This window comes from Pteropus medius, unplaced genomic scaffold (assembly GCF_902729225.1).
Source record: "Pteropus medius unplaced genomic scaffold, Ma_sr-lr_union100, whole genome shotgun sequence".
Lineage (NCBI taxonomy): Eukaryota > Metazoa > Chordata > Mammalia > Chiroptera > Pteropodidae > Pteropus > Pteropus medius.
In genome coordinates, this window is record NW_024342471.1 from 4,830,866 (window position 1) to 4,902,046 (window position 71,181).

At 44.4% G+C, this 71,181-nt stretch overlaps 3 protein-coding genes across 9 annotated transcripts in view; all 3 read left to right on the forward strand.

Moving 5' to 3' along the window:
* The first annotated feature begins 5,890 nt into the window (after positions 1–5,890).
* On the forward strand, positions 5,891–11,701 carry SIRPB2 (signal regulatory protein beta 2). Its single transcript, XM_039863921.1, is given in 6 exon segments — positions 5,891–6,193; positions 7,945–8,310; positions 9,371–9,712; positions 10,264–10,338; positions 11,542–11,634; positions 11,637–11,701. Coding segments are annotated over 6 exon segments (999 nt in total). The 5' UTR covers positions 5,891–6,120; the 3' UTR covers positions 11,687–11,701.
* A 7,074-nt stretch (positions 11,702–18,775) lies between these two features.
* NSFL1C (NSFL1 cofactor) lies at positions 18,776–41,889 on the forward strand. 6 transcript variants are annotated; one of them, XM_039863922.1, is made up of 10 exons: positions 18,785–18,946; positions 21,291–21,388; positions 26,731–26,805; positions 28,882–28,914; positions 29,486–29,699; positions 30,265–30,357; positions 31,400–31,509; positions 31,881–32,018; positions 38,442–38,606; positions 40,191–41,889. In XM_039863922.1, exons 1-10 carry the CDS (start codon positions 18,842–18,844, stop codon positions 40,351–40,353), a joined length of 1,194 nt encoding a protein of 397 aa, XP_039719856.1. In that variant the 5' UTR covers positions 18,785–18,841; the 3' UTR covers positions 40,354–41,889. The 6 variants fall into 6 exon arrangements, with proteins under 6 accessions (XP_039719862.1, XP_039719856.1, XP_039719858.1 ...); XM_039863925.1 differs by having other exon boundaries at positions 18,789–18,946; positions 29,486–29,651; XM_039863923.1 differs by having other exon boundaries at positions 18,789–18,946; positions 28,909–28,914.
* Positions 41,890–52,231: 10,342 nt separating this feature from the next.
* The window catches only part of FKBP1A (FKBP prolyl isomerase 1A), a 30,451-nt gene continuing 11,501 nt past the window's right edge, over positions 52,232–71,181 (forward strand). Inside the window, exons 1-3 of one of the 2 annotated variants that reach the window (XM_039863930.1) lie at positions 52,232–52,393; positions 52,470–52,517; positions 69,616–69,728. In XM_039863930.1, the coding sequence (XP_039719864.1) occupies positions 52,357–52,393; positions 52,470–52,517; positions 69,616–69,728 (198 nt within the window). In that variant the 5' untranslated portion in view covers positions 52,232–52,356. The remainder of the gene's footprint in view (positions 52,394–52,469; positions 52,518–69,615; positions 69,729–71,181) is intronic. The other variant, XM_039863929.1, reaches the window with a different exon arrangement.

A 71,181-nucleotide genomic window follows, 5' to 3' on the forward strand; every position in this document is an offset into this window, starting at 1 on the left:
CTGCCGAATTTGGTCACAATAAAACACACAACACCGAAGGGAAGGCATCCATAAAAACTGGATTGCAGAGCTCTGCAGTGACACCAACAGGTATATTTTGTAACTATATGTATGTCAGAAGTCTTAAAATCCGATGCACTTCAACTCCATGAATATACTCAAAAACATTGAATTGTACACTGTATGGGTGAATTATCTCAAAAAGTTATTAAAGGAAAAAAGAAATTACAATGTTGGGATACTGTACGAAGTTGTTTAGTTTGGGTTTTTTGTTTTTTGTGTTTTTTTTTTTACTTTTTTATTAACTTTAATGGGTTGACTTTGGTTAGTAAAATTATATAGATTTCAGTGGGGAGGTAGATAAGAGTAAAGGGAGTAGTTTGTTGGTTTTTTTAATTAAAAAAATTTGACTTTGGGGGAAAAAAATTAATACATACGAGTACACAAAACAAATGTGCCTTATTCCTACATATTTCCAACATTTGTGGGAATGTGAGAAGAGAGAAAAAATGAGTTACATGAAGGTCGTTTGGAATCCTCATTTTTCCAGATTTTCTGATGAAATCGATATATCAGAATTAGTGGAAAAAAGCAAAAAAGTTATGTCAAGGGCAAGTTCATGTAGTGGGATGGATATACTACGTGCTTCTCAGAACCAAAAGCTCTGAATCTTCTGCCAACATTTTCTATGATGCTTTAATAGTAAATATTAGACTCGACCATATAAAAGGATTTTTACTGAGTCTATGCGGCACAAAGGCAGTCAGCTAGAAAATTAATTCCCCGGCCCACCCCAGAAGCCTCCAGCTGGCTTCCCCTCATATTTGATTGGTCATAATCTTAACACATGTCCCCGCCTTAATTATTCATCCAATCACATGCCAGGAGGTGGGGCTGTCATAACTGTCGTGGACCAATGAAGAGCCATCTTCTGGTTCTGGCGAAGAGCCTAGGTACCACTGAAACCCATTTCAGACAAAATTGGGAGGTTCTGTTTAGCAAGGTGGGAGGGGGCTACCCCAATTGGCAAAACTTGTAAGGGGTCCGAAGATGAGATGGTAGTAATGTGTCTGTGTTAATTTCCTAATTTGGATGGTATGTGGCCATGTAGGAGAATGTCCTTATTTGTAGAAAATACACACAAATATTTGGAGATAATAAGGCAACATGTCAGCAATTTATTCACAAATGTTTCTGAAAAAAAATTGTTTGCCCTACACTTGCAGATTTTCTTGAAGATTTAAATTATTTCCAATTTTAAAATAATTAGATATTCTTGTCACTAATTATTCCATCGTCATGGAAAAAATTCATATCTATTGTAAAAAGCATACAGCTACCATGAGAGCTTACTGTGTACCAGACTCTGTTCTGAATAATTTTATGTGTATGAACTCATAAATAGCTGGCAGGAAGCAGAAAGGGAGGAGAAAAGGGAGGCATTTTAAGGTCTAAGATTGCAGAGAAGTTTTCCTGCTCCTGCCAGCTCTAACAGCTTATCCCATGATCTGTGGCTAGACATTTCTAGGAGCCATAATACTTAGAAAAAGCATTCTTTGGGGAAGAAAACAATGAGTATTGGACAGTAAAAAGAGATTGTGAGACAGTTCTGGGCTTGGATCTAATGTTTGTCATTTTCCTGGCTACCGAAAGATACATTCTCTGATGTGGGACATTGTCACATGCTCTCGCCAGGTTCCAGGGAGGGAAGGCAAGAAAGAAGCAGCTCTTTACCTCACCCCCTCTGAGAGGTAGGGCTGAAATTCTTTCTTGTCTCCTTTCTGGCCCCAGGCACTCTATCGTCCCTGCCCCTTTCTTCTTAAAGGAGACCTTCTGGTTATCAGAGCATGGAGCCCAGGCACCGTGGGCAGGTACGTCTAGCCCGCCCACACTAATGCCCTAGCCACCTCTACTAGCGAACCTTCTCATGAGACCCCCTGTGTGTAGGAATGAGGACAGAACAGGAGTACTGGGGGACTGAAGCCAGAGGCTAAGACAAGACTGAGGAAAGGAGGGTCTGCACAAAGGACTACGACCTTTCCAACTTCTATCCAGGTGAAGTTCACCCAGCCCTCTTAAACAGACACCCTTTGTGTTCCTGTTCCTGTAACCAGTCTGTTGGATATACTGCACTCGATAGAGTTCAAGGAGAAAGCTGCTTCATTCTTCTTCACACAGCCTTTCAGATAAGCTCCACCAAGCTATTCCCTCCTTTATTCGGGTAATAAAAATTGCAATCTCTCATTCAGCAGTTTCCTCTCCCACAGCTGGGGCCAGCCTTAGGTTGGGAAATCTGTGTGGGGCTGAGTAATGGGTGGGCTTCTTGGCCATTGCCCACCTTGCTCTTCCATTCATTCTCCCTCTCACTGCTCCTCTGGCTTTCCCCAAGATTAGGAAAGAGGGAAGGAGGGGAGAGTTTCCTACCCATTTTCCTTTCCCGCCTCTCCCTTTAGTGACACAGTGGCGATGGGTGAGTGGAGAAGTTCAAATGTAATTCTTTCAAGCCATATTTTTGTGAATTCCTCAGTAATGTCTCTCCAGGGAACTCTGGGCTGCAGCTGGCCAGCCCCCCTCACCTTACACTCTTCTGGGTGTGAGACAGTGAAAATTCCAGGGGACTCATATTAAGTTCATTGATGGTGTTCTTAAAACCTTCAGTCAGCTTGAAGTGAGGTTAAACTCCTCTTCCCTTTCCTAAGCATTTCCACAATCCATGCTCTGAAGGAATCCCCACTCTAATACCTCGCATGATTTGTCATCCCGCCTCCCCTACATACTTTCAGGGTAGCTGTCGGGCTATTACTGCAGATGTGGTCTTTGGCCATCCCATTTGCACATCCTGTGTAGATAGATTGTCCAGCTCCTCAACTTGCACAGATGATTGACATCTCTTGTTCTTAATTTTGGAGACTCAGTGATCGAAGTCACATCATAAAACCTGTTATAAAACCTTGTATGTAGTCTTGATGATGTTCTAGACACATTTTTATTTCATTTAATTCTCATTAGCAGACAGTGGATCAATATTATTATCCTATTTTAGAGAGAGAGAAATAAGGCTCAGAGAGTCATAATTTGCCCACATTCATGCCACCTGATAAGACCAAGGCCAGAAGAAGTGTTATTTCTGTCCCCACCTCAACTGCCTCTTCATAAAACTCTTCATAACATCTCTGCCTTTATCTCTACCTCTCTCCACCTCTCACTCACACATGCACACATAGACACACACACACACACACACACACACACTCACGACATTATGATGCTCTATCTCCCAAGTTCACTAGCAGTTCTTGGAGAATTGGGAATCTGAAAGACTCACGGTACCCACCACTCCTGGTCACAGCTGCCTATTAATTTAGGTCATTTACAGAAAAGAATGTGGGGGCAGCTTCAAAACCTCACCTTTGCCATCTGCTGATGTCCACACATCTGCCCTGCTCCATTTGTAGAAGCACAACTATGCCTCTCCTTCCCTTTCACCTTCCAAAGCTAAACAAGCACCTCTCCTCAGTAGAATCAAATCTAGAACAATGCTGAGAGTTCTAGATAATGTGGTTCCAAGCTTTCAGCCCTCCAATAAAGAGAAGAGCAGACAAATGGTGATATAGGCTATTGCAAAAACACCATGTTGCTATTGTTTAAACTGGTATTTATTTGATTGCTGATGAGGTTGAATGTTTTCCCTAAACTTGCTTACTGTGTTTTCCATTTTGTGGTAAACAATGAACAAGTTATTGTTTAAACAAAGTTCCATTCTTGTAAGAGGGAAAAAGCCAATATAAATATATATAAACTTGTGATTTACATATACCTCAGGTGTCCCTGTTGAAAACAACTTAGGCTAACTCTTCGAGGTAGTAACAGGCACCACTGTTTTGTGAAAACTGTGCACATTGACCAGGACGAGAATCACTGCTTCTAGTTACTGAGCCATTACTGGGAGCCAGTGCCCCACATGCTATCACATGGCATCCATTTTACAGGTAAACAGGACAGGTTAATATTTTTTAAGTACAGTTTAATATTTTTTTAAATTCCTTGTGCATTTTCCCCTCACAGTAGTCCAGTTCCTCAGGGAAGCTCTGCCCCATATCAAAGCTGGAACCTGAAGTTTGCTGCCTCGAGGATGGTGCTGAGGGCGAGAATAAAGGAGACCATCTAGGAGAATTCTGAGGTTAGGAAAGTCCCTACAGAAGGAAAATAGGAGAATACTTCCCCTTATGACTTAGTGAAGAGCAGAAATGCATGACTCAGGCAGGAGCTGAGATGGTACCCCCACTACCCTAGGGTCAAAATTCTGGGCTGGGGGCGGGGGGTAGTGTATACAAATCCCAAGTATATTTAGAGATTACTGAATCAGAGGAGACCATGGCCTGGCTTCCTAGGGTGTCCAGCAGCCATGTCCAACCTGGCTTCTGAGCAACGAATTAGAAATAGTGAAGGAATTCAACATCTTCAGAAACTGGTGATTATAGTTAACCCTAAGGAAGGTAATATCTGGGAACCTTATAAAGGTTCTTCAGTCCTACGAATTCTGAATCCTATGGATGCCCATGGTAGACAAGTTGCAAAAATGTTCACAATTACTCCCTCCCTGTATTTATGCACTTTTCAACATGATTCTGTAGCTCCTTCTATCAAGAGGTGAAGTCTGTTTTCCATCCTTTGAATCTGGTCTGGTCTGATGAGCTGCTTTGGCCAAAAGAATGTGGCAGATATGACATCGTGCCTTACAACTTCTGCTCTCTCTCAAAACTGTCCCTCTCATGTGAACAAGCCCAGACTAGCCTCCTGGAGCATGAATAATCACATGGAGGAAAGCTGAGATGGCCCAGGTGACAGCCAACCCCAGTAGCAGAGCTGCCTAGCCAACTGCTGCTGATCTCAAGTGCTTGAGCAATCAATGGAGATGAGAGAAACCATGGAGTTGAGCCCAGACAAAATTATCAACTCATAGAATCACGAATTAAATAAATGGTTATTGTTTTAAGCCTCTACATTTTGAGGTTGTTTGTTACACAACAATAGCTGACCAATACAATGCCTGATGTAATAAAATAAATTAATTTTTAGTAAAACATGGGAAGAAAAGAAACAACTGAGAAAAAAAATCTGCACAGAAGAGCAGATAATTCAGAAGGTCTCCTGGGAGGATGACATGGAGGTGCTGAGAGTCTGGTGGAATTTCCTAGACTGTGGTCAGTTCAAAGAAGCTCTAATATATGGGTCTCCTCAACAAAAGAACAGTAAAGGGGGCAATGGGATTTAGCAGTAATGCCAATGTTAGGCCCGAAGGGACAGACAGAACAGGTCACACCTCAGCAGACCAAATGCAAGGTGCACAGGGACCAGGCCAGACCAATCTCCTCATGGCAGAATCAGAGCCCAAGCAGTACTCAGACCCAAGGATGCCATCCTGTCCCAGAAAGAAACTTCAGCTACCTTGGCACCCAGGACCAACTGGAGTAAGAAGGAGGGAGGGAAGCACTGAAAGCTTGAGCTTTTTTTTTCTTTCTGGAAAAGACTGAATTAACCTAAAAAAGAATGATGGCAATATATACAGTACTTACTCCACCCCACACATGCAACCATATTTTTATTTGTTTTACAGATTAGGAAACTGAGGCACTAAGTGCTCAAATGATTGTAGTGATTGGGTAAAGCTGAGATTTGAACCCAGATAAAGAGGCTGTCAGAACCTAGAAGAGCCTGGGTTTGCTTTAATTGGCTCAGAAACAAAGGCTCAGAGATGGCCAAGTGAGTTTGAAAGGTCGCACAGCCAGGAATAAGCAGACTCAATACTTGATCCAAAGTCCAGCTGACGTGGACACACACTATTTTAGCAATGCTCATCTCTCTTGTAGGCTGTTGAGGACAGAGTCTGTGACAACTGGTCATTAGGATCTACTGCTCAGACATAAAAGCCGGAAACCCCTCCGCTTTGCTCCTTCCTCTTACATCAGCAGCCTCATCTTGCTGTAGTGAAAACACTTCCCCAAATAGCCTTGGCTACAAGAAGCAGAAACAGCCTTGCCCACGGGACTCCAACACCCATCAGAGAGCAGAAAGGCCACCAGTCTCAGAAACAATAGGAAGTACCCTGTGCCACTCGTCATGCCCACCTCTCCCCGCCTGGCCCACTCGCCGCCCTACTTCCAGCTACTGGCACTGCTCCTTGTCTTCTCAGGTGAGTAGGATCTGGGACAGAAAATAATCCACCCCTGGCTGATCCCAGAGAGGGGTGCCAGGTGCTCTGGCATGCCTGGATGGGCTCGACCCCACCAAGATGGAGAAAGAGGAGGGAGCTGAGAACTTTCCTGACCCCAGCAGAGCACAGACTCAGTGTTCTAAGAAGCAGAACTTCTTGGACATCGCAGTGAAATTAAGCTCCTAGGTTCTGGGCTCATGCCATCTGGGTTCTGGCTAGGACACTTGTGTGCCCATGTCAGATGCCATAGCTCTTCTACAAAGCGGCACAGCTAATGGGATCATTCTTTAGAAATGCGGTGAGGCTCAGCCCAGGGCTAGTGATGAAATTTGCAGGGCCTAGTGCGAAATGAAAACTCAGGTCCTTTGTTCAAAAAGTATTGAGAATTTTAAGACAGCAACAGCAAAGCATTAGCACAAGCACAGGGCCCTGTGTAACTATATACATCAAACGCCCATGAGCCAGCAACTGCTTTAAGTAACTTCTCTATGAACCTCAGTTTCTCCTCTCTTTAAACAGGGCTAATCATAAGACCTACCTCTAGACTTTGTTAGGAGGACGCGACAAAATAATATCTATAAGCATAGTTGACCCTTGAACAATGCAGGGGTTAGGGATACCAACCCCCATGCAATCAAAATCCACATGTACCCTTTGACTCTCTAAAAACTTAAACTGATAATAGTCTACTGTTGACCAGAGCCTTACTAATAAGCAGTCAATTAACACATTTTATATGTTATATGTATTATATATTGTATTCTTATAATAAAGTAAACTAAAGAAAAGAAAATGTTATTAAGAAAATCATAAGGAAGAGAAAATAAATGTATAGTATAAGTGGACCCATGCAGTTCAAATCCATGTTGTTCAAGGGTTAACTGTACCTGGCACAATGTAAAGATTTAATAATTGTTGGCTATTATCATATCCATGTCTTCTCTAAGTCAGGATCAGGCTGCTTTAGCTCCGGAGTCTTGGGGCTTCTAAGTATTGCTTGGTCTCTAAACCCAGAACCCTCTGATCCACTAGTAAGAAGCTTGGCTCTCAGTAGGCCCATTTCATCTCCTGCCCATATGGCTCCCTGCCCCAGGCCTTACTGAGATCTAGATACCATTCATCACACCTTGGGTCCTCCAGGAGGGTCACCCCCAGGAGGGGCCCTAGTGAAACCCAGGTGTGGGGCTAGATCTGGATGCTCCCTCACTCAGTGGAAATGACTTGGGACATCACTCATGTTGGACTAAGACCCACCCATGTGATCTCATTTTAACGTAATATCTATTTACAGACCTTATCTCCAAATGCACTCACATTCTGAGGTACAAGAGTTAGGACTTCAACATATGAATTGCAGGGGCGGGGTGCACCATTCAACTTACAAATGGTAATCCTAACCTTTCTGTGCACTCAGTGTCTTCTGTTCTAAAGTGGGGATAATGCTGCCCACCTCATGAGAGCATTGGGAGGAATACATGTGATAATATATGCATTGCTGGGCATATGGTGAGCACTCAAGCACCATCTATTATTTTTAAGTTCTTCGATCATAAATTTGTTCTCTCCAGCCAGTTGCCTCATCTCCTCTTTCACTTCCGTCTCCAACAACACCCTTAGAGTGTCCCAAACCATTTGTTCTTGGCCAGCTAATGACTAGTTTATGTTAAGCTTGCCTCTTAGGGCTCCAAGTCCCTCCTTTCCAGTGCAAGGCCTTTCTTCCTCTATTGTAGGAGACTCTGCATCAAGCAACGGGAGTGAGTCGCAGGTGCTGCAACCTGAGGGTCCCATACTGGTGGCAGAAGGTGAGACGCTCCTACTGAGGTGTACAGTGATCAACTCCTGCATTGATGCCATGGTAAAATGGGTCAAGGTGAGCAATCAGAACCAGCAGGAAATTTATAACTTCAATCACAACTTCTTCCCTGGAGTGACACCTCTGATCCAACGGACATTGGAGCCACTTAGTTGTGATTATTCCATCTATATCCACAATGTTACCAGAGGGCAGGCAGGAATCTACCACTGTGTGAGGTTTGATGGCTTGAGCGAGCACTCAGAAATACAGCTGGATAAGGGCACCTCAGTGCATGTAAAGGGTGAGTATTGGGCTCTGCTGTTTATAACATTCTGCTCTGACCTATCACTCTACATCAACTTTATCTGTGATCAGTTGTACACACAAAATCTCAGTGGCACACAACAATTAGTATATCTCACTCACACATTTACAGGCAGCTGGGGTAATTCTATTCTACATGTCTTATTATTCCAGGGCCCAGACTGATCAGAGAACATTTTTCTCATGAAGATGACAAAAGCACAAGAGGGCAAGTCCCAATATCCCCAGCACATTTCAAGCTTCTACTTCCATAATGTCTGCTAACAGCCCATCAGCTAAAGCAAGTCACATGACTCAGCTCAAAGTCAAGAGAGAAGGAAATACACCCACCACCATGAGGTCATGGAAGGAATATGGATGTACCAGAGGAGAGTCAAGAACTGGGGCTGATCATTTAATCTACCACACTGCCCAAAGTCATGCTATTTATAAGTTCACCAGTAATGACCTTGATACCCAAATCCTGGGTCTGTCACTTAATAGAAGTGTATTCTTAAATCAATCACTTTGGCTCTATATACATCAAGTGTTTAACTTGTAAAATAGGCAACTTAACTCTTACGTCAAGGGTCATTCAGGTGATAAAATGGAAGCACAGATGTTTGTGAAACCGCCATATAAACTACAGACATAGAAAGGATCTACATGTGAAGGGGGTTCATTTTAACCTGAAGCAAGCATTTCAGGAAAACTTCTCTGACTCCTTCTAAGCTGTGGCAGGTTCTGGTCTGGGTCCTGCGGTCCTCTAGGCTTCCAACCTCAGAGGGATTTTCTAGACCATCTCCACCACCAGACTGAGACCTTCTTCAGGGCAGGACATTTGTGTGTCTTTCTGAGATTCATTTTCCTCAGTCCTGGCATCACCACTGAAAACTTCTTTACTGAGTGAATCAACTAGTGAGTAAATGAGAGTTGTGGGAGGGAGTGGCTGAGTGAATAAATCAAGGAAGGGGGAAGGCAAGGAAGATATGAGGGAGGAAATGAGTGGACAGTGGAAAAAAAGAGGAAATACAACAATGACCTCTCTTTGGCTTCAGAAGCTGGGGATCTAGAGCCAAACCTCTGGATCTTACAGCCCCAGGAGCTGGTGTTGGCAACCACTGGAGATACTGTCTTCCTGAACTGCACAGTGCTTGGAGATGGCCCGCCTGGACCCATCAGATGGTTTCGGGGGACCGGTATGAGCCGGGAGGCCATTTACAACTTTGAAGGCATCTCCCTGCCCAATGTGACAGCAGTCCAGGGCTCCAACAGTGATTTCAGCATTCTTCTGCAAGGCGTCTCCACTGAGTATGCAGGCACCTACTACTGTGTAAAGTTTCAGAGGAAACCCAACAGGCAATACTTGTCTGGACAGGGCACCAGGCTGAGAGTGAAAGGTGAGACAGGTGGTCTAGGAGGTATTGGAGGAGAGGGGGAGGTGGTCCACAAGGAACTTTCACCATGTCCCAAACGAGACAGCTGTTCTCAGCCTCCATGCCTTTACATAGCTGTTCTCTCTGCCTAGAATGCTTTCTCCTTCTCCATGGAGAATTCCTACTCATCCTTCAAGACCCAGCATAAATAGCCTCTTCTCTATGAAACCTTCTCCCTCTACCAAGCAGAGTTAATTTCTCCCTGTTCTGGACCACACAGAACTTTGTATAGACCATCAATCGACAATTCAACACACATTCAGTGCATGCCTGTTGACTGCTCTGCACTGTACTCGGTGCTACAGATACTGCAATGAACCAGACATTTTTCTTACCCCAGAAACAATTAAGCAGGTCTAAATAGTCCTTCATAGTTGCTGAGTTTGGCTTCTCACCCCCATCTCAGATAGAAACTGACAGGCTCACCTTAGTGATCCCAGATCCAAGCACAAGGGCTCAGGAAGTGGCAGAACAGGAAGAAAAAGGGAATGCAAGACCACCTTTCTCTCTTGCAGCAAAGCCCACTTCTCCCCAAGAAACCCAAGAAACAGAGGTCATCAACCATCATATAACCAGGACATCACCATCAGGTGAGTTTATCTACCTCCACTGGTGTTAACCAGTTCCCCGCAGGCAAGGGGGGCCAAAGAAGGCTTGGTCATCAGAAGGGAGAGGTCTCAGACATCTAGGGCCCATCCGCCACCAAGAAAGTTCCCAGGACTCCATTTCAACTGCAGAACCGGGAACCCAGAAAACTATGTTAAAGATCAATCAGAGAAAGGACTTTCTAACAACCAGTGCTCACTGTTCAGTGGGCAGTCTTGCTTGAGAGTTAGTGAGCTCCCTGTGATTCCTTGCAAAGATACACTGTGAAACTGTGCATAACAGTTCTGAAGAAGCCAAGCTTCCTAGATTGACCCCCTTTCTAGCTGTGAGATTATGGGCAGGATACCTCACTCCTTGAATCTCTAGTGTACTTCTCTGTGAATTGGGGGAATAGGAGATAAGAATCGGAGAGCCTACCTCATGGGGCACTCATTGAGTACCTAGAACTGTGCCTGTCACATCACCTGTTAGCACTCAGGGGCCCACAATAACTGGGGGGAATTGTGAATAGAGGTGGCCAGTTTAGCCTTCCTGATGCTCAGCCCTGTTCCTGCCATTCTTGGGAGCCAGACCACCTGATCTCATCATTTCTTTGACATACATGGCACTGAGCAAATCACTTCTCCAGTATGGGTCTGTCTCCTTATCTATACAAATTAGATTGCTATCCTACTTTGCAATATTAGTTTGAGGATAATATTAGGCAATTAAGAAGTGCTCAGCTCAAGACCTAGGACACAGGAATAGAACAGCCAATAAATGAAAGCGGTTTTTATTATAGCAGGTCTTGAGTAATGTCATTTACATCATTTCATTATAATGTTGATAAGATGCCATAGGAACTTAACTCTTGTTTATGTCAATTAGCCTGTGGTAAATTTGGTTTTGTTACACATATTATATGTTTTGCTTAAATTCACAGAACCTATCAACAACGTTAAGTGAGGACTTACTGTATTGTCAAAGGTCAGGGATGCTATCAAAATGATTAAAGGTACAAGCAGGATATTGAACAAAGCCTTTCTGGGCCTGAGACAAAGGGAGGAAAAGACTATAGTTTCCTCTTCCAACACAGAAAGGATGTGGCCCCAGAGGTTATAGGGCAGCTGAGCCACAGAGGGCATTGAAGTGTGAAATGTTGAGGGCTCACCTGGGCTCCCTCCTGACCTCTCTTTTGTGTCCCTTAGGCCTCCTTTATGTGCTCACAATTATAGTCCTGGGGCTGAAGGCAGTGACCTTGGCTGCGCTCCTGCTGGCCCTGGCTACCTTCTGGAGAAGCCCTTGCAAGACGACATCAAAACCCCAAGCCCAGCAGAGCTATACTCATCTTAGCATGGGTCATGGAAAATGGTGAGGGGTTAGTCCAAGAGTGATCCTTTGAGTTGGAGAAGGGCCAGGGTTCTCCAACCATTTCTCTGCCTCCAATCTCAGCCTCCAGTTGTCCCCACCCACCCACCCCTGGCGTAGTGACGAACTCCAGGATCCCTACACTTGGTTTCAGCTCACCTTACTTGACACTGGGCTCCCCTCTGGTGTGCCTCCCTTTCTCTTCTCTTTGTTTTTCAGAGCCTTATCCAGGTATCTCTTCAAGGCCTTGCTCCTATTGCAGTCCCTTCTGGAGAGCCCTCTCTCTTTCTTCCCCTCTGCACATTTTTTCAACCTTCAAGATCCGACTCAGAGTCTTTCCCAGAAGGTATCCCTGAGCTTCTCTGAGCTCACTCAACCACACTGCCTGTGCTTCTCCATTTACATCCTTCTTTTCCCTTTCTTGCCTTTTTTCCTTCCCCACTGTGGCTGGCTTATGTGGCTGTAACAGTTGGAATGCAGGTTTGGCAACTTTAACAAAACTCTTAATGACAGTGGCTGAAATCAGAACAAAGTTGATTTCTCACATACTATCCGAGCATAAGCAGGCCAGGCAAAACAATGGTTCCTTGGTACCGCGACCCAGGGTTTCTTGATCTTGTTGCTAGCAGGTCCACAGCCTAGGCAGCAAGACCAGGAAAGAATGCAGTGAAGGAGAGCATCACCCTCCCCCTCACGGGCACTGCTAGGAATTTGCCCATATATTACCTCCAATTGTCTGGAATGTGTCATATGGTCATACCTAGTTGCAAGAAAGGCTGGGAAATGTAGTCTTTATTCTAGCAGCAATGTTCCCCAGCTGAAAATTTTCACTAGAGAAACAGAGAGTAAAGTCAGTAGATACTGTAACCAGTAAGTTCCAACTCGGTGACTTAGAGGCAGCCTCTTACCTGCTCTGCACAACATCTGAATTCCATCTCAGCTGAAATGCATCTCATTGTGCCACCACCTCACAAAGGCAGAATAATGGAGGGCAGTCATTCTCAAGAAGAGGAGATTTTGACCCCCAGGGGCATTTGGCAATGTCTAGGGACATTTTTGGTAGTCACTATTTGGGTGGGTGGGGGGGCCTCTTGGGTAGAGGTCAAGGATTCTTCTAAATATCGTGTAATGTACAGGGCGGCCCCTACAACAAAGAGTTCTCCGGCTCAGAGTATCAGCAGTGCCCAGCTTGAGAAGCTCTGATGTAGGGGAAAGCATGCATTTCTTGGAGTCAGACACACCTGACTTCTAATCCTCAAGGATCCACTACTCTTCTGTGTGCCCTTAATGACTAATCAGTCACTTCACCTCTCAGAATGTGGAGGATAATAACCTGGACTTCCCTACATTGTATGAGAACCAATTCAATTCAACATTTGCTGAAGGCTTACTATGTGCTAGATATACTGTTAACACTCTGGATATGTGAATCACCTTCTCAGATCTTTCCATGTGAACATTTATTAGCACCTACTATGTGGGGAAGTGGAGTAGTCTGGATGTTTTTCATCATAATAACAGAAAAATGAGTTGAATAAGCCTAAGACAATGGAGACATTACTTTAATCTAAGAATAGAATAAATCATTGAATTACCAGACATCAGAAAGCACAGATATGATGGCCTGAATAATGTCTCCCCGCCCACACACACACCAAAATATCCACATTCTAATTCCTGGAACCTGCAAATATTACTTTATAGGGGGGAAAAAAAAAAGACTTTGCAGATATAATTAAGGAGAGGAGGAGGAGAGGTTATCCTCGATTATCCAGATAAGCCCTAAATGCAATCCCAAGTGTCCTGATGAAGAAGAAACAGAGGGAGATTTGACGCAATAAAGAGAGGGAAGCAATGTGACCACAAAGGCAGAGATGGAAATCACAAGTAAAAGAATGCTGGCAGCCATCAGAAACTGGAGGCAGCAAGGAACAGATTCTCCCCAGCACCTCCGGACACAGCATGGCCTGCTGACACCTTGATTTCAGCCCAGTGAGACTCATTGTGGACTTCTGGCTTCCAGAACAGTGAGAGAATAAATCTCTGTTGTTTTAACCCACCAGGTTTGTGGTAATTTGTTATAGCAGCCACAGGAAAAGCATGAAACTGGGCCTTCAAAATAACAAGAGGTGGTTCCCTGTTCTGCCCTTGAAATCCTCCTCACCTTGCAGGGCCCTGCCACCTGCCCAATCTCATTTCCCACCACCACTCCTGGAAATGACTCTGCTGTGCATCCACCTGTGCCTTGACCACACCCTGTTCCCTAATTCAGCCAAGTTTCAGCTTAACTGTTTCCTTCAAGAGGCCTCCCCATACTTCTGTATCCACCATGACATCTGCGTCACTCTCATTTCCTTTATGCAGCTTAAGTTTTCTTCATAGCCCTTACTGCTACCTGAAATAAATATGTGTGTGTATTTCCTTGATGATTGTTAGTTGTCCCCACTAGAATTTGAACCATCTGAGTACAGAAATCCAACTTTTCACCATAGTAGTCCCTTTCATTCAGTCATAAAAAGCAGTTGAAGGCTGACAATGCACCACGCACTGATCAATGTGCTGTGAATAAAACAGAAAAGTCAGCTCTCAGCGCTTCCCTAGTAGGGGAAGATAGACAAAGAGTGAATAGACATAGATAAGTAATATGTCACATGGTAGTGAGGGTGATGGGAAAATAAGGCAGAGTGGGAGGATGGAAGGTGCCAGAGCTAGACAGAGGTGAGTCTATTTTATTAAGGGTGGTGAGATGAGGCCCCACTGATAAAATGACATTTGACCTGAGACCCGAAGGTAGTGAAGGAGAGAATTTGCAGCCATGTGGGGGAAGAGCTTAATAAGCACAAGGAACAACAAGAGCAAAGGCCCTGAGGCAGGAGTATGCTTGACATTGCAAGCACCAGCAGAATGCTTGGCACATGTAAACCCCTATAAATATCTGAGGTGAGATACAGGGTAGATGTGAAGTTCATGGTCTTAGTAATCTGACTACACAGGCTCAAGTATCAGTTCTCCCACTCATCTCTCAGGTTAGTTTGTTTCTTCCAGTGTGTCATGGTTTCCTCATCCATAAACTGGTAATAACATTAGGACTTCCCTTCTAAGGTGGCTTTGAGGCTAAAATGCATTGGTGCGTGTGAAGCACTTACTGTGCCTGGCAAATGAGAATAATTTATAAATAATTGTTATTAGGTGTTGACAGAATAAACTGCAGTCATCAACCTCCGTGTGGCAGGAAATGTGGCAGCCTATAGTGCCTGGGCCCCTCATCTTGTGGCTTCAGCCACCAGAGGGCCCTGACACTCATTAGATTCAGCTGGGAAATCCTAGGGAAAGATATTGACATGACTTATAGGAACATTCTGAGAAGGTCCCCAAAAGACACAGAGAGAATGTTGGCAAATAAAACAAATGGTGGGTAACTCAAGGCCCTTGGTGAGCACTCAGGGGAAACCTTTTGATCTGCTGTTGACAGATCAAAAGAGTGCAGGATGAACTGAAAGTCCCGCTGCCCCTATTTTGGGGCCTGGGGCCCTGCACAGACAAGATGGCCTACAGAAGACAGAGAGTGGGTGGCCACCAGGCTGCAGAAGCCCCCACAAAGGGCCAATAGGCTGCTCATGGCTCATCTGGCTTGGGCCTTAGGATCTGAGCTGTGGCTGAACTCCAGGCCTGCCTGAATTGGAGCATCTATTTCTCTCCTTCCTCTTCTGTCTTCTCTTTTCCTGCTGTTCTTTATCTCTTTCCTTCCCCTTCCATGATTCTTGCCCCTCTCCTTCCCATCAAAGGCCCCCTACTGCCTCCTGCTGATAAGACCTAGAGCTGAAGGAGGTGGGGACACCACTAAACAGAGGCCTCCTGTATCTTGACACCTGGAAGATGGCAGCCCTCAGGGTCTGTGTTGGGGGGGTGTGAAAGGGAGGTACAAGGCCTGCTCAGGTACACTTCACTACCACCCATAAGACACATGCACACAGCTCATTGTACAGCTGTATGTCACTGGAGTGGGGTGAAGGTGGGGGATTCTAGGCCTAGTTAAGCATGGTGTCACACATTTCTAAACTCTATCTAAATGACACTATATAATGGCACTTTATATACATATCATTTCAAACCTTGCTCTTTTGGCTTAACATTTGAGATTTATCCAGGTTGGTTACCTGAAGCTCTTAATTCATTTATCTTCACTAGAACTAAAGTTGTTCCAGTTTCTCACTCTCACACATAGAAACAATTTCACTGTGTCTCCTGGGACATGCATGCCACCTCTAGAAACTGGACATGGGAATTGACCAGCCTTGTTCCATAGGCCAAGGAGAGATGGGGTGGCATGGTGGTTAGAAACACAAGCTCAGAGCTGCAACTCTTGGGTTCAAACTCATTTAAGAGTCTAGGGTTCTCTAACTGTAAAATGTAAATGATAATAGAACTCACTTCATAGGGTTGTCATGAGGTTGAATGAGTTAGTGTATCTAAAGCTCTGTTAAGAGTATCTGAGGCATGGTACATACTCAATAAATATTAGCTGCCAGGTAGTGTGATAGGGGAAAGGTGCCCAGAGGCCTCTAGAGGAGGAGTCAGGGATGTTCTGGCCAAAGAAAGAGCTTTCTCGAGTGGCACAAAATCAAAGAGGGGTGATATCTGGGTTCAAGCACTTGAATCCCAGCAGAGGAGCTGGATCTTGGAGAGCCAAGCACCCACATGTCTTTAAGACAGGGCAAGTTGTCATCAGTTTCCAGGGTGGAAACACTTGCTGGCACCCAAGCATGAGCATGGTCCAGAGCAAGCCTCCAGGTTCCTAGACTTTCTGAGAAGTTAGAGGATATTTCAGGTTGACACATTGATGAAGGGCACCAGGACTGGTATTGGGTCCCCTTGCAACAGAAAGAGAGTCTTGGACCACAAAGGTCAACTTCCTACATACCCGCCAGGACCTAGTAAAGCTGAAAAACCTGCTATCAAACCTGAACCTAGACCCTGATTCATTTGACATATAAACTTAAAGAATTTGTTGCCTAGTTTTAGTATATACCAAATTTCTCAGAAATGCAACTACTGTGTCCGTTGAGGCAGGACTGAACTTTAGATTATTCACAACTTTATTAAGAGTTTTTTTACCATTTCGAAACATTATGTCATCACAGCAATGCACTTATAGTATTTTAATCACTCATAAAACAGCTCTGTACATAGAGGCAAGTATCTAGCTGCTTTATTTCATCTTGCATTATATTTGTACCTGAAGATTAAAATACAGATCATTTTACTACGAACTACTTTATCTTTATTTCTCTAGTTAGGACATGATGTTAATTTTTTTTCAATGAGTGTATATTCATTTTATTGTCTCTGAACTCCATTTAAAGTAGTAATGGGGTAATACAAAATATTTGTTATGAAAAGCGGGGTGTGGGTCTGAGAAAGCTGTGAACACTAGGTTGGCCCATCTCCCACTCCCATTTTGCTCAAAGGTAGGCCCTGAAGCCCAGAGAGGGCAACAGGTCTGCTCACGTCACCCAGGTTATTCAGGAAGAGCCCAGCCCACAACCACAATGAACAATGAGGGTAGTGGCTTTGCAGCCACTTCACTTTGGGACAGCATGTTTGCATATCTGAGGGGCAAGGCCATTTCTTCTTAACACAAAGGCATCTGCTCCATGGGAAATTAAAAGTTTTATTTACTGAAATTAGGTCATATCCCACAGTCAGCTCAATACTCCTCAGGAGTTCAGGTACTTGCCATACATCCTTGTCTTCAGATTCCGACCTCTGCATTTCTCACCTGGATGCTCAGATACTCAAGGTTGCATTCATTCACTCCTCCATTAATTTGGCAAAGATTTATTAAGCGACTACTTAATGCCAGTGACTGCAGGTCGAGGGAGTCAAAATGACAGTTAACATTTGCTGAGGGCTTACTAAGTGTCAGACATTGCTCTCAGCACTTCACATTAAATTCTCTAACAGTAGATACTGTTAGAAGCTCCATTTTACACTCCAGGAAACTGAAGCATAGAGAGATAATCTGCCCAAGATCATATAAGCAGTAATACTGGGCTTCAAACCCAGGCTGAGTCCAGAGCCTGTGCTCTTAAGCAATATTGTGCCAGAGACAGCCACAGCCCCTGCAGTCACAGGAATTGTGGCCCTTGAGGTAGGGAGACACTTAACGTGGAGCCACAGGACATGCACAGAAGACTGTCTGATGGAGCCTGGGGACATGGAAAGGCCTCCTTGAGGAGAGGACACCTAAATTGATACCAGAAGGATGAGCAGAAGCTGGCAAAAAAAGAAGTGCATCCCAGAGAGTGAAAAAGGGCAAGAAGGCGAAGAAGCCGAGGACCTAAAAGACAGAATTGTATCTGGGAAGGTGCCCTTGTAGCAGAAGCCTGAAGAAAGTGAGGAAGCACCTTGCCTACCCTCTAGGGAAAAATGTTCCTGGCAAAGGGAGCAGCAAATGCAAAGATTCTGATGCAAATACATGTCTGGCAGATTGGAGGAACAGCAAGAATGGCAGCGCACCTGAGCAGAGGAAGCAAGTGAGAAGTCCAGCAGATGAGGAGGCGGGGCTGGCACATTTCACAGGGGTTTTGCAGGCCCTGAGACTCATGTGGAGTGAAATAGGGAGTCACGGCAGTGTTGGGTGAGAGGAGTGACCCGTTGTTCAAGATCTGTTTTTGTTCTTAGAATGTAAGCAACAAGAGGGCAGGGACTTGACTTTGCTCGCTGCTGATCCCCAGCCTGGGAAGAACAACGGGACCTTGATAATACTCAGTAAATATTTGAACAAGTGAATGAATGAATGACTAAATTAATTAAATGATGGAGATGAATCCATGTATAATTGTGAGTGACTCCTTTAGAAATCTTGCATCCTACCTGTGTGTTTAAGACCTGCCCCACCTCTCACCCTTCGCGCCGCTCCCATACCGCCGTTGGCCTGCGGGTCCGCGCAGCGGCCGCCAGAGGGCGGGAGCGGCGGAGATTCCCGCACGGAGAACTTTGCATGAGGCACCGCGTGAGGCGGGGCCTGTGGGCGGGCACCGGTCGGCCGGGCCGGGTCTACCCACGGGCGGAACGCGGCAGTGGGGCTGAGGCTGTACGGCGGGGGCCGGAGCGGTTTGGGCGGCGCACGACGCGAAGATGGCGGCGGAGAGACAGGAGGCGCTGAGGGAGTTCGTGGCGGTGACAGGGACGGAGGAGGACCGGGCCCGCTTCTTCCTCGAGTCGGCCGGCTGGGACCTGCAGGTAGCGCCACGAGGCGGGCTGCGTCGGGCAGGCCGGGGGCTGTGGAGCGAGGGCGCCTGGCGAGTCAAGCCCGTGGTGTCCGAAGCGCACAGTCATCCCGCCGGGCCGCGGCCTGACACAGGCCTCAGGGGCCTGTGGCCGTTTGCCACGCGTTGCCAGCTCGGCTTGGACGTGGGAAAACGCGGGACAGCCCCGGCCCCGACCTCTTCTGCCTGCCTTAGTTTCCTCTTCTACCTCGCCTGTTCTCTGGGCCAGCGAGACTTTGGGCACTGCCGCAGCCCGCGTGGAGAGGGGGATCCTGGGGGCGTGGCGGCCGCGCGGAGTCTCGGATGTACGCTGCGTGAGTGGGAATGACAAGTTCCCCGGGTGGAGCAGCTCTGGGAACGAGGTGGTCGTTCATTTTCATTTCCGTAGCCCTGGCCGCAGGTGGAGGGAGAAGCACGGCCCAGGATTTGACTCACGCCCCCTCCTACCTAATTGCTGGGAGAAACAACCTCCGGGGTGGTGGCGCAAGGTTGGAGCCTATTTTTCTTAGTTACCTTATCAGTAAAATGGGAGTCTCGTGGAGCTTATCGTCTAGTTAACTGGCATGTGATAAGTTTTAATTAAGACATTAAGATGAGCTACACGAGGCAGGGATTTTTGTAAACTGTCGAATTGCCTTGCCTAGAACAACGCCTGGTACATAATAGGTGCTCATTAATTGAAGAAAGAATTGTGTAAATGTTCTTGACCAACCTGCATCTTGGGTAGATGATGATTAATGTTTATTGAGTACCTGCCATGAGCCAGGTGCTGTTCTAACTGCTTTATGCGTCTTAAGTCATTTAATCTTTGCATTTTGCAGCCGAGGATTAGGGACGTTATTTGCTCAAGGCCTCACTAGCTGCCAGATAGAAGAGATAGCATTAGAACTCAGTGCTGTCTCATTACAGAGCCCAAACTCTTAACCACAGTGTGCTTGGCACTTATGATTATTCCTTTAATCCTGGCAACACTGAGGTAAAGAAGACTAGCCCCATTGTATAGATGAATTGGAAGTTCAGAGAGTAGGTGATAGGCTTGAGGTCCCACAGCCAGTAAGTGGTAAGTTTGGGATTTGAACTGGATCTGTTTACTCCGCTCCATTTAAATTGCTTCCCAAAAGTAAGAGTTAAAGCATCGTGCCTCTACAGACATACAGTGTGAATGTAGCCCCTGTGCAGGGCAGAAATACAAAATGCAGCTTCTTCTGAGAGACCTAGAAGATCACTACTACAATTGGCAGTTTCCCCCACACTATAGCTAGGGAAACAGAGGCTCATGCATGTGACATGACTTATCTGGCAGGGCCAGGACTCGAATGCCCAGTCAGTGCATATCCCATGACAGCTTTCTCCTAGCGGGCCTGTTGTGTCCTGCAAAGGCACACTACCTTCAGCAGGCTGGTTACATCCTGTGAAGGTGCACTATTCCTAGTAGGCTAGTTATGTCCCACAAGAGCTCACTGCCTTCTATAAGGCTGGTGACCTTGAGGACAGGAGCCATGTCTTTTTCATCTTTGTGAACCTTAGTGCTTTATTTCTTTGTGCAAAGTGATTGTGCAAAATAAATGGCTATCCATTGAGTCAATGAGAGAAACATACAATCACAAATGGCCAAAAGACTCCCATATTCATTGTGTATATGTACAGCTAAGACACGATTATGCATAACTAATAATGGAACCTCTCATCCATTGTGTAAGGTTAGTGGAACAGGTGTCCCCATTGCACAGATTAGGAAACTGGGCCTCAGAGAGGAAGTAAAAGTAGTCTGGACTGGCCTCATAGTTCCTGACTCCTGGCTATCACATTAGAACTGAGAGTAGGAGCCTGAGCAGACTGCCTAGAATGGAACCTGGCTCTGCTCTTCATCAACTGTGACCTTGGGCAATTTTCTTCTCTATTTCTTTATCAGCTGTATATATATTGAGATGATAACAGTACTAACTACATAGGGTTTTTTGAGGATGAAATGAGTTAACATGTACAGTTCGCTCAGACAACCTGGCACGTAAATGCTCAATAAATGTACACTGCTTTTACTAGATCACATTTTTTAATAAAATGAGAATAAGAAATATCTCCATTCCAGCCTGCCTTCTTGCCTTCTTTTCCCCATAGTAGGTGGAATTTGTTTCACGTAATATGAAAACTAATAGTCGGGCTGTTACCTTTTGGTCTAATTTTCTATGGCCCCAGATACAGACCTGTTTGTAAGCGTGGGCCTTATCTTTGTGTCTTTGCTCCTGTGTGCTGTTCAAAGGAGATATGTTAGATGAAGGCCTGTTTAAGGATCCCAAGTTACTACCTCTCTGTTTCAGATCGCCCTAGCGAGCTTTTATGAGGATGGAGGGGATGAAGACATTGTGACCATTTCGCAGGCAACCCCCAGTTCAGTGTCCAGAGGCACAGCCCCCAGGTAAGGGCCTACTTCAATTATTGCTGCATGGGTGTACTTCCAGCAGTGAGGAGGAGCTATTTCCTGACTTGACAGAGGGTTCAAGCCTGGGGATACGGGTCAGTGAGTTCGAGTGAGAAAGTTAGACTGACTGATGGGTAGTAGTTCCTTGTCCAGAAGGAAAACGCTAACTGAGTTCTCAGAAACCAAGTTTGTGCTAGCACCTCAGAAGAATTCTATGAGGAGCCTACCTTCCCCCGACGCCCGCAACCCAGTTTGACCTGATCATTCCTTTCTTGTAGAGATAAGGGTAACACTCAGGTAGAGGCTCATACCTGAGTGTGGTTTATTGTCTAATCATAGGAGAAACCACAGAAACTACTTTTAAGGTGTTTGAGGGTTTTTTATTTATGAAATGTAAGGAGTAACCTTCTCATCTCTGGATGTTTTTAAGTAGAAACCAAAGGACATCCTTTCAGGGGTGCTGTAGATGTAAAAGATTAGGTCACATGACTTTAGAAAGTTTTTTTTTTTTAAGGTGTTCATTACCCTATTAAGAAGTTTTAGAGAAAATAAACCTGTGTAACCCATTCTTTCCCAAATTGATTACAGAGACCTTATCCTAAGTAATCTGGTATTAACTTTTATGATCCTATTTGCATCCCCTGTCCCAGCCACCCCCACTCTGAGGTTCCTATGGCAGATCACTGCTGTGGTCTGCAATGAGAAAATGCTGGTCTTGCAAAAGACAGGCAAGGCCTCTTCCTAGAAAAGTGTCTGAACTACAACTTCCCTCTCTGCTTTAGCCTGATTTGCTTCTATTCTCTGGTACACGTTTTCACCAGAAAAGCGTATTTGAGTTTAAATTCAACCTCAGAATACTTAGTGTTTCTTTGCCAGTGAAGTTGTAAATTGTGTTTCTCTATAAGTGCATCTGAACCTTAAATTACATTTCCTCTTTTGGAAGGAATACTAACCCTAGAACTCATTGCTTCCGTAACTTCTTTACCTCCCATTTCCAGAGGAAAGGCAGTAGGCAAGTGATCTTATAATTATTCACAGGTGCTAACCTATGAGGGTGTCGGTGATGGCACTGCCTCAGGCATGGTTATTAGGGTAAGGGCTCTTCTTGCAGCTGCTGGTAGAGTCTTTCACAGCCACCCCAGGTTACTGTTGGAGTATTGGCATGTACAGAGGGGGCGGAATTGAAACTTAGCCTTTGATGTTCGTCACATATTCACACCTTTCTTCTCTAGTAGTCCCAAAGTCTTGTCAAAGGAGTAGTTTAATAGAGCATGGGCTGAGGAGTCAGAGTGCCTAGATTCAAATCCCAGCTCTGCCACTGTGGAGATCTGTGACCTTGGGCAAGTTACTTACATCTCAGGCCCTCAGTTTTCCTCACTTGTCAAATGGGAAGGGTAGTAGTGCCCACCACATAGGAGATGAAATGAGTTAATACTTATAAAGCACTTAGAACACAGTAAATGTTAACTGCTATTATCATTTTGTCATCATTACCGTCCATTCTCCTCTTCTCCATTCTTTGTGTTCCCTGTCTCATTTCACAGCATTAAAAAATAGACGTAAAAGTAAAAGAATCAAGGAAATAGAGTTTAACAGTAGGACTGTGTGGGAGTAAAAGACTGAACACATGGAGGCCTAAAGGCCTTGCTTTATTGCTTTGGTTAAGCCTCAGACTCAGTACTGAGGGAGCGAGAGGTCACAGTTCGTTGCATTGTTATCCTTGTTGAGAAGGAAAACATTGACTACATTCTCAGAAGCCAAGCCTGTGCTAGCACCTCAGAGAATTCTGTATGCGCCCTGCTACTCTGCCCCTCCCCTAACCCTATTTGACCTGAGTGTTGCAGGATACTTAGTCTGCTGCTGGGTTCTTCCCATCTCTTCATCTTCTCAGATATCTTTCATTTCATCACTGCTGCCATGGAATGATAATTAGTGAGTTCCTCCTTTGACTCTAGAGGTATTCTTATTATGGAGACCCTTACCCCTCGGAGGAATCTAAATGGAAGTGAGAAGGTCCATAAATTACACCTGATACTATAGGCAAAAATTTGTGTGCATGATGTCTTCTGGCAAGGAAATTCATAGCTTTTGTCAGATTCTCAAAAGGCTGTGGAATAAAAAGGTTAGCCATTGCTGTAAAAGTAAGTCTAAACTCCTCAATAGTAATAGCTGTCATTTATTGAGCACTTACCAAGTGCCAGGCACTGAGTTAAGCCTTTACGTATACATCTCTTTAGTCCTCTCTACAACCCTTTGGGGTGGGTACTGTTATTATTCCCATGTTACAGATGAGACAGTGAAGCTCAGCATCTTCCCAAGATCACACGGCTAGTAAAACAAGGATTTAATTCAGATCTGCTTCGGCTTTCAGCCAGAGTGATGTACTTGTGGATATTGTGGGTCCTCCAGAGTTTGCCATGAACCTACCATTTTAATCTTAACCCCTTTTCTTTGTTTCTTAAATCTTTATTCCAACCAGACTGATTTCTTTGGTGTCTCAATTATGCCTAATTTTTGCTTCTGCTTTTGATTGAGCCTCTCACTTGACTGTGGGGCCTGATGATTTCTATGCCCATTCCTTTGCTTTCTGCTTGTCCAAAGCCTGTGCTGCTTTCCAAGTTTACTTCCATCCTCACCTTCCTTATTGAGCGTGTTTTCCCCCAACCCATAGGCAGCACACCACAGTCCTATTCTTCCAGTCATGACTATAATTCATTCATTTCTTTGACTCATGTCCTTGTACTGCTTGTTGCTGTCTCTCCTGTGATGTCTTGAACTCTTGATATTAAACTTAATTTTTTTCTTCCTAAGTAAATCATAAGTTCTTGGAAGTGAGAGGGCTAGTATATCAGGAGCACCCACATCTGTCTAGCTCTGCGAGATATTCTCACCCGTGTTCTCTCATACCTCTATATCTGTGGAAGTAGGTCAGGTGCTCACCATTTCACAGGTCAGGATGCTGACTCACAGCTCCTGTTATGGCAGATTCCAGCCCAAGTCTGTCTAAATCCAAAGCTGCTTCTACCTTCCTGTCCAGACCTCCCACCCCTGTACCTAGCATAGGGTCAAGCAAGAGGTAGTGGTTAGTTTCTTCATTTTTTTTTTCTTTCATCCAACAAAACTGTACTTTCTTAGAATTTCAGAGACTGCCATTGTCTGATTCTTTAAAACTATACTGTCCAAATATGGTAGCCACTAGCCTCATGTGGCTGTTTAAATTAATTAAAATTAAATAAAATACACATTTAGTTTGTAATTTGCACTTAGCCAGATTTCAGATGGTCAGTAGCCACATGTGACTAGTGGTTTCCATAACGAACAATGCATATTCAGCATTTCCACACTGCAGAAAATGTGATCTGACAAAGGACTTTTGTGCCACTTCAGGATGCCAGGATAGCCTGGGAGATAGAGTTTTGATGCTGAAAAATTGAAATTTCTGGGACATTTTGCCAATTTGTGGAGGACATGGACAAAATCTTTTGAAATTGGTATTGTCTCCAAGACATCCATATGGTTAGGTAACTCTCAGAGCAGTGGTTCTCAAACTTGAGCATGCATCAAAATTACTTGGAAGACTCCTTAAAAGCAGGTTGCCAGACATTCCTCTGGAGTTTCTGATTGAGGAGGTCTAAGGTGGAGCCTGAGGATTTGCACTTCTCACAGTTTTACAGGTAATGCAGATGCTCCTGGTCCAAGCACCAACAATTTGAAAACCACTGCTTAAGAGTAGTACTTGAAATGTACTATACCATGCATTAGTTTCCTGACTATTCACAGAAAGCCTATGAGGTTGGTGCTGTGATTGTCTCCATTTTCACTTTGAGAAAATATAGACTTAGAGAACTTCATGCCCAAGATCCCAGGGTGGGATGGTAAGTTGGAATCGGACCTCGGTATGTGGACACTAGAGTCTGTGTTAGATTCTGTCATAGTCTTAAGTACAAAAACTTTTGGAGAAAGACTCAAACCCATAGCCAGAGCAAGTGGTTTGCTACAGCAAGTATACGCATGTGTATTTGAAGGTGTTTAACAACAGAGAGAGGATTTTTTCCCCATAGATTTTTTTGAACGATGTTAAATAGAGCATCAAGGAATGTCTTGGAGGTTGCTCTCAGCTAACTCTAGCAGGGAATGTATTTGCCTCATCGATTGGTCTTTGTCCTCCTATTTCTAGTTGGTGGAACCTCAAAGACTGTTCTGACCCCTAGTTGTCTCTTTGAAATAAATCTTCATTACTGGATCAGAGCTTGCTTTCTAGTAAACAACTCCTCCTTCTCTCTCTAGCCTCACTAAAGCTTTCCCCATATCATAGGGAAACTATTTTCCTCTAAAATATAGAAAATGCTTTTATAAAATGTGTGTCTTGTGATCCTTGAAAAACTAAGATTATTCCTCGAGGGCAAATCTAAACTAGGAATAAAGTGGCGGTGTAAGACAATGCCAAAGGAGGGAGTTAACCTTTCTCACACCCGTTTTTAGTGTGCCCTCTCCGTCGTACCCCACACAGCTCTGCTTTTTTTCCTAAACACCAGTAAATACTTCTCGACTAACCTATAGTAGAAGCAGACAGAGGCCTCCTTGCCCACATATTCATTTCATTTCTATGTCTTGACAATTTTTCCTTCCTCTAATGTGTTACTCTTGCTAGTGTCCGTGTATATACATGCTGCTTTCCTGTGTTACTCTTGCTAGTCTCTGTGTATATACATGCTGCTTTCCTGTGTTGCTCTGCTGGTCCCCTTTCCCTGCCAGCCCCACCACCCTTTACCCAAATGACTCATGTTCACCAGTTCTTCAGCACCCAGTCAAGTGTTGCATTTTTCTGGAAAACCTTTCTTGATATTCCCCCATCCCTACTCAGAACATGAAACTCTGTGTTTGTATGTTCCATGTGCTTCCCTCTATCATAGCCCCTATTGCACAGTATTTAATAGATGGTTTCCTGGCCGAAGTGCCATTAGCCTGTAAGTAACTCAAGGGTAAGAACTGTGTCTGATCATCCTTGTAGACCTAGTGTCCAGTTCAGTGCCAAGCACAGGTATTCTCTCAGTATTTAAAAATTAAATGATGAAAATAGCTATTGGGTAGTAAGTTTTTAAAGTAATACAGACCCCTATCCCATCCCCCCTTTTAATTTATTCTTGTCCTGTGTGACTGTGAAGAAATACCCTCATTGTTTTGCATATAAACTTAGGTTAACCCTCTTCTGCAAAGATCCTTTTCCTGCCCCACCAAAAAAATCTAACCCCAGTGTCCTCAACTCCCTAACAGCTAATGATGGGTTACCTTTTCTTTAACTCCCCCTGAGATTATTTTGCTCTTTTTGGTGTCTCTAGCGATAATCGGGTAACATCCTTCAGAGACCTCATTCATGACCAAGATGAGGAGGAGGAGGAGGAGGAAGGCCAAAGGTGAGTCTTCAGGGTGGGGGGCACAGTCTACAGAAAAGTCTATAATAATGATAATGTATAATCACTGTAATGTATAAAACATTTAAAACAAGGGTCCCCAATCCCTAGGGCACAAACTGGTACCAGTCCATGGCCTGTCAGGAACCGGGCCGCACAGGAACCGGGCAAGCTAGCAAAGCTTCATCTGCATTTGCAGCCGCCCCCTAGTGCTAGCATCACCGCCTAAGCTCCACCTCAGATCATTAGGCATTAGATTCTCATAGGAGCATTGGTCCCTGGTGCTAAAAAGATTGGGGACTGCTGAAGGATAAACATGTTCGGTTATTGTTAGCCATTACTACTGTGAGCCAGTAAACACATATTAGAAACAGTCTCCCTCTCCCTTTAGCTTGGAAGTAATCCCTGTACCCTGATACTGTTGTTTTTCTTTTGGAGTATTCTGAGTTTTTAATGGTTAAAATAATAGATATTTTTTGAAGAATATTATGGGAAGGGAAACTAATCGGTAGGAAAGAAAACGGTCATTTGTGATACCACATCCCAGAGGTAACCAGGTATCAATAACATTTTTAGTGTATTTCCAGCTTTTTCTTTTTAATTGAAAAAGCAGTATGTCACATAATAAACAATAAAAGGCTTCTAAATGTATATCCCCCCAATATACACACACAGTGTTTGTTTTTAACTTTTAAGAATGTTATAACGAAATTAGCGCCCATCGTAGAAAATACAGAACAGTGTAATGAAAAAATATAACATTTATCTACCATTTGGTAACTACAGTTAATATTTTTGACATATTTCCATTAAGCCTTGGTTCTGTGTAAATATACTTTGTTTTATATTGTATTTTACATGATGAAAGTCAGATTATTTTGTTTCTTGCTTTTGTTGGATTAATGCTAAATCTTAAACACTTTTCCATGTCATTAAAATTCTTCATAAGTGTTTTCATTGACTATATTAATAATCCATTATGTGGGATGTCTGACATTTAGGTTTTTTCATTTTTTACCACTGTACATATCAGTGCTATGAACATCTCTGTCTACTAATCTTTGACTACATTTAAGATTATTTTCTTAGAATAGTTTCTAGAAATGAAAATAGCAAGTCAAGGTCATGAATAATTTTAAGGCACTTGATCACAGGCTCCTAGTTGTTAAGCCAATGCTTTGAGCTCCTTTAATAAAGACCTTACAGTCCATTAAACAGAACTTCATCTACCTGGAATGAACAAGAATGAACTGGCTACAGCCTCATTTCATGGATTTTGCTTCTCCATGGGCTCTGCCTCTGGTCTGACAAGCATTCCTAGGGAACACTGTGTAATAACTATTACAGAAATAGAAGTACCTCATCGTGGTCAGTCTTTGGGAAGTGGGCTGAGAAATTACATGTATTCTATTCTGTTTTCATCTATATGCACTTTACACTGCCTCGGAGCCTTCTTAGATATACTTGTGGTTTAAGAATAAATGTTAATTTCAGAGTTTTACACTCATTGAGTGATAGGCAATGTTATCAAGTATGTGAATGCTCAGCTCCTAAATGACCTCCTCCTCTCATCCTGTCACATCTTCCAGGCATTGACCTTTCTTTATTTCACATCCTGATTACTTCCTTGGCCCCTCAGCATTTCAGACGTGATGACACTGGTGGTGGTGTCTTTGCCAGGGACTATGTTTTTGCCTTGCATTCCATAAGAAATATCAGGAAATAAAAAGCTGAGACTAATTTCTGTAGGTTCTCAATTCTCCCCACCAGAGACAAACTTACCTGAATAGGAGTGATGAGGAGGCACTTAGCCAGGCTATGTGACTACTGGTTTTCAGACCGAGGTAAAAAAAGTTCTAACGTAGTGTCAAGCTTGGCCTATTGCAAAACCCAGTGTGGGTATCTTGGGGCTTGTATTTGAGCTTCCCTAACCTTCTGCAGTACCCTCTCCTCAGTGCCCCTACTGTATGTAATAAAAATAGCAAGGCAAGGTGAGGCTTGGGTGAGCTCTTGGTGCAGTATCACACCACCTGACATGTGTGCATTACTCTGTGCTTATTCTTTTGCATACATCTGCTGATTTGAACCTCACGGCCCTGACTTAAGGAGCAGGTAGGTAGGGCATGTGGTCCTTCCCTCCTATTTCAAAGACAAGGAAAGTGAGATTACAAGGCAATGCACTGGCTTGCCCAGGGTCACTCAACAAAGCCAACACTGGAGCCTTGTTGCTTGTACTAACTATGCCACCGCTACCATTACCCCATAGTTGCTATGTCCTGAATAGGTGCTGGCCACCAGATGGGTAATTCTCAAAGGCTGATTCCGAGTTGGGACTCTCCTGAGCTGACGTGCTGTCGTGCATGCCTGGAATGCCCTTCCCTGATTTCTTTACCTGATAATCTCATCCTCAAGACTCAGCCCAGAAGACACCCTTCTTAGGAAGCTTTGACTGACCTCCCTAACTTAGTGTTCCCAGAGCACCCCTTATACTGACCTCTGTTGCTGCTCACACTGCGTTATGCCTGCCTGCTTCCTTACGTGTCCCTAACTAGACAATAAGTTCCTTAAAGATGGGAGCTGTACCCTTCACCTCGGTGTGCCCAGCACCTAATACAGAGCCTGGCACATGCTTTATTCATGGTTTTGAAGTATATTTGGTGTTAGATGTGTATTTTCTGTACAGGTTTTATGCCGGGGGCTCAGAGAGAAGTGGACAGCAGATTGTTGGCCCTCCCAGGAAGAAAAGTCCCAACGAGCTGGTGGATGATCTCTTTAAAGGTGCCAAGGAGCACGGAGCCGTAGCTGTGGAGCGAGTGACCAAGAGCCCTGGAGAGACCAGTAAACCAAGAGTGAGCATAGAGGATCATTGTCTCTGGCCACAGGACTCAGGTTCCAGAGTGGGTGAAGGAGGCCTTTCTCACCCCAGTAGTGACTGAATTTGTTTTGTTTTTCATTTGCTCACTTATCCTCATACACAAGAGAGCAGCTCAGTTTCTTCCACCCTTTAACATGAAATCAATATTTGGGACAGAGTTTTCAAACCTGTGGCGCATGGTTCGAATCAGGTCCTACACACATTTTATGTGGCCCATCCAATTTGATTTACTCAATGTTTTGCTTTATTTTGTCTTTATTGAATTAATAGCTACCTGTTTGATATAAAATCTGGATTTCTGTCTTGGAAAATCAAAAATTTTTCATTGTTGTCCTCTACCCAGATTCCTACCTGGCCATGATTAACTAGAGCCAGTAGCAACTGTTTCCTTTAGCCAAGCAGCTACCACCATCTCCTAGTTTTTACCCTAATCCATTTGATGGCTTTGCCTGGGCCTGTAGCTCTGAATTTGATACCCAGAGAAAGTGTTATCTAGTAGTTAACCAGCTTTCAATACATCATTGTATCTGAGTAACCCTACCACCATTGACCCACTCCTCCAATGTTTATGAATTTGTCTTTTATAGCCATTTGCAGGGGGTGGTTATCGCCTTGGGGCAGCACCAGAGGAGGAGTCTGCCTACGTGGCAGGAGAAAGGAGGCGGCATTCCGGCCAAGATGTGAGTGTGCGTGCATCTGCTTGCCTTAGGGTGGATGATCGTGACCTGTTCTGCCATTTTTCAGAAGGGATTGGTCACGTTAATTGTGAACAGGCAACCTCTTAAAGGGAAGAGACAGTGCTCTTGCTTTGATATTAGGCTTACCTGAAAATCAAAGGCAGCTCTCATCTGGTTGGGCATGGCGGCTTGAAAAGGAGTGGGCAGAGGGGATAGACACATGAAGGACTTTTCTGAGCATACCATGGCTCTCAGGCAGAAGGACAGTGTGTCTGGGTTCTCTGGTCATATGGGCACAGCTAAAGAATTTGGTCTTCAGACCACCCAAAGAGACCTGAAATGGAACTTTCAAAATTTTTTCCTTGCTATTCAGTCCTTTTTCCCCTGTGCATACGGGTCCCCCCTCCAGTAAGAGTAATGATACTATGTAAACAATTTTGAAGTTTTTGATTTAATATATGCCATAAACTTTTTCATACAGCCTTGTCACCATTAGTTTCTATAATGTATTTACGTTTAATCATTTTGGGTTTTATTCCAAAATAAAGTCAAGCAAGAATAAAAATCCTATCTGCCTGAGGCAACAGCTGCTAATATGTTGGATTTTAGCCTTCTAGCCCCTTTTCTGTGACTACAGGGGCTTGTATATGTTATTTTTAATGACCGGGAAATAGTCCATGAGTAGTTTAGTTGAGCACAAGCTGCATGCCAACCACCCTGGCAACCCTACAGACGAGGAAGCCACAACTTCAATTGAGTCACCTGCTCAGAGTCCCTGAGCTAATGAATGGCAAAATGAAGGCGCAGACCCAGGTCTGGTTAATTCACAGCCCATTCTCTTAACCTGTGCCATAGCACCTTATTTTAGGTTAATATTTATTTGGTTGGTGGTTGATTTCCTCGTGCATGCATGTTTGTGTCTTTCTGTCTCTGTTTTAATAATGACCCAGTAAAATAGTAAAAACCCGCTAACATTGCAGATTCACAGTAGTGCACTTGCCAAGATCCTGACAATATATGGACTGCTTGTCTTCTATTGTCACAGGTTCATGTAGTGTTGAAACTCTGGAAGAGTGGATTCAGCCTGGACAATGGCGAACTTAGAAGCTACCAAGACCCATCCAATGCCCAGTTTCTGGAGTCTATCCGCAGAGGGTGAGCAGAACAGCCCTCCAGCTTCCATGTCAGTGGGTGAGATGGCAGATGGGCAAGAAGAGGCTGATCTGAATGTTTATTATTTAAGAAGTAAATATTGAAGCAGATTTAGCAAAGTTGAGATACAGATTCAAAGATCTGCTCCAGAAACTTCATGTGTCTGTTTTCCCCCTGTGGGCCTGGGGCAGAGCCAAGTAAGTGACTAAGTAAGATACAGGCCTCTGCCTTGACTTTGAGCAGGCAGGAGAAGGGGGAGGTAGACAGGTAGCCAGCAGTTTTCACAGTTGGAACTGAGAGGCTTATTCTCACACCCATCACTGTCATTCCCATCCTGCTCGATGTGGACCCTAACATTGCCTTTTCTCGTGCAGGGAGGTGCCAGCAGAGCTGCGGAGGTTAGCTCATGGTGGGCAGGTGAATTTGGACATGGAGGACCATCGGGATGAGGACTTCGTGAAGCCCAAGGGAGCCTTTAAAGCCTTCACTGGCGAGGGTCAGAAACTGGGCAGGTAAGGAGCAGCACAGGCAGGAGCAGACTATGTTAGTCACTCTGCCAGGCTCAGCAGACCCACCCTGTATATCACTCACTTTGTATATATAAATCTTTACAAATTACTTCACATTTTATTTTTATGGAAGGAAGAATATGGAGACCATGGGCTTTAATGTTACAGACCTGAGTTTAAGTCTTTTTCACTTTCTGTCCATATGACCCTGGACTGTATGAATAGCCTCAGTTTGCCCAGCTATAAAATAGATTAATGAGAGTCCTTTCTTCCTTGATACTGTTTCAGGAAGCACATAGAGCGTTGCCTCCACAGTGAGGTAAAGGTAACACATTGCTGCTTTGACTCAGTAATCTGGGGAGTTCAGGGCAGGGGTGACCTTGATGACCGAAGGCTGAAACAGACACATATATTCAGGTCACCTGAAATGGGGATGCAGAGGGTATAAGGAATCCCAGACTCTCCCAGCAAACCCTGCAGTGGCATGGTTCAGGATCCAAAAGAGCTCAAGGACTTTGTTGCCTCATGCAAACTACAGCTCCACCATTATGGTAGCTTTTACCTCTACATCTGTGGTCCTTCTTGACACTCACTTTGTCACTTCGTTGCTTTTTCTGCCTTGTGTCCTCTGCCACTGCTTCCATCCTGCATTTAGACCCCTGATAGGATCTGATTGGTTCATAGTCACTGTTACTGCTGATAGCCAGAGTTCTCTCACCAGACCCTTGACCAACCCGTAGGCCAGCTGCCTCCTCTCAGGGGCACACTTACCTTTGGAATTGTGCACGTGAGAGGCACTCAGCATAGTGCAGTCCTTGTTTTACAAAGAGAAAGCTGAGGCCCTTAGACTTTAAGGGTTACCCTTGGGTATGTGACTGATATGTAGTAGAATGGGGACTGGAACCCATGCCTTCTGATTAGCATTCCTTCCCACATTCCTCCTGCACAGCAAGATACCCTCTCTGACTTAGACCTGGAAGCTCTTGAACTAGTCATTGCCCTTGCTCACCTCATCCTCACCTGTAGGGATCAGAGTGTAATCTGCCAGCAGCTGTGCTGTTTGAGTTGCTTGCTGGCCCTCTCCTCCCTCCCTGTCAGCCAAAATTCATGCCTCATCAGGGACAAGGGTCATAACTCAGAACATTAGAGACCAATAGATTGTGATTTACCAGGATCAACATAGTTAAGTCTACCCTGTTCTCATCATTTCATCTACCACATTGAGGCCTATGGGTTAGTCCAGAACAGCTGTTCTCAGGGTGATCCATCTGTAGCTTCCCTGTCAGCTGTGGTAACCTGTGTAGAGCAGCCGATAATTTTTTCTTCTGTTATTAAAATAAAATGTGTTTATCTTTTTAGAAAAAATAGAAAATGCAGATAAAGAATAAAAACTATTTCTAAACCTAACTACCAAATACATCCAGTTAGTATCTGGAAAGACGTATCCTGCTAGTTTTATATGTGTAGAGAGTGTGTGTGTGCGTGCACATGTGAGCACGCGTGAATGAACATGCTCTTTTATCACCTATTTTGCCTAATCAGTGTAATAGGGCTGTCATTCCATATCAGTATATGTATTTCTACAGTGTTATTTCTAATGCTAATATAATTTTTTGTCCTATGTATGTGCTATAATTTAACCTGTCTCTGCTGGTAAACATTTTAGGTAGCCAACAGTATTACAAACAATAATTAAATCTTTGTATGTCCCTTATTTTTGGGCTAGAAGTAAAATTGCTGGCTCCAAAGGTCTTCATATTTTTAAGACATTGTCAAGTTATCCTCCAAAAAGGTTGTGAGTTTTTTACCCACCACCAATTATAAGAAAGGGCTCAGAACACCATGCACTTTGGGTTTGTTTGGTTTCATGATACTAACAAAAAATGATTTTACTATTGGAAAGCCTAACTATATTTGTGTACAAGATTCAGATCTCAGAAAATGAAAATATTTTTAAAGAAGTCTATTTTAGCAAGACGGGAGTTTATACTTTATTAGTGTGGAGGATGAACCCCACCAGTAGAGACAAAGGTTGATAAATCAGGTGGTGATTATCAGCTAAATAAATATTCATTGCCAGTTTCACTTTCATTTTATTTCAGTTTTGATTTTTTTTAAAAAATAACCTTAAAAAAGGTTTTATACAACTAATGAGATGGGATTTTATCTTTTTAGTCTAAACTAGGTAGACAATTTTTTGTTTATCCCATAAATTTTACCATGTTTTCCATTGTCATCTTGTCATCTAACGTGTTCAGGAGCCAAAAGTTCAAGAAAACTTTCAGATTTGCCTCAAAAATTAGTCTTGGGTTTTTTCTCTGATTATCTGGAAAAATACTTTAAGTGAATGAATAGATTGTTCTCAGTTGAAAAAAAAATTATTTCAGTTATATTAAACTTTCATTGTTTTAGGTGTTGAATTTGTTTGGATGAGAACTAACTTGAAGGTTTGGGAAAGACCGAATTCAAATTTGAGTAGCAAACACCAAGACTGTACTTGGGTGGGGTAGTGTCATTGCAGCGGAAGGATTAGCTTTGGCTGTTCACAGTACATTCTGTAGTTTTTATTTCTGTAAAGGGGATGGCAGAGTCTCAGGACTTATAATTTTGGCAATAAGCACCTTAGTGTCCACTTTATTCCCACTACAAAGGAAATGAGCAGTCAGGTGATTCAGATTCTTGATATGAATGAGACTCAATTTCCCTGTGACTCATTATGATATTTGCAGTGAGATGGTAAAGAAACTCCTCTTTTTATAGATGTCTGATCTGATCTGACCAGTCCTGCCCCTGGGCGAAGTGCCCTCACTGCTACAGATGGCCCAGCCACTGCTGGCGAGGAATGGCTCAGGGGATAGCAGTTCTTAAGGAGCACCAGACGGATTCTGGTTCCCTTGAACAGATGCACTTGGCTGCCCTACACAATGATTAGAGGTTTGCCACTCCACTGAGGGCAGCATAGACTGAGAGTGCCTCTCAGGTAACCTTCCACTTATAGCCCATGGATAGGTAGTAGCATCTCTTGAGTGATTTGGGTCCAGAATTTAATGAATATAAGTGGACCCTGAAGAATGACAATAATCAGCTTTTTCAGTGTTTTTCTGCTGTTAGCTAAGTACTATACTAAGCATTCCATGTGTGTTATGGCCTTTGATCTGTTTTGATTCCCATTATACAAATAAAGATTCTGAAGCTTATGAGGTTAAGTCACGCCCAAGACCATACTGCTGACCAGTGCTGATCTGGGTTCCCTCCAGTCTCTGCTCTTATCTGCCATGCAGCATTGCATCCTGGATGTTCTTGGTAGCCACATTCTGGGCATGGTGCATTATTTTTAGCTATTATTTCAACTATGGGAGATTTCATTTAACTTTATTGATGAGGAAACTTCACCATGAAGTAATGTTCCTGAAATCAGGTCTAGGTCTGTCTGACTCCAAGACCTGGTAGGAGAATGTGGCAGGTGTTAGGAGCACAGGACCTGGATTTAGACAGCTGAGATTGTATCCTGGCTTTACCTTGAACCAATACTAGGTTCTTGGGCAAGTTGCTTAATCTCACTGTGTCTCAGTTTCCTCATCTATAAAGTGGAGATGATGAATCCCTACCTCACAGGCTGTTTTAAGGATTAAGTGAACTAATATGAACTAATACGTGTAAAGTACTCAGCATAGGGCCCAGTTCAGTAATGGGTGCTTCATAAGTGTACACTGTATTTATCGTCTTTCCAACTCACTTTATTTTTAAGGTGTGTAAGTGAAACAATCAGAAGCAACCAGCCAACTCCATGTATCAGGCTTTCCTTAACCTTCAAATGATGAGCACCAGCTCTATGCAAGAGCCTGTGCTGAGAAGAAAGCCGAAAACATCGGTTATCTCCTTGTATGGAGGACTTCTTAAATGTCCTGTGTTGGGCCTTCTGCATACATTATCTCATCTGATCCTCACAGAACAGTTTCTTGTGCTACATACACAAGGAGACATTGAAAACCTAGGAAGCTGAATGACTTGCTTAAGGCCACACCTCTTAGTTTAGTGGTAGAGTTGGGAGCAGATGGTGGGCCTTGAGCTGTTTCCCCAGCATCACACTGACTCTCCTTAATAATAATGGCTGCAGTTTAGTAGATGGCCTACCCTAAAAAGTATGGATGTGGTGAGGATGGTATTCTCATCTTACGGAAAAGGAAGTAGAGAAGCCGAGATGTTCAGTAACTTGCTGGGTCACACAGCTCATAAGGAAGCAGTACGCCAGATTCTCTGGGAGCAGGGGAGAAGTTTGAGAAGACATTTTCAATGTATGTTATTATTTTCCTAAAGTAAACCTTTAGAAAAGATTTAGAAAGTAAGGCTGCCTGGTATGAATACACAGAATATAGAGCTTATTCATTGCATAAGTTTTTAAAAATTTAAAACCTGCTTTACAACGTGCTTCTGTTTTCTCATCTTTAAAATGGAGATAATACTCATCTCAAAGGATGATTGTGATGATTCAGTGAGGCCATGGATATGAAAAGAAAACCTAGATAGTGCCTGCGCAAAGTAGTTTAAATATCATTTCTATTTTATCTTCATCCTCCACCCTTGCCTGACCTGATAATGTCAGCCACTTTGGAATAACAGCTTTTTCTCATTTTAGGTTGGCTGAAAATGTGAGAGTTCCCTTTCTGACAGATAGTAGCTTCCATGAGTACTCATCATGTATTTGGAATTGTTATAAACAGTTGAGGAACAGACTGCCTACAGCCTAGTTGGAGAGTCATCCTAACACCCATAAAACTAATGAACAAAACACAGTAGACCTTAGGCACTGCAGGGGTAACATTTAACTTGCGACCATTCCCAGGCATCTCCTGAGGCATGTGACAGTGTGATTTATGTGTGTCCTGGCCCACATTTGTGTCCCACATGTGCGAGGCCGATGCATAGAAGCAGCTCCTCTCGTAGCTAGTAAGCGTGGCCAGCATTCTCTTCTCAGCTCCACTTTGTAATTCTCTAAGCTCATCTGTTTCACATTTGCAGAAAAGAGTAAGTTCACTTTTCAATTCTTCATTCCCAGTTATATGTTCTGGGGCAATGTTTCATAAACTGTTCCATGAAATTATCTGATAATTTGTGTGTATGTACACATGATAACAAGTGTAACATGAAAAAGGGACATGGTGGTGATACATAAGTTTGCCTTAATTGCATGATTGCTCAAGACCTTTAATATGCCTGTGATGCTGCTCATGTAATATGTGGCATTTCTGAAACCTTCCTGGAGGGACAAGGGTCCCAGGGAGCATACTTGGGAAAGCACTTACAGTTGGATTTGCTAAGAATAACCTTAGGTTTAAAAGTTAGAGGGAAGGGAGCAGTGTAGGAGCTGATCTACTTAGAGGCTTTGTGGAGAAGCAAGCAAGTTCTCATCTAATGGCCTCTCCTCTGCGAAGGTCTAGGCCAGGGCATCTGCTAAGAGAAAGGCTGAGAGTGAGGTGTATGGTGGTGTACAGGAAAGAGACTAAGGCTCCAGAAGGTTGTGGAGAATTGGGAGTTCTTTGTGTATTTTGTGCTTCTCAGCCACCCTAAATACTTTATGTAATTCTTCACTTTAAGCTCCACAAAAACTGAGAAACTGAGCAGGGCAAGTATCCTTAACCCTTGTTAAAGATCCTCATTATTATCCTTGTTGAAACTAAGAGAATTTAAGTAACTTGCTCAATACCACATAACTTCAACCCTGGTCCATCTGATTCTAAGAACTGAGCTCTAAACATTGCAACAGGCACCATGTCATGTTCATATTGTATAATTAATCCCTGTGGTCCCAGGCACTTAGTCGGCCTTTGGGAATTCTCACCGCCCCTCCATCCCCCACCCTGCTTCTGATAGTTGACACATGAATATGCACATGAGTGAGGTTACAATAGGGAATGCAGGCCTGAAAAAAATCCCATCACAGAGAAAGAGTCTGGGCTCATCCTTCATATTTCATCAGCCCCTGCCAGGCAGTGTCAAGCCTGCCTCCACCGTAAACTTGGAGTGGCCCCTCCTCATTCTGCCCTCAGCCTTTCTCACTGAGGCTAAAACTCATCCTGGTCTGTTGGGTCCTCCAGCCTTAGTCTTTTCCCACCCCAGGCTGTCATTCATACTACTTTCTTCCCTTCAAGCCCTTGTTCAGGTGAAGACACTGAGGGAGAAGGGGTTGTGTATCTTGCCCAAAGTTACTAGAAGTGAGGGAGCTGGCAGTAACTCAGAGTCTGAGATGAATTCTGCTGGACCTGGAGTTGCATGAGGGCAGGCAGTCTGTCTTGGTCATTCCTTGTATCAGCAGCACCAAATATAGTGCCAGATGCAGCAAAGGCTCAGTAAAAATCTGAGACAGGATTCCCCTCCTGTTAGAGACCTTGTTTCTGTTCATTTCCTGACACAATCCTTTCTCCTCAGCACTGCCCCCCAGGTGTTGAATACCAGTTCTCCAGCCCAACAGGCAGAAAACGAAGCCAAAGCCAGCTCTTCCATCTCAATCGACGAGTCACAGCCTACCACAAACATCCAAATACGGCTTGCCGATGGCGGGAGGCTGGTACAGAAATTTAACCACAGCCACAGGTACCTTGTGTTGTCTGGCCTATCTTATTCTAGGCGTGTCTCAGAGACTTCCACAAATGGGTGGGAGGCAGGGAGCTGTTCTTCCTCCTGACATCAGCAGGCACTCCATGCTTTCCCCAAAGAAGGCAGTGGGTTGGGAAGGTATGCAAATCCAAAGCCTTTGGTTCTGGTTTGCACTTCCATAAATGTGGCCAGTAACTGCCACATCCCTCCTGTGAGTCTCATTCCTCAACTGTAAAATTAGGGGATTGGATTCCTAAGGGATTTTTTTAGCCCCCAAACTCTTTGGTCAAAGGAAATCTCATGCTAAACACAAAGTGTAGAACAAAATTTGAACAGCTGTGGTTGAAGGAGGGGAGAGAGGACACAGTGCCAGCATCCCACCCATGGCTTCTTCCACCTCCATCCCCAGCAGGGGACTCTGAAACCACTAGTATATTAAGGTCTTTTCTAGATCTGACCTTTGAGAATTCTAGAATATCTGCTCTACTAGCTCGTATCATCTGGGCTAGATCAAAGCAAAATGTGCTTCCCCCATCTTAAAGATAGGGAAACTGAGGCACAGGCTGATGACGTGATTAGCAGGAGAAGGTTGTTGCCACTAAAGAGATTTGTCAACTCCTTTTTCTAAAATAGCAGTGTCTAAATTTCATCAATCATAGGCCAGCTAGAATGCACGTAGGAGGCTCATTAAATGGCTTGACAGTCCTTGAGTGATGACAAAGTTCACATGTGGGGTAAGTTGTAAAACAAGCCTTAAGAGCACATATGAAGTGCTTACCAGCTGGGTGAGGGGTCTGTTTGCTGAAAGTCTCAGATTGCATCATGGATGTCCAGTCCCTTAGATGTGCCAAATTGTAGATTGCAGGGATTTTAAGGGTTGGGACAGTAAGAAACTTTTGTTTAAGCTCCCTAAGGGAGAAGGCTGTCTGTTTCCAGTGACTCCATTTTCATGATCACCAGGTTCAGGACTCAGGCAATGTCTAGAGAAGGGATTCCTGGCATTCAAGAGTTGCTGACCCTCAATAATTCTTCTCACTAATAGTTTCAGTGATGTACAAAAGAGACAATATTTTCTTCCCTTGTGGAATTCATGATCTACAGGAGGAGACAGACATTAATCATATCTCAGAATTGTTTGATGACAGACTTGATCAGTACTGTGGAAGCAAGATAGAGGACGAAGACCAGGAGCTTGAGGGGAAGGCTGCCCTGAGAAGGTGGCATTCAAGCTGAGGCCTGACTGAGGCTTGATTAGGATTACAGGAAAAGGATCAGGCAGAGGAGCCTCTAGAAGAGGGACGCAAGTGTAGGCAGGGAGCATGGCATGGTGAAGAACTGAAAGGAGAACAAGGGGAAGGAGGGTGGTATAAAATTAGGCCTTGGGACCACAGTGAGGAGCTTGGTGTTTCTCTTAAAGAAAATGGGAGCAACCATGACGGATTTTAGGCAAGGGAGCCAACGTGCCTCCAAAGGAGAGCTTTGGCCACTGTGGAGAAGGACGGGGCTGGGGGAGATGGGAGTCTGTGGACAGCAGAGAACATCATTGCTCACCCTCCTCTCCATTCACTTCTGCTCTACCAGGATCAGTGATATCCGACTGTTCATCGTGGACGCACGGCCGGCCATGGCTGCCACCAGCTTTGTCCTCATGACTACCTTCCCGAACAAAGAGCTGGCTGATGAGAACCAGACCCTTAAGGAAGCCAACCTGCTCAATGCTGTCATCGTGCAGCGGTTAACATAACCGCCCAGCCCTGCTGGGCAGCCTCGCCTTTCTCCTATGTCCCCCACGGCCAGCTGCCCCGTGGGGACTGCCCCTCCTGCCCCTTCCACACACCCAGCAGTCCAGTGCCACGTCTCCTCCGTAGCTCTGGGTTCTTAGAACTCTGTTGGACATTTGTTTTCTCCTTAGTTAAATTTCCTCAGTTTTTGTGACGATCAATGGACTTTAAAGAAAAAAATAAAAACAACCAAAAAAATTGAAGGACTATCACCAGCATGTTGTACGGAACCTCTTCCACTGAAGCAGGCTTCGATTGCTTTAAAATCATATTTATCTCCAACATGTGTAGGAAGAGCCTTTCTTCCATGCTCTCTGCATAAAAATCGCTTGTGGTACACAATACCCATCCACTAGTGTGTCCACCTGCCACCCTCACAATGATTAGTGGAGAATTTCTCTCTATAGAGAAGGAAGTGGGGGGACTTACACAAAGAGGCTTTGCAGCCATTCATTCCCTCAGGAACAGATCTCTCCCAGATATATCCAGGCAGCAGCAAAAGTCCCCTGAAGTGTGAAGTCAGACTTAGATGCACTCAACTTCTGATGAAAATAAATACTTCCCTGTGTTTCTTCGCTCAAAAGCTGGGAAATTAAGAGCTCCCCAAGCCTTCGCCAGTTGAGATTCTAACTACACCCGCCTGCCCCAGCCCTTTCGTCCCTCATCATCCAGGCTGCTCTCAGCCTAGTGATTCTCTTCTGCTCTGTCATTGCTTTATTCCATGTACAGAAATCGGTACCTAGGAGGAAGATAGGTATCTTTTCATTGGGAAACAGCTTGTGCCAAACCAAATGAGTTAAAGAGTTAGGGTATCTTCGTGAAAAACAATCAAAAAAAATCACTAAGCTATTCACTAATGATGTGCTTGGCAAATCAAATGTTGGAAGTGGGGTTCTCTTGCTACCAGCTCCTTTTACTGTGCTAGCGTTTGCGAGAGGCCTCTGCTGAGTAAATTTTGAGGATAACAGTGCCTGGCTTTGGTGTACAGGTTCTGCCTCACAGTTGTTCTCTGCCCTGCCCTGTTCGGACTTGAAGCAACTTCAGCAGTAGTCCAGCCTGGTCAAGACCTTCTCTCCCATAATTGTTTTCTGTGCAAGTTTGGGAGAGGAGGTTCACTGGGGGCTTGGAAGCCTTTTCACCTCCCTGTTGCGTGAAACATAGACTTATAATCAACACTGACTCAGAATCTCCTGGTTTTGAATCATAACGTGCCTCAGTCCTCTTTCCAAGCAGTTGTCACCAATCACTCCGGCTTCACACCCTGCCACAAGCCAAGAATCAACACTACTTCCACCCAGAGCTGAGGAAGGGCTTGAGTTTCAACCAAGACACATGCCGAGAAGGGGACATGGCTCGGTGATTCCGATCTCAAACTGCGAGGGCTGCATCATCTGCCACAGTGTGTCCAGCAGGTGGAGGCAACTGTGGAAATTAAATGCAGGTTTGGAAAAACTGTAAATTATTGTTACCTTGACCATTAAAATCCAGAATGAGGACAATGGAGTTTTGTACTTTTTAATGGGTTGCTTTGAAGAAGTTGTGTAATAGCAGCCATTGTAAGTACTTCAGCTCCTCACAGCATTCTCATTTTAGTGGGAAACCTAAAGCCCGGGTTGCGCAACTGGTTTAGTGATAAGGTCTGTCTGCTTCCAGAGCTTGTGCTCTTGACCACTATGCGCCATGTGCATACACACTCGACCCCCTCCCACCCCGCCTCAGGGTTTCTGCTTAAGTTCATTAGTTCATACCAGAAGAGATCACAAAAACACCACTCAAAACCTGCATCATCTAGAAAAATACAAGCCCTCCTGGGATTCCCACCTAGGAAGGGATCTACTTGTTGCAACCACCGCAGTTCAGAACAGCTGGGTATCTGGCCCAAGGTCAGAGCCATTGCCATCCATAGAGCCAGGGATTACAGTGGTCCAGATTCGGGCTGGGTAAGGATATTTTCAGTCCTAGTTTTCTGGGTGGCCCAGAGGGAAAGGTCCATCCACCCAGAAAAGCTCTCACAGGTTTAAGAAGGATTTTCAACAGCCACTGGTTCTGGGGCTTCTGAATTCAGGGCAGTCCTCATTAGAGGCATTTTGTTGCTGGTGGGGCATTTTGAATCATCTGAAAAATTGGCTGGCAAGTAAGGGAACCTCCTGGCATTAAATGGACGGGGCTAAGAATATATTGCAACACTTTAGACATTTCCTGATGGAAAGATACCCAAAATTCATCACTGAAAAAGACTAACTGTCATGATGATGCCCTTTCTAACAAGTTCAGCTTAAACTGGTATCTACCATGGGGCATGTGTGGTGTTTCTGTCTGGTCTTGTAAACTATCCACCATACTAAACAACCCTGGAAGTACAGTTTGGGGCATAACTGGTTGCTTTCTCAGGCAATGACCACAGGAAGAAGCAGGCATGTGAGGCAAGAGCTGAGCACGTCTATGGCTTTAGATGGCATTGCCAAAGTGCCCTCTAGAGCAGCAGCACCCCTTTGTGTGCCCACCACAGTATGAAGCTTGCTGATCCCCTCTAGGCACTCCTTAAAGCTGACTTTGAGCTCATTCCAGGAAGTACCTGGTACAGAAGTGTGGGTTCCCTGCAACTCTATCCTAACCACTAGCATTTCAGAAGGAACCTGCCGGGACTTGCTCCCAGGGCCAAATAAAAGGAGGTCTTCCTTCTTTAAAATGGGTTTTTGCTCGTGTCTTGGGCTATAGTTGTGGCCTCCCATTGCCACCTCTTCCAGGTCCACTCTTCTCAAGCCAGGATGGGGAAGCAGAACAGAAAACACATTATTGACTTCCAGTGTCCAATTTGGGGCCCAGGCTGAGTAAGCTCCTGTGCTCTATTGACTACATCTCTCAGTGGCCTGTGCCTCACCTCACGTCCAGTCCATCAGCAAGTTCTCTAGGTTCTGTTGCAAATGCATTCCAAATCCTGTCCTCATCATCCCTCCCCTGCGATCTCCAAGGCCCAGCCTCCATCATCTCACATCAACAACAGTGACTTCCTCATGGGTCCCTGAAGAGTCCCAGAGGATGTGGCCCCTGCCCATCACTTGCTATCCCTTTGTTCTGCTTTATTTTCTTATCTCCATCTGATGCATTACATACTGTTTGTTTTCCTTCGTCCCCTCCACTGGGTTATAAGCCCCACGAGGCAGGGGTTTTTGTGTTCACTCTTATACCCTGAGCACTTGGCACAGTGCCTGACACATAGCAGGTCCTCAACAAATAACTTAGATGGTTAGATGCACCTGTAAAATGGAGATGAAACCTCTCTATTTAAAGGATGAAGGCGATGATGCTTAAAGTGCCCCATACAGTAAGTGCTTAGGTAACTGCGCTCTCTCCCTTCCTCCCAAAGCAGGTCCTTATTCAGCCACAGGGGGGCATCATTCTAAAGGATACTTGTAACTTCCGCAAAGGCTTCCAGGTTCTTCTAGCAAAGACACTAAGAGAAGGTAGAGCTAAAAGCCAATGTACAGGTGGGGTGAGAAAGCAAAGTGTGAAAAGAACGCTCCCAGCACTTCCCCTGCCCTGCCTGGACTGGACTTGGAAGTTATTAAGGGCCAATTACCCTCCATATTGAGCACCTGAGATCCTCGATGCCAGGACCAGGACTTTAGCCATCACTGATGATAACAGCAGCTGTCATTATTTGAGCACAACTTTCTGCAATGCCTTACCTTACCTCATGTAGTTTGACATCCCAAAAATACCATGGTTAGCCCATTTTATGGAGGAAGACACTGAGACTTAGCACGCTGAACAGATCTAACTGTCAAGCCACACACCAAGTAAAAGGCAGAACCGAGATCTGAATCCCCGACTGCCTGCCTGAGTCCCTGGCTGTAGGAGTAGTTAGGTCAGGGGACAAGTTATAGTAACTCAACTGGCCGCTGCCAGGTGGTTGCAGTGAGGGCCTGTCTGTACCACAGTTGAGGGGGTGGACACGAGGAAATGGATGATTCACGAAGAAGCTTAGCATAGTCTTGCTACAGAACCTCAAATACTCCTTAGAGAGGGTCGGAGGATCCCACAATAGAGTGTCTATTTCCAAGTGATCACAAGATGAAATGCATCTAACTACGTGCAAAACTGCCTGCACCACCTCCTCCCGCAGCATCCCTGCCATTTTCCCCTACCTCCTCCCCCAGCATCCACTCCTCCACCATCACCTTTACCACCATCCCCACGCTTACCTATACCTCCACATCCTCCACCTTTATATCCACCACCATTATCTCCACCATTTCCACCATCTTCTAGGACACTCCATTCTCACTTGCCTGCCGCCTCCCAGCGTCCTTTGCCAGATCCTAGTTTTTTGTTTACTTAGTTGGTTTTTTTGAGCACTTTATTACTTTCTATCACAACAAGGTGCTCTAAGGTCATCTTGTATGTTTACTACTCCAGTCCTAGAATCGGCCGTTTTTCCAAAGAGTATGGTTTCTTTTATTGGAGAATTGTATTAGAAACCAAGATCTGGGCACTCAGTAAGCTCATTGCTCTTTGGGGATCTTTCTTTTAGGCCATCTCAGCTAACAGATCAAAGAAAAATATGCCTGTATACTAACCCATAATATACATATATCCATAAATATTTCTATATGTAACCCTCCATATCTATATTAAATTAAACATGAGTTCTTACTGAAGACTATTTTGTATAATGTCTGTTTCATTGATGAGACATTCTATTTTTTTTCCTTCGTGTTAAGGGAATTTGTAATGATTGTCGAAGCATTTTTATGATGCCTGCTTTCAAACTTTCAGATAATTCTAACATCTGATTCATCTCAATGTTGGAGTCGGTTGATTGTTTTGTCATTCAAGTTGTGATCTTTTGCATATGAGTGTTTTCAGTTGTATCCTGGTCATTTTGTCTCTTATGTTCAGAAACTCTAGGTCCTATTTAAATCCTATATTTTAGCAGGCATTCACCATGTTTAGGTTTAATACACAGGTCCTGAACTGTGGGCTGTGGTTCTAATCACAGTTTGGTTTTCAGAGGCTTTGTGGTATTATTTTGGTCTGCTTGGTTTATCTGGTGTTACTGGGTCTCCCATTGGCCTCTGCTCATGCTGCCATGAGAGGGAAGGGTTTTCTCCAGGGCTGGCCATCACAGGTCTCTTGGTGGGGCGGGGGGTGTCAGATCTGCTGTAGTGGCTTATTATGGTGGGGTCCCTCCTGCCTGTTCCACCTACTCACCCCCATTATTCTTTGTGTGAAGGAGAGCGCCTCCCCTGCACGCTTATTGTTAATGTGGCTCCCCATCTCTCTATCTTGTGGTGTTGGGTGCACCTGACATTAGCAGAGGGGCTCCCATTCGATCCAAGGCTGCATACCTGCCTTCTGTTGTAAGGCTGGGGTCAGGAAATGCCAGATCAGGATTCCTTCTTCTGTGGGGTGGAGGGACATAAAACACCCTACCTCTTTAGTGTTCCTCCAGTCCTGGGCATCCAAACCAGTTCACTTTCCTCTACTACCCATTGGAGTCCTCCTTGAGTTGCCTCTTGGTTTATCGTTGTGCTTAACAGGGAGGAGCAGGGAGAAATGGGTCCATGTGATCTTGTCCGACCAGAAGTCTAGTAAGTGCTTTTTTAACGCTATGGATTTGTGCTGCCAAACTGCTTTCTTGAAAGGCCACACTAACATATATTTCCTCAAATGATGCGTGAGTGCCTGTTCTCATTTTACAGAGGAAGAGACTGATACTCAGAGTAAGGCCACCTGCCCAATGTCACATAGGAGCACATGGCAATGCAGAGTACTGCCCAAATCCTGTGTTCTTCCCTTGACACCGCTGCCTGCTGCAACCATGCCCAGCACCACTGTCCAATGCTGCAGGAAGCTCACAGCCCGGCCCGGACAGCAGATCCCGGAGTTCATGCTCTAGGGAACAGAAAGCGGGTGGGGACTGAGGCCTGAGAGTGAGCAATTAGTCCAGAGAGAACATCCTTGACCCTGACATTTGTGTCCTAGCCCAGGCACCATGCCCTGCCCAGAGTCCTTACTCCTGCCCCTTCCAGCCCTCTGTGTTAAAACACTTCAGGCTCTAGGCAAGTGTAGATTCAGGGCTCCCAAGTGTGAGGACTCCTGCATGTCACCAGTGATTATTGCCACTAGCCACTGGGATGGGAAATGGGGGGCAGATACATGCACTTGTGATAGAACAGATACTGACTGCTCTAGGACCCAATCCTGGCTAAGTTGATCCCACTTGGCAAGCCGCTGTCCCTGTTCGAGCTTTAATTGCCTTCCCTTGGAACAGAAGTAATCATTCCCATCCTTCAGAGAATCCATGTTAACAGGCTAGATAGACTATAAGTTCTGTTAAAATGTGAAAGATAGAAAGCTCTAAAGAAACAAATTGAATCTTGGCTCTCTCTGGCTCAAAACCCTCCAGTGGCTTCCATCACATTTGAATTAAAACCAAGGCCTCACTGCAATAACTCAACCACCAGCCCTCTGCACAGCCCTCCCAAATACACACACACACACACACATACACACACACACACACACACACACACACACACACACACACACATTACCCAGCCACATCATTCTCTGGTACTAACCAAGCAAGCTCGAACCTCAGGACATTTGTATCTGCTGTTCCCTCTGCCACAAATGTTTTTCCATGACTGTGTGACAGCTTTCCTTGACCTCATTCAAGTGACTGCTCAAATGCCACATCCTTAAAGAGGCCTTTTCTGGTCACTCTGGCTAAAATAATACCCAGGACCCCTTGCTTTCCTTTACCCTGCCTTAATTTTCTTCCTAGACTGATCATTTAACATATATGTGTGTGTTTCTTTTAGATCTCTCTCCAGAGGCTCCATGGAAGCAGAGACCATGTCTTCTCTAATCACTATGACATCCCTGAGCCTAGAACAGTGCCAGGCACACAAAGGACTCCTGCCTCCCTGCCCACAGCTCTTCCCACTGCACAACCCACCTTGCCCTGGAAACTTTCACAGAGTCTCTTGTGTTTCTTCTACCCTGCAAAGGGCTCATATCTGGAAGGGAACTGCTCCATGCTGGTACCCTGACAACCTTGAACATGTCACCTAGGCCATGTAGGCAAGGCTTAAGCACAGCTGACCTAAGCCTTGGTGGAACACCCAGGGAACCTCCTAGAACATGAGAAGTCTTAAGAGGAGCAGCCACAAGCCATTTCTATCTTCAGGGATGATGTAGTCATAGGTCATTTCTCATCTGCCGCCCTGGTTCTGTTGAAGGAGGGCTTCCTTACCTCACCCCAGCCCACTCTGCCCTTCTCCCAGCAGGGTACAGAAGCAGGCTGTCAAACTGCTTAGCTACAGCTTGGAATTAAAGCCCCATCATTCCTGTTGCATGTCTTCTGTCCCCTTTTGTTTCAGTGCCGTCATGTGGACAAGAGACATGGAGAACTGATATCATTGCTCATCTTCCTTTTGCTGTCCATGTTAATAACAAACTGTCTCAATCCATTTGGGCTTGATGTGTTCCCACCTGCTAAATCTATGACTTAGATTTAAGTCATAGATTTAAGAGTGGCACTCTAACCTAGCAGCTCCTGTACTTAGAATCTGTTATCCTGTCTGATATTACTTTCACGTCAGCATGATTGTCCCCTCTGAGAAGCCTCTGTTACACATCCCTCACCTTGTCCCTGCCCACCACCCCTCCTCAGGATACAGCTACTGGGATCCTCAGTTACTCATAAGCCTGAACCAATAAGTATGTTCAGACTACCACATGTAGCAAAGTCAATCTTCATAATAACAATATTTTAAAAGAACACCATGCTCCTCAAGACAAATATAATGATCCTATGTGAATTCCCCGTGCTCAGTCCACCTTCATTTGTGTCCACTATAGGAACAGCATTTATTTTCTTCCTCTGTGGCTTCACAGTACCGAGGAAGCAACAGAGCCATTACGGCCAAACAGACCTGAGCACATTTCTGGCTTTATGTGGTTTATTAGTTTCCTGAGGCTGTTGTAGCAAATTACCACAGATTGACTAGGAAGCTTAAAACAACAGAAATTTATTCTCTTACAGTCTGGAAGCCAAAAGTCCAAAATCAGAGAGGAAATTGCTCAAGAAAGCAACCTAATTAAGTTGTTTATGATCTTCTGGGCTAATCCCCCTGTTGAGCATGTGTGAATTGAACACTAAACAGCTCATGCAGACTTTGAGAACTTACTACAGGATAGACTTCTGCCCAGGTCCCGGATAGACCACTTACTGGCACACACATGAGACATATTCAAATGGCATTGGAAAGCCTCTGAAAATCGTAATGACGTTGATGTCAAACCCATAGAAGTCTGCTTAGAACTCACAGCCTGAGCCAATTTGGTCAATTGCTTGCTAAAACAAAAAATATCACCATTTTCCATAGAATTTTAAAAAGATTCTGAGTATTATAAAATTCAAAAAGTCCAGGATATATTCCAATATTATTTGGAGTATATGGAGAAACATGAAAATCTCAACTCACATGGGAAAAGACAATCAAAAGATGCCAATGCTGAGATGACACAGCTGTTGAAATTTTTTTACAAAATCTTTAAAGCAGCTACTATAAAAATGCTCCACTAAGTAAGGGCAAACCATCTAGAAACAAATGGAAATATAGAAAGTTTAAGCAAGTAAATAGAACATATAAAAAACAAAATGGAACTCTTAGAAGTAAAAAATAAAGTAAGCAAAAATTTAAAAACTCTTTGGATAAGTGCAAAGAATAGAGATGGCAGAGACACAAGTCAGTGATCACGAAGACAGAAAAACAGAAATTATCAAATCCGAACAAAAAGAGAAACAAACTGGGGGTAAATGACCAGAATTTCAGGAACCTGCGGGAGGTGCAAATGACCTAATGTTTCTGTCATCAGAATCTGAGAGAGGAGAAATAAAGAGGAGAAATAAAGTAATGCAGAAAAAAATATATATGAAGAAATAATGGCTGAAAACTTCCCTTTTTGGTAAAAGATGTAAACCTGCATGTTCAAGGAGCTGAATGAACTGCAAACAGGATAAAATCAAAGAAATCGAAGCTCTATTTTTCAGATTTTGAAGCTGCAAAGAAGGAGTCACTTTTCTTGTCATCAGGGATGCTTACACTCTGAGACTCAAATGACTCTCTGTCTCCTTTATAAGCCATAAAAATAATACACACAGAGAGGAAAAATAAATTCAATAAGTTCAGAATGATATTACATGAAAAGTCAGATCTCCTGCCCTTTTTCCCAGTCCCACCTTTTAGAGTCACTCACTATGCTTGTCGTAAGTTCTTTTAGTTGCTAAAAGGTGATTTTTAAAAAATTTGAGCACTTAACATTTTTATTAATTATAACTAGGCTTAAAATAACAAATTAAATCTCTTAAGAAAATAATTTCATGAAAAATTAACAACAAGGTTATATATGAACATAGAATCAAAACCAACATGGAAAGGAACTCTCCCAGTTATTTAAAAAATCTTACAAATGCGGCCCCAAATTTTCCTTCCCCATAAATCGTTGTGGTTAAAAGTATGGTAACCAGATTATGTTAAGCCCTTCACATAACAAACAAGAAAAGCCTACACAAACTGTCTTGGTAAGCTGCGTTGCGAAGTTTAGACTGCTCCAGGTGATATTCAACTTGTGAGATTTAGGAATACCCCTGAAGCACATATTTCCCCTCTATTCTGATTCACCATGATTGTAAGATGTACGTTAGCTAAAAAGTCTCTTCTGACTCTGATTATAGGAAGTACCTCCATTTTGAGAATGTTGGAAAGGGCAAAAAAGGTTTACATTCAAATGGAGAAAATGTGGTATTAAAAGGTAGGATTCATTACTTTCTTACAAATGTTTAATAAGTGTCCCTTGTGTTGCACAGCACACATCAGTCCTGAGGGCCAATTCATCTTAGATTTGTGCTACCTATCACCACTGGTAGCTGAAATGGTACTCACATTTCCTTTCCTCAAAGCAGTGAAGAAAAGTTGGTGTGAACAGGAGCTTCTTGGCGAATTGCCATAGGAAAAGGTAAACAAAATCTTGTATCTGTGGTTTGGATATAAGACTCTCAAAGGCAGGTAGGTCTGTTTTGAACTGATGCCTAATCCAGAGCCATGAAAGAACCACTGGAACACAGAATGAAAGTGAGGGAAGGCACGTGCTGTTGGGCTTCAGGAAAGTCTGGACTCAAGAACTCTGCAGTCTGACTTTCTCTAGGTGGCTGAGGTGGGGCAGTGGGTGGGTGGGCAGTTTTCTGGCAACTGCTGGGCTCTCCCTTTTTGTCTCTTAATAACCATTCTTCCCTTCTTCTATAGGCACAGAACCCCCATTTTCAGTTGGCGCATGCCATCCAGAATGAGGATTACATTTCTCAGCCTCCCATGCAGCTAAATTTGGCCATAATACTGGGTTGTAGCCAATGAGGTATGAGGGGAAGAGATATATGCAACTTCTAGGTTATGCACTTAAAGGGAGAGGGATATGCCTTTACACTCCCCTTCTCCCATTTCCACTGTTTGGGATGTAAATATGCTGGGTAGCCAGCTTGGAATATCATCTGGGGCAATCACATAGGAGTCTAGGATCCTAGGATAGAGAGGCATAAGTAGAAGGAGCATGGGTCTCTGGTCAGCCTATAAAGCCGAGCCATCTTATCTGCCTCTGGGCTGTTATGAGAGACAGCAACTTCAGTTCACTGAGATTAGAGGGAAGGGGACACAGGTGATGGGAAGAGTATCAAAGAATTTTGAGGTCATGTTTAAAACACCTCAGGAACACATGCGGGGAGACTCAGAGAAGGATTAGTCCACATCTGCCTCCCTCAGGTCCTAGACCAGTGGTCCCCAAACTTTTTGTCACCGGGGACCGGTGCTCCGGTGAGAATCTAATGCCTGATGATCTGAGGTGAAGCTGAGGCGGTGATACCAGCATTGAGGAGAGACTACAAATACAGATGAAGCTTTGCTAGCTTGCCAGCCGCTTACCTCCTGCTGTGCGGCCAAGTTCCTAACAGGCCACCAACCAGTACTGGTCCCCAGAACCTGAGGGGTTGGGGACCCCAGTCCTAGACTGTATCACAATGTGCCCTCTGGCCACAATGCCTCTGCGAGTTCGTTCTGCCTCTCCTACCCCAACACACACAAAGCTAGTCAACTCCTCAGACCTTGGGTAAACCTGGCGACCTCAGGGAAGCATTTCACTACACTCCAAGCTGTTAGCCATCTCTGTTATATGTCTCTCAGAGCATAAAGGTTCTTATAGTACTTATAAACTTGAACTTTACATTTATCTGTGTGGTTACTTGGTGGTCTCTCCCTCACCAGAATGTAAGTTCTGTGAGGTCAGGGACTGTTTGTCTCCCTCACTGCTGCTTCCCCAGCACCTAACACAGTACATGGTATATAGGTGCTCAATAGGGGTATGAATGAATGGAATGAATGAATCCAGTGTAAATATGGACTCCTCCTATGCAGTAAAGCAGAGCTCGTTATCTTGAACCATTTATTGAACTCTAACATGTACGCACACCTGCACTGACTTCTCACAAGCGTCCTTTTTACAGGATAAGTGTGTACTTAGAAGTGTGAATCTGCTCAAAGTCTGTCACTGGCAGACCCCCCAAATATTTCTCCCATTTCTCAGATGTGTTAACTTGGTTAAAGAGATGCCGTCCTGGCAAGACACACGGAGAGGGTAAGGGTGGAGAGGGAAGACGGCCATTTAAACGGCTCCATCCGAAGTCCTCAAGGCTTCCGGGCTTCCGGTTCCCGGGCCCCGCGGCCTGGGCTCAGGGACGTGCACGCCGTGTGGGGCGCGCACGCAGGGCGGGGCGTGCGGGGGCGCGCGCGTGCGCAGGCGTTGCGCGGAGGGACTAGGCAGAGCCACGGAACCACCGCCAAGTCCGGTCTTGGTCCACGCCGCCCATCGCGCCGCCCGCCTGCCCCGCGTCCGCCGCCACCGCCATGGGAGTACAGGTGGAGACCATCTCTCCCGGAGACGGTGAGTAGGCGCGCCCGGCGATCCTGGGAGCTCCGCTGCCGCGCGCATCCGCTCACCCGTCTGTCTGTCTCCTCAGGGCGCACCTTCCCCAAGCGCGGCCAGACCTGCGTGGTGCACTACACAGGTGAGTCGGCGGACCCGCGGGGGTTGGGGGGGCCCTCCCGACCTGGGGGCAGGCTTGGGGCAAAGGCCCGGGGCGTGGCGACGGCGAGGCCCGCGTGGCCTTAGGCTGAGGCCTGGGCGGTGGCAGCGCCCCCGAGGGGGCAGCCTGGGGCCTGCGGTACCGGAGACCGTCTGAGCTGGCGCCTGTGAGCGTTGACTGCGGGCCAGGCGTTATCTCACCCTTCTTCACAACCAGTTCTGTGCCTCAGATGCTCCACTTATGCCCACTGCACAGATGGGGAAAGCGAGGTTTAGGGAGGCGAAGTCACTTGCCCAAGGTCAGACGCTCAGGAATGAGCGGAGCCCGGCCAGGGACCATCAGAAAGGATATGTACCATTTCTGTGTCCCGGTTAACACCCTATTCCCCCTTCCGGCCCTCCCTTCGATGGAGATAAGAAGGGCGAGGTACTTCCCAGTCTGCGGAGCTGCCTCTTTCCCAGTGAAGTCGGGCTTCGTCCCTACACTGCGGGTGGAGAAACGTCCCAGTACTTAAGTCATTGGTTTGGTTCTGCTTGGCCTTGGAGGAACTAGATCTGCACGATCTTTTTCCTCTTTTTACTTTTGAGCCACTTACACATCCAGGCCTCAATGGCAGTGATGGCTCAGGCTGACAGAACATGTAATTTAGTCCTCCAACTCTTCTAGGATTAGAGACTTTTCTCATCCCCATTTTTAAGATAAGGAAACTGAGACCCAGTTAGGATAACAAACGGTAATGTAAGCCAAAGGAAATTGTAACGTCAGCCGGAATTCAGACATCAGAGTCTCAGAGTCGTGTGTCTTGAGACCATCTTTTTACTCCATGCCCTTACAAGGTCCTTCTGCTTTGTATTGAGGAGGGGGTGGGGAGATTGAGAGGGCGGAGACTCCATGTGCCCTTTCTCTTTCCCACCCTTTCCTCTTCCTTTTCCTCCTTCCTCTGTTTCTTTTCCTTCCCTCCCTTCTCTTCCTTCTCCTCCTCCTGGGTAGTAGGCTGTAGGAATTTCTGACCAACCTGCTCAGGGATAAGCACTCCCCTTCACTCCCAAATCATGGAGAGAGTAGTCCGCTGTTGAGGCAAATGACTTTCATTGGGAAGGGTATAAGGCAACTAACATCCACCCATATTCTTTTTATGTTTCTGGCTCTTATTTATCTGGCCCTTCCTTCTCCATGGGTAGAAATGGGGGCAGAGGGTAGAAGGAGTTAAGAACTAGAACCTTTAAAAAAGACTACTGAGGAGGAGGAGGTTTTGAAACCTATCTTGGTAGGGAAGAGTCTCATGCCTGTGAACAAAACTGGAACGTGGTTCTGAGATTTTAAATGACTGTCTTTGTAAGCCACGGTCAGCATCTGAACCCAAGAGGTCTAGTCATTTTGGAGGAAAGCTTGTCAGTTTGATTGTTTTTTGATCACTGGGATGAGAAGAGTAACCATTGCCTTTTATATTGCTGGAGTGAGTGGGCAGTTCATTGACTTCCCACAGCCAACTGTGCGGAGACTGGGATTCAAGTGATGAGGTGACATCTGCCCCCATACCCCGCCCTACAGTTTGTAAGTAGCCACAAGTGGGCTGCATCTGTCCCACCCCTCGTCCTTGGCTTACCCATTTTTCGGTGCTGATGGCAGGACTGGACACTAGCATGTAGGCAGAACCACATTTCACCATGCCTCTTGATGAAATGTCCCCACACAGCATGTCTGGAGCCTTTCTTTAAGAGAACAGATGGTCGTGGGACCCAGAACACCATCAGGGCTCCTATTGCCTCTTCTCCAAGTCTGTGTTTTCCTTGAGGGTGGCACTCACCCACACATTCCCAGAACAGCAGCAGGACCCTGGCGTGCATTAGGACAAAAGCTTTCTTTTAAATTTCATTTTCGATAAGCCCTACAAAGATGCCATAGTGAGAAGTCATCTCTGCCTCATGCTCACAGAATAGGCTGTTCTCGGGCAGATAGCTTTGTTCCTGTGGGGCTTTGCCACCAGCCTCCCAGGAAGAACCTGTTTGAGACCTGTGGGGGTGTGCAAGGAATGGGTAAGGCGCTTTGAGATTTCATCTGTAACAGTTACAGCTTTTAAGCAACCGGCTTTGAAGAATCCATCTTGAGGGAACATGATGGGGGCGAGGATCATAAGATTTGAGGGTCTTCAAAGCCAAGAAGTCCACTGTGTCTTATGAAGGGAGAAGAAATTCTCACGATGCCCCTAGTTTTCATCTCTGCTTTTCTTTACCTTGCTGCCTCGGTAGTTTCCTATTACAGTTTGCTCCTCCCAAGTGGTGGATGGGGGAAGTCCCTTGTGTGCCCTCCCACTCTCCTCCCTCCTTACCCCCATGCCCAGTTTCTATGTCTCCTGTTGGATATCTAGCTCAGATTGCCTGCTGTGTGACTCCTATGATTACAGTTCCTAAGAGGAAGAATCTAATTGACCCAGGTTCAGAAGGTCAGGTGAACACTCTTAGTCCAGTCTACTACTGCTGATTTGGGGACAGGTCCAAAGAAACAGAGAAAGTAAGGTACTTGCCAGAATCCCCTCTCAGCCACTTGTGATATGCATAGCACAGACTGACTTTTAACCACAGGGGTGTTTTAAATGCTATTGGTGTCTGCCAGTGGTAGCCCTGATGCTACTCTCAGGGCTCCCCTGGTTCCTTCTGTGTGGCCTCTAGCAGAGCACAGCATGAACATGGCCTCAGAGAAAGGCTTTTGCCACCTCTTTGTGGTACCAGAAGGGAAAATGAAAACTTGACTGTCAGCAGCCAAGCACCTCCTAGCGGCATGACAGGCATAGAGGTGGGAGGAAGAAGGTGGAAAGATAACCTGGCAGATATGTGCCTTGAGGAGCAAGTGGATTCTCACAGCTCTACCCTTGCCTCCAGTAGCTTTGTCATCTTGATCTTTGAGTTTGTCCTGACACAGAACTAGGCGTACATTCCTTTTACTCACATCAGCAAGCAAGTCACGTGCCTGCCATTGTCAGAGCAGCCTCAGGTGGGTTGAAGGAATTCTTTTTTTATCCTCTTAAATAGTAGTTGACATCTTGTACTTGGGATCAGGTTTGTCAGTAGCCTGGCTTCTAACTGAGAAAAACCAAGGGTTCCTAAACCCCATTTCAGGAGACCCACTTGGCAGCTGAACTCCCAGGGCAGGTGTAGCCACTTGCCCACAGCACCCACTCCAGCCTCTTGCTTTTCTTTAGCCTCTGACTCCCCTCTCCTCTGTTTTATCCCATCCACTCCCCTGCTGAGTGTTTCTTGGCTGATGATCTGATGTCTGGAGGAAGGCTCACCCCCAACAGACTCCTCAGATGGCTTCCCCGTGCCATCTTCAGGTAGATGGCTGTAACTGGGCTGGGCTGCAACAGGACCCTTCCTATAGCAGATGTTTATTGAGCAACAGCAACAAGCCAAGCATTAAGGACATGGCCAGTGAACTAAATAGACAAAGATCTGGTGAGGCTTATCTTGGGTGACAGGACTGATAGCATGAGGTTGTGAGAAGCACTGTAGAGAGATTAAAGCACGGTGAGGGTGTGTGGGGGCGTGGCTTCTTTTAGTGAGGGTGATTGGAAAAGGCTTCTGACAAAATGACATTTTAATATTTACCCAAAGGAAGTTGTGGAGTGAGTGTCTAGGGGAAGAGTATTCTAGGCAGAGAGAAGAGCTAGTGCAGAGGCCCTGAGGTTGGCGCATGCTTGGTGTATTAGAGGAACAGCAAGAAGACCAGTGTGGCTGGAATGGATTGTATGAGGGGGAAAGTGGTAAGAGATGAGGTGATGGTGGAGCCTTGGAATTCCCCGTGTATGGGAACATTGGCTTTCTTTCTGAATAAGGTGGGATCGTTTGAGATGACTAGGGTTTTAACGGGCCCCCTCTCTTCTGGCTACTATGTGGACCTTGAACTGTTGGGGGCAAGGGCAGAAACAGGTCCCTAGTTGTATCAGGGTGTGTAGTGTGCACCAACCCGGGCAAATGGGCAGAGGTGGTGCCCGGTGGACATGATCCCCAAGGATGTGGGTCCTTTGCTGGATTTACATCTTGCCTCTGCCACATAACATGTTGAAAGCTTGGGCAAATTGTCCCACTTTTCTCAGCTTCTGGGTGCCATCTGTAAAATGGGAGTGACAACACCCACTGAGGAGTTGCTGGGGCAAGTGCATTCTGTAAGGGGCAGCAGCGACAGTGATGCTGTTTTAAGGCTCCCTGTGTCCCAGGTATTGGGTGATGTATTCCTCCTGGTCCTCCATCCAGCTGGGACTGCCTGTGATGTCTAGAGTGGAAGAAAGGCAGAGCTCTGGTTTCATCACTGCAGCTCCTGGAGTGGCCCAAATGTACATGCAGTTTTAGGATCAGTGGAGGTAGATGGGCAGAAACCTCACCCTCTTTTTATTTTACAGATGGGAAAATAGGCACCTATAAAAAAAGAAATGAATCTGAGCTAAGATTCATCATAAAACAGGCCTACGCATTGCCTACAGCTTATATTGGCTTTTAAGAAAGCTGCAGTCGTTTTCTTATATTTGAGAAGCAAGGGAGGTTTTTAGTGTTACTTGTTTCTTGTGGGTATGAGAGGGGCAGGGTTGGGCTGTGCTAGTGTGGCCATGTGAACAAGTTAAGGTGTCAGTCCTTTTCTTCAGGTTTTCTTAACATCGTGGGATTTTAACATTTTGAAAATAGATCTTGCTATGGAAACATTTTTCTTTTCCTCTAGGATTGTGATCACCAAAGTACAGATCTCATAGGTGCCATTGTTCTCTCCTTCCACAGGCAAGAGTGGAAGGCTCACTTGTCTTAAATTAGCCAAAGGCCGCACAGCATCCTTGTGTGTATGCACGACTCTTATTTGTGAAGTTTTCAGACATAGGGAAAATCAAAGTAGAACAATAAATACCCATGTTCCCACCACCTAGAGTCCACGATGGTTGACATTTTGTTATCTTGATAATTTCTGTTTACTTACAGAATATATATAGCTGTAATCTATGTTTTGGGTTGAGGGGGATGCTGAGCCATTAAAGTTGCAGACATCGGTGACACTCTACCTCTACATACTTGAGCATGCTCTAAGAATGAGAATATTCTTCTTACCTCCTACTGGTCACATCTAAGAAAATTGGAAATGATTCAGTAGTATCTAATCCCAAATTCATATCGAAACTACCCCGGTTGTCTTTAAAGTGTTTTTTAATAGCCTTTTTATTTTTTAATACAATTCAGCTGAGGTTTATACATTACAGTTGGATATCATGTCCATAGAATCAATCCAGAAGAGTCTTCACATTGATTTTTTTCTTAATAACCTTGGTTTTTCATATAGAGCAGATTTGTTATCTTACAGACTACCCCACACGTGTCTTATTGTTTTCTCCTGGTGTAGTCTAACTCTTACCACCCTGATTTCCTATAAACTGGAAGTCGGAGTGTCTGGATAGTTTCTGGTTAAACATTTCAGTGTGAAGACTTCATACATGCTGCTGTGTACTTCGTACTCAGCACCTCGTAGGGAACATCACTATTTGTGATGCTAAATTTGATCTTTTTTTTGTAAAGGTACATTTTCCCCTTTGCAATGAGCAGATCTTTGGGGTAGTTGCAGATCCTGCAGATACCCTCCTCCTCATCAGCCTCTCCCTTACTAGTATTTACACCAAGGATAATTTGTACCCAAAGAAATTATTTCCAAAGTGGTGATTTTAAAATTCTTTTGTACTATCTACATTATTTAGCTGCCATTCTATAAAATAGGGTAAAGCTTAATTCTTTTCCTTTAATTACCAATTTTTAAAGGGAAGAGTTGGTTTTATAGTCATCCTAGTGGCAGCAAGTGACTTCTCGGCTCCAGTCTCCTTTTTTTGTTTTTAGTATACTATGAACTCATCAATTTTACTTAGGGCCTTTAAAATCATTGATATTCATTATTTTTTTTGATCCTCACAGTGTCCCAAATTTGGCCAGTAGGAGCCCCTTCAAGCTGGCTCTAGTACCTATTTGACACATTCCTACTGTTCCTGAATAACTTCTTGGTTTCACTGCTCTGGTTGTGGCATCAGTCATCGAACCAGAGGGCTCTGGTTCCTTTCAGTGGGTCTCAGACTTTTGTTTTCATTAACAGCTTTATTATAACATATATAAAAATTTACCGATTTACCCATAGGCTTTATAACTTGAACATTTTGGGGGGTTAGAAACTGATTATTGTGAAGTGCTAATGGGTTCATCATATCTGTAAACTGTGGAATCATTTGTCTGCCTTCAGGTTTTTTCTAAAAATGGTATTGTTACTTGCTGTTTCCCATGGAAAAGGCCAGGGGTATTTTGGATAACTTAGGCATGTACTATCCAGTTCTCCCTTTGATGCTCATGGCAATGTTTGCTTGTTTTTATTTCTATTTTTCTTCTGCTTTTTTTTTTTTTTTGGTCTGCTAAGGCACTGAACTGAGTCCTCGCATTCCTCCGGCCACCCCACTTTAACTTGGGCCAGGTAAATTCTAGCAGTGCGAAAAGGTGGAGGAGGAAAGGGAGAGAGTGAAAGAAATAATCAGCTCTCGATCTCTGCTGTCTCTGCTCTCCTTGCCTTTTACTCTTCCCTTCCCAGTAGTTCACACCACCCTGGCCTGCATGCAGTTCCTCAAACACCCCAAGCCTTCCCCCCAGGAAGGTCTCTACCCCTCTGTTTAGGTGCCACCACACTGCCCCCACTCCCCACCACAAGCAGGCTGTTATCACAGCTTAAATTATGCCCCCTTAGGGTGTCTTCTCTGATCCTTGGCTGTAGTGGTTGTTCACACATGCGCGTGCACGCACACACACACACCTCTACCTCTGATTCTCCAACAAGGCACCCATCCATCTCCTTCTTAGCCTTCCTCACAGTCAGACTGTGCATAGTTATATCTCCTCTTTCCCCAGTAGACTGTGGGCTCCAGGAGGCCAGATCCACACTGGTGGTGTCCTCCACGGTCTCTCCCCATCAGTGCCTGGCATGGAGTGGGGTACTCAGTAACTGCTTGAATGAGTGGTCAGTTAAGATCTGGCATTAGACTCTAGCTGCAGTGGGGAAAGCCCACACTCCTGTTATGATTGGTATAATATTTCTATTTCCTTTAGATTAGGATAAGAAAAAGAACATTTACAACATTTTAAATTTTGCCCAGTCCCTATGGATTGATAAAATCGTGACCATTCCTACCTTTTTACACCCATTGCACAAAGGTCAGCACACCAGACTCTTCAATGTGTTAAGAGCTGGGGGAAAGCCTCGGCCTTGCCCCTGAGGTGCTTACCTTGTAGGGAGTGCCTTCTCTTGTGCTCAGTGTTACAAGAGGAGTGCCTTGAGCAGCCCACACCTGGGGCTAGAAGTGCTAAGTGGTCTTGAATGTGTATGGCTCAGTCGGGCAAGAAAGGGCTTGCCAAGCGTATGCAAAGGCCTGAAGTGGGGGAAAGGTGCCTTTGGTTTTCTATAAGTACTTATTGACTATCTATTATGTATAAGGTGCTGTCCTCGGTACTGAGAATATGCAAGTGAAAAAGGCAAGGTGTCTATCATCATAGATTTATACTGGAATGGGAAAGACAGATAACAGATATGGTTAATAAGCAAAAATATATTATACATTAGCATTAGTAAGTGCTAACTAAAGGAGGGGACAAGAGAAGGTTGAGATTTTAGATCAGCGAAAGCCTCAATGAGAAAGTGACATTTGAATAAAGGTCTGAAGGAGGTAAAGGAGTAATCCATGTGACTATCTGGGTAAGAGCACTTTAGGCTGAGGAAACAGCAAAGACAAAGGCCCTGGGGTGGGAGTATCCTGCATTTGAATACAGAACAGAAGGAAACAATGTTTCTGGAGTGGAGAAGTATAAGAGTAATCAGATGAAGTCAGAGAGATGGCACTGCAAGGTGGCAGCTCTCACAGGGCCCTGTAGGCCATGTTACAGACTTCTGCTTCTGTTCTGAGTGAGATGGGAGTCATGGGAGGATTTTGAGCAGAAGAGTAATAGGGTCTGAATTGTATTTTAAAACAATGTCCCTCTGGCTACCATGTCAAGTTGAAACTGTAGGAGAGCAAAGGCAGAAGCTGGGAAACCAGGGAGGAAATTAGTATAATAATCTGAAGCCAAGCTCCAGAACTCATGCTTTTAGCCATTGTACCCTATAACCTTCTGCCTCTGTGTCTGCTGGAAAACTGAAAGAGGAAAGCTAAAGATCATACGTATTTCTACCATTTTCAGATAGCCACCATTAAACAGTGTGTTTCCTTGTGTGCACCCACATACAAACACCATAAGACATAAAGCGGTAGTCTCTTATTTATATTATGATAAGTGGAAAATGGAAAAGTGTGTCCAGAAGGACACGCACTCTGGTTTGTGTTATGGGGTCCTGCGTGTTCTTCCCCTCACAGGTCCTCCTTTGAAAATACACTTTTGGTCATAGAATCTCAAGAAATTTTAGCTGAAGGTTGCAAGCATTTCCAGATGGGAAATATTCTTGCACTCAGTTTATGTGATGGAGAGGAATAAGCTGGTTTTCTCTTTGGGTAGGCACTCGACCTTTGATCATGCCATGTGTGGACTCTCAGAGCTCTGATTCAGGAAGTTTGCCCTGTGAATGCAACCTCAGAGGCCCAGGCATAGGATGAGACATGAGCTTTGAGTTAATACCTCTTAGCAACCTCAGTTCGTAAAATCTCTTTTCACTCATCACGATTGGGACAAGTGGATAGTTGGCATGTTAATCCTAAGTGGCATGGCTTCCGTAAATATTTTATTTCAAATCCAAACAAATCATTGGCTAAAGGGCCATATCTTTCTTTTAGGATGGCTCTTCTGGTGGAGTTTCTCATCAAGGTTCTTGCAAAACCTAATTTTGGCTTTTAAAGTTATGAGATCATTTGAATGCCAAGCCTTTCTAGATTTTTAAGATTTTTTTCTCCAAACATACATTAGTCTCACCCACACACAGTCATTTGTCAGCAATATTTTTTAGTGACTTGCCTTTATTGAGCCTTTCCAAGCAGTCACACTCACATGTCATTTGTTTACGTGCTATTTAATTACGTTATCAATACTTAGTAAGTAAAACTGACATAAATAGATTTGGGAATAAACACAGCTGACAGACGCTTGAAAAGCGTAAAACACATAGGAAAGGAGTGAAGATGAGCTAGAGACTGGGGCATGAAGGAGCTTTCACCATGCTGGGGCAGGCTGTGGTTCTTATAAGAGTCTCTGCCGAGGCAATAAAGTAAAAAGTGTTTGAGAGAGCTTCTGCATACAGTAAGGAAGGGGAACAGCTAATCTTAATTTAAACCTAGGTCAGTATATCCATCTGGGAATGTTCCAAGTGGCTTCAGATGCAGATTTGTAGAAAAATTGATGACTTTGATTTTGGATTTCCCACCTCTGCTCAACCATTGCACTTTTGTACTTAAGAAATTACCTGTTGAATTGAAAGTAGAAATCCTTTCTCTCCCAACTGTAAATGGCAAGAGCTTTATATTGTTTTGAGAGTTTAGAGTTTAGGACATCTTTTTTTTTTTATTGTCATTGTTCGATTTAGTTATTAGTTTTTTGTTTTAATCTTAAATCTTTGCATATTTTGGACCCAGTAAAATGCTGCCTATGAAAACCACCTGCAAAGATTCATCAGCAACTGAAAATCACATTGTGAGTCATGAGCTGTAACTACAGGTGTTAAAGCCATAACTACAGGTGCCTTCTTCAGTCATCTTCCCTTACCCAGTTGGGGATATGTGGCAATCTGCCTTCCACAAAGCAGAAAGCACTAGAAGTGCCTCCATTTCTGTTGGCTTATTAGCAAAATAATAACCCAGTTGTCCTCTTAAATCTTCAAATCCTGGCCTTGGGTCTTAACCACTGCTTCTGTGACTTGAATCAGGCACCAGCAACACAGTCCTGGGGCACTTTGCTTAGGGTCTGCTGGTCAAGTCTGCCTCTGCTGGTTCCTTCTGAGCAAGAGCCCTTTCAAACAGACGAGCAGCAGGGAAAAACAGCCTGCCCATGGGGAGATGAACTCAAGACTCTTCCCCACGCCCTTCTTTTCTTTTCTGTTTTTTTAAGCCCTCCTGCTCTCTCTCCAAGGATTTGGGTCTGGTTCTGCCCCAAAAAGAACAGCTAAGCAGTTTGAGAGGAGACTCAAGTAAAGGTGACATTAACTGCCTTGCAGCCAGGGGCTGCTTTAACAGCTCCTCATGCAACTATAGCTTTCGCTCCTTTCATGGTCTTGTGCTTTTAACTAGGGACCCCCAAATTTTCACATTTTTCTCACTGATTAGTAATTTAAAGTTGCTAAAAGTAAAAACTGCCATTCTGGGATTACTCCTCAGATTCTTCCTACCATATAGGGAAGAGGTCTAAATATGGAAGCCTCGTGCTTGCCTTACTGGTTCTTAAAAATCGTGCAAGTGAAGCAAATTTGAAAGTGCTCATGAGTGCCAGCGTTGTGAGTGCCAGGGATTGAGCTGAGTACTACAGGGACATAGAACTCTGAATCCAGGTCTGGGACCTCGAGACAGTTCTTGAAATCAAGAATGTGGAGCTATCCCAGGCAGATTCTGGGTAACAAGGTATATAGGTTTGCGTGTAGTCAGAAACGAAATCAGTCAGTTCTGCAAATAGAAGATCCTGCTGGTGGTGATTTCATTGCATAGCCTTCGGAGCTTAAAGAGTGTCAGCTGTCATGTCTGCATTGTAACCTCAGTTGCCTTGCTCAGCAGAGCATGCTTTCTCTAGGAAGTTATGGCACGAACCTGGCAGGTGGTTTCACTGTTGAAGGTCCTGGCACAGAGATGTCCAGAGTTAGAATGGGAGCAGCTGCTGAGACCTGACTTGCTGCCCACTTTACCTGCTCCTTCCCCAAATAGAGGAAGCACCTTGCCAACTATTGGTGGATTCAGTGTAGTAGGTAAACATGTAGGATTTTGGTACATCTCACTTTTTTTTATATTTTTTTAAAAGTTTTATAAAGGAATAATTGACATCCAGTAAACTGCTCATATTTAATTATACAATTTTATAAGTTTTTGATACGTTTCTTTGTTATTCTTTGAAATCTCCCCTTCTTCCCATCTCCAAAAACCTCTCATGTCTTTTTCTGTCAAAATAGATTAGTTTGCATTTTCCAAAGCTTTATATAAATGGAATCATACAGTATGTACTCTTTTAATTTTTCAATTACAATTGATGTTTAATATTATATTAGTTTCAGGTATTAGTATGTACTCTTTTTGTCTGCCTTTCTCTTGGCATAATTACTTTGAGATTATTGTCATTCCAGGTATCAATAGTTCATTCCTTTTTATTACTGAATAGTTTTTTGTTGGATGGATATACTTATTTATCCATTCACCAGTTGGCAGATGTTTGGGTCGTTCCAGTTTTTGGCTATTATAAGTAAGTCTGCTGTGAACGTTTGTATATACGTCTTTTTGTATGGACATAGGCTATCATTTCTCTTGGATAAATATCCAGGAGTAGAATGGCTGGGTCATGTGGGAGGTGTATGTACAACTTGAACTGCCAAGCTATTTTCCAAAGTGATTATTCCATTATATGTTCCTACCATCAGTGTATGACAATTCCATTTCCTCCACATCCTCATCAATACATGATATGACCAGTCTTTTTCATTGTACTCATTCTAATCGGTAGTAGTCGTGTTTCTTAATGGTAATAATTTGCATTTTTGTAATTACTAATAATGTTAAGCATTTTTCGTGTGCTTACTTGCCTTCTGTATATCTTTTTCAGTGAAGTATCTGTTCAGACTTTTTGTCCTATCTAAATAGAGTTGTTTGTTGTTTATGATTGAGTTTTTAGAGCTCTTTATATATTCTGGACACAAGTCCTTCATCAGATAATATGGTTTGCAAAGATTTTCTTCCAGTCTGTGGTTTCATTCTGCATTCTTTTAAAAGTATCTTTTAAAGAGCAGAAGTTTTTAATTTTGATGAAGTTCAATTTATACTTTTATGGATTATGCTTTTTGGCTTCATATCTAAGAAATTTTTCCTACACCTCAGTCACAAAAATTATTTCCTTATGTTTTCTTCTAGAAGTTTTGTAGGTTTCTTGTTTGTATTTAGGTCCGTTATCCATTTTGAGTTGATACTGATAATGATGTGAAGTATAGATCCAGGTTTTTCCTTTTTGCCTATGGATATCTAGTTCAAGTCCAGTGACTTTTTCATCTCAGACATTGTAGTTTTCATCTCTGGAAGTTTAATTTGAATCTTACTGTTCCTCTCTTTTAATTCTAACATCTGTGCCAGTTCTGGATTGGTTTCAGTTGATTGATTAGTCTCCTCATTGTGGGTCATGTTCTCCTGATTCTGCACACTTGGTAATCTTTGGATGTGGCACTTGTGAATTTTACCTTTTGGGGTGCTGGATATTTTTATTTCTATAAATAATCTTGAGCTTTGTACTGGGAAGCATTTAAGTTACTTAGAATCAGTTTGGTCCTTTTGGGTCTCGCTTTTATGATTTGTTTGGTGGGTGCTCACTAATAGGGCTGACTATTCCCCACTACTTAGGCGAGATCTTCTTGGGTACCCTACCCAGTGCCTCATGAACCCTGATTTTCTCTTGTCTTGTTAGTGGGAAGCCTTTTGGATGGTTCTTTTCCTGGCCCGAGTAGTTTCCTCCAATATGCGCATTGATTAATACTCTGTTGAATACTTACAGGGGACCCTCTGCAAATCTCTAGGGATTTCTTTATAACTCTCTCCTCCCTGGTATGTGTCCTGTGGACTCAAGCTGCATTGTGCTCCATCCCTATTCTCCCTCCCTGGAAACTCCCAAGGATGTAGGCTGGGGCAGTCACAGGACTCACCTTGTTAGTTTCCCATTCCTCAGGGATCACTGTCCTTCATTGTGATGTCCAATGTCTTCACTGCAACCTCCAGTGTCTTAAAAAACATTGTTTCAGCTATTATCTGGGTTGTTTGTTTTGTTTTCATTTGGATTTTTTGTTTTTTGTTTTGTTTTGTTTTGTTTTGGGCTGTTTAGGTGGGAGAGTAAATCTGATCCCTTTTCCTCCATCTTGGCCAAAACTGGGACCTGTTTTGATGTCACAGCTTCTCTTACATTCTGCATTCAACACTGACCCAGCCTCATTCCCACTCCATATGCACATTCATTTCTGCTTCTTAACAGGCACTGCTTCCCCTTCTCTTGCATCAGCTCCTCCCCCAGTGACAGCTTACAGCCTTACATAAAATGGTCTGTGCCTCCTCTTTAGGGGAAAGCCCTCCTCCTAGCCCCGCCTTGCCCCTATAGTTTGTACCAGTTGTGTGACATTCTGCTCAGCTCTGGGGATATTTTTACCTTTTAGACTTAGATTATAGGAAATCCCCTTCTCAGGCCTAAGGGACCCCCACCGTTACCAACACCACCACCAACCCTTCCCTGTGAAGATTTCTCCTCCTAGGAAGTAGGTGAGGTTGACACTTGGTAACTGGTCTGAAGTTCTGGAGGAAGGCTCATGTCCTCTTCTCAGGGACAACAGCTCTTCTGGAATAGGGTAGGAGAATGAGATCCTCAGTGAAGCTCCTGCTCAAAGCCCCTCTACTCAGAAATCCTACTTCTTGGATTTATGGGGTTTTTAAATAATAGGAAGAGGCTTCACCCCTCAGTGTCCCAGAAGAGCTTAAGAGAGCTGGAGTTAGGACATTCTCCCAGACCCACGGTCTCTTCGTTGAAGAGCATCCAGATTTCCAGGCTGGCTCAGAAGCAAGTAGAGGCTGCTGGGTCCAACCTTGTGCTCTCGGCCGGATACCAGTCAGACCATAAAGCATCTCACCTTCAGGCAAAGCGAGATGGATTTGTTTAACTTCTGGAGGTTGCTTGGTAATGTATTTGATCAGGAACAAAAGGAGAGTATAGGGAATATCTCAGTACTCTGTGGTTTTTCATTGCAGTCAAATACCGTCTTGCCCTAGTAGCAGGTATGTTCAGATTTGGCAGGAAATGGGATAATTCTCTGTAGGTATACTGTATTTTAAAACTTGGAGTTGCAACACATTAGTATATCATGAGATAAATTTAGGAGTCACAATCAGCATTATTTTTAAAAATGAGAAGTGTGTCCCATATAGCAGCAGTACCTAACCTTTTTGACACCAGGGACTGGTGCTCCTATGAGAATCTAATGCCCGATGATCTGAGGTGGAGCTGAGTGATGATGCTAGCACTGCAGAGCAGTTGCAAATCCAGATGAAGCTTCACTCACCAGCCCATCGCTCACCTCCTACTGTGCAGCCCAGTCCTAACAGGCCAGGGACCAGTACTCTCCACGGCCTGGGGGTTGGGGACCCTTGCCATATAGTAACGTTACGTGTAAATTTTGTTTTGATTATACACGTTATGTGTGTACTAGGTCCTGACAACACTCTAGTCTGTCGTCAAAATCAGTGATTGCTCTCTGTGGTGTGGGTTGAGTTCCATTTTTGTTACTCCTATCGTGGCAGTGCTACAGAGAGATAAATGTCAGGTAAAGATTTACCTCATACCAATTAGGTTACTTTCATCTGCAAGTAACTGAAAACCTGACTTAAGGCAAAGTAGACTTTTAATCACCTTAGAACACATATCTTGAGGGAGGTGGTTTGGGGCTGGTTCAGATTAATGGGACAACACTCTATGGCACTCCTGACCTTTTCATGGTTACAAAGTGGCTGCCATGGCTCCAGATATCATATCCTCACACAATAACATTCAATGGGAAAGGGGGGCAGGAGCTTTCTTCCTTAATGTATTTTTCTTTGTTATCAACGAGGCAGGCCTTCTCTGCAAGATTCCAGTAGACTTCACAGTTGGTCTGAGTGCCCAAACTGGCCCATGTGCCCACCAACTAACCCTAATATAGGAGAAGGGCATAGATTGATTCTAGCTCATCTACTGGGCCAGAATGTTACTACTCCTGGAAAGTTGATAATCAGTTAGAATGGGAGGGAAGGTGGACATGCTGAGTCTCAGTTTCCAAAAGTCTCAAAATAGGCAGAGCCTGGGTTCCAGGTGCCCCCCTGGGCAGAATTTTCTCTGTGAGTTTAATCCAGCCAGCTATTGCATACAGTCAGGGCTCAGGGGCCAGGGATGACCCTCCCGTCTTTGGCTCTTTCCTAGAGGGGTTCCTCACCATGGCTGCTCAGGAAGCCCCAGGATTCTACTCAAGGTCTGCTGTAAAGAGTGCAGACCAGGAAGAGGCTATTTCTGGTCTTTCTCCTTTGTAGTTCAGTCTCCATTGGGCTAAATAAAGCCTTTAGCTAGAGCCAGACCCCACTGCTCACTGGCTCTGACCTTGAGCAGGTTACTGAACCTGGGAGTTGGTTCCCTTATTTCTGTTAAAAGCCATTTCAGGAGGGTGGGTAAAAAGAAACCCTGCCTGGCCAGAGAAAAGATCTGAGAATTCTAGCTGTTCGTTGCCTGTTCTTACTGTTAAAGCTGAGTTCTGTTGGGTTGGATTCAGTGAATGAAGTAGAGCTCAAAACGGGTGAAAGGGGATGTCTACAGTGAATAATGTGGAGAGTGGAGACCTGTTCTCACAGTTACTCATTTATAGAAAACTATTCAAGTCCTGCCATTTCTCATTTCTTTTATCAGGTAATGATTGTGTTCTGGTAAAGGGATGAGCTTCGTGGACACCCCAACTTGCTAGTTTTCTGGGATGATAGTGCCTGGCTCTGCAATGACTTGGCAGGGGTGGATCCCCATCCTCCTGTCTCCCTCTCCAGCTCCTAGCTCTAGGTCGTACAAGCACCCACTCTGCCCCCAGGACATCTAGCTCCCCTCCTGCTCTGTTAGGACAGCAGTTCCCATTCCTCTCCCTCCCCATTTTCTACTTTGTCAAAGTACAGACAGTCTGATGGCTGCAATAAAGCTCTCAATTGATCTCTGCTTTCCCACCCCACTTACAAGTGTTGACATTTTTTAGATTGAGATTTCCCTCTAAAAAATATGCAACAGAATTCTGTATTTTGCTGGGCCTTCTGAGTGATGCTTAGAACCATGTTTAGGCCCACCCTCAGCCTCCAGTGGAATCAGCTTTATGTTAATTATGTGGCAACAACTGGCTGACTCTTTCCAGGCTGGGATCCTGATAGGAGTGTTTTTAGGATTTCAGTCACATGTATCACAATTGGCTGACACTGACTTCCGGAGAAACCAATGCTGATGGTCTTTTTTGGGTGAGGAGTTGCAGATATCTGTTTCTCTTTTCTCATGGCTCTCACCCTCTGGCATCTCCGTCTCTGGAATTCCCCCTTTTAAAGGAGAGTGCCTCTGTGGTTGTCTGGCTTCTGAGAAACTGGGATAGTAGAATGAACTTAGTTAAAATCTAGCTTTACTATCTCAGCAAGTTGCTTCACTTCTCTCTGCCTCACTTCTCTCACCTGTGAAATGGGGACAGTGCATGGGGAGGACTGAAAAAGTTTATACATGGGAAGTGCCTAACCTGGTCCCTGACTTGGAGTAGAAGCACTGCCCACAGAACTGCTTCCAGAACTGACTAGAGTTGTTAGCAGTTCACCAGTAAGAGGTTTTCTGTGTCTTTTCCAATGCCACTTCTCTAATTCTCCTACACCGATTGATGTCTTAACAATTCAGTTCATTTCTGACACTGCCCAAATTTCTGTAAAATATGACAGGTGAATTGGGAAAGGAATATTGCTTCTTTTACTATATGTGACTTTCAGCCATTTTGTGTGTCTAAAGGGCCCACAGTAAGTTTGGTAGGAAATCCACAGGGTGCTAGAAATTCATGCCAGGAGTGTGTAGACTTCCCCCTTCTCCAAACCAACAGAGGCTCTGGTGGTCCACTTACTGCTTGGAGTCGATGAAGAGCATTCACAAGCCTGGGGTAGAGGGACTACTTCAACTTCTTTGAGGCCCACTCAGGGCACAGGAAATCCTCCCTGGACGCTGCAGTCCCTCCTCAGGCCTAGGATATCCTGCCAGGCCCTTCAGTGCTGGCATCTGGGATTTGCATTCTGCTGCTGGCTTCTGACTTGCCTCGTGTCATTACTCCTTGTTGCTCATGTTACAACTGCCCTTTTTCACAGGGATGCTTGAAGATGGAAAGAAATTTGATTCCTCCCGGGACAGAAACAAGCCCTTTAAGTTTATGCTAGGCAAGCAGGAGGTGATCCGAGGCTGGGAAGAAGGGGTTGCCCAGGTATGCTCTCATTTGTTTTGTTTTGTTTCCTAGCGTCTACCTTTTAAACTATATTTATGGTAGGACATTCGTGTGGTTCAAAAATCAAAAAAGGTGCAAGTGAAAACTTTCACTCCCATCCCACCCTATCTTTCCAATCCCCTGCAAGTAACTCCTGTTATTAATGTTTCTTATGGAATTTCTTTAAGCATATACAAAAACATATGCCTTTTTTTTTTTTTAACTTTTAGACACACACACACATTGTTCTGCACTTGCTTTTTTACTTAATCTATCTTTGACACTTTTATATACCAAGACCAAAAAAAAGAGCTCTCTTAACAGCTGCATAGTGCTTCCTTAGGTGGGTGTACTATACTTTATTTAACCAGTACTCTCGTAATGGACATTTGGGCCATTTTCAGTATTTTGCTCTTCTAAACAGTGCTGCAGTGACTAATCTTGTATGGACTTTATTTTGTATTTGTGCAAGTGTTCCACAAGCAAATTCGCAGTAATGAAGTGAGTGGTTCAGTGGTTGTGTGCACTGTCTTTTGACATATTGCCAAATTGCCATCCATGGGGATTACACTGTGAACTGCCACCAACGGTTGAAGGTGCCTGACTCCGCCAGCACAGTGTGTTGTTAAACTTTTGGCTCCAGGATAGTATAATGAGTGACATATTATCTTGGTGTAGTTTTAATTTGTATTTGTCTTATTATTGACCATGTTGTGTCTGATCATTTCTGAGAGGTCATATTCATGGAGAAAGTCATTTTGTTTGTCTTGAATCTGTTTCTTCACTCTCCCCTCCCCCTTTGTGTAAACAGCTTTTGTTCTGCCAACACTATGAAATTCCCAGTAGACAATAGGAGACCCAGGGTTGCCAAAAATTCAGTTGGATGCTCTCCTTCTATGGAGCCCAGGAATTTTTTCTTGGCACTAACCAGATAAAGGAATGTTTACAGTGGCCTGAGACCCAGGGGGCTTTATAATTAGGCCCTTCATTATGGGTACTTAATTTGTTTCTCTTTCACCAAAGAGAATTGGAGATTTAACCAAAGTGGAGAGAGATTTCTGTCTTTCTCTTTTTCAGAATAGACATGGCTCCACTTCCTCTATAAAATATCACTGATTTATCTCCAAATAAATTGCTTAACTATCAGAAACTATAAGCCATCTCAGCCCCAGGTGTCTGAATTTCTGTCCTTGCAGGGCTCAGGGTTGGCAGTACAAAGAGAGGATCTTTGTGGTTTACTTCCCTTTGGAAACCTTGCCAACTGTACCTTTCTGTCTCATCCTATCCCCCTCCCCCTGTATCTGGCCTGCTCTTGGGTCTGTAGCCCATCCCCCATCTCTTGTGCCAACCATCGTTCACACCACAACTCATCTTCTGTGGCTGTTCCAGCATTGGAACAATAATTGTGTGTTTCAAGAGCCGTAACTGCCACTGAGATAGTGTTATCAGCCTA

What these genes read in the sequence shown, in the direction of transcription:
- NSFL1C (XM_039863922.1), top strand. Translation starts at nt 18,842, where the DNA reads ATGGCGGCGGAGAGACAGGAGGCGCTGAGGGAGTTCGTGGCGGTGACA. An exon ending in CGGCCGGCTGGGACCTGCAG is followed by an intron (nt 18,947 to 21,290) that starts GTAGCGCCACGA and finishes TCTCTGTTTCAG; the next exon opens with ATCGCCCTAGCGAGCTTTTA. An exon ending in GGCCCTGACTTAAGGAGCAG is followed by an intron (nt 28,915 to 29,485) that starts GTAGGTAGGGCA and finishes TTTTCTGTACAG; the next exon opens with GTTTTATGCCGGGGGCTCAG.